The sequence below is a fragment of the Peromyscus californicus genome, unplaced genomic scaffold (assembly GCF_007827085.1).
Source record: "Peromyscus californicus insignis strain IS unplaced genomic scaffold, ASM782708v3 Scaffold_15__1_contigs__length_86483966, whole genome shotgun sequence".
NCBI lineage: Eukaryota > Metazoa > Chordata > Mammalia > Rodentia > Cricetidae > Peromyscus > Peromyscus californicus.
This window is the reverse complement of record NW_026294447.1, coordinates 83,968,375-84,040,463: the sequence shown is the minus strand read 5'-3', so window position 1 is coordinate 84,040,463 and position 72,089 is coordinate 83,968,375.

Here is a 72,089-nt window from a genome sequence, read left to right as displayed (position 1 = left end):
TTAGCCTTGTAAAAAGGTTATAATCCAGAAGAGAAATCTCAGTTCAAAAGAAGGAGAAAGTCTCTGTGCACCAGCTCCTACATAGCAGTTTGTAACTGTCAATCAATCAATCAATGCCAATCAATATCAACCAGTCATCCATCAGGAGTGGAAAGCCAGGCACATTGGCTCACATTTCTGATTCCAGCACTAGGGAAGCTGAGGCAGGAATTTTGCCACAAATTCAAGACCAGCCTAGTCTACATAGTGAGTTCCAGGCTAGCAAAACTCTCTCTTACATTTGAAAAAAATGGAGTTTAAAAATATTAAAATATAATCCCAGCACTCGGGAGGCAGAGCCAGGCGGATCTCTGTGAGTTCGAGGCCGGCCTGGGCTACCAAGTGAGTCCCAGGAAAGGCGCAAAGCTACACAGAGAAACCCTGTCTCGAAAAAAAAGAAAAAAAAATATTAAAATATGACAATTTTGTAGCATAATTATTGTATGTATATACATTAATCTGATATAGGGATTTTTTTCTAAATCTTATAAAACTTATGTGATAGGAATAATTAGTCAACAATAAACACATAGAACCAGCTTTAGCTTTAACTTTTAGCCCCCCTCTCCCACCTCTTTAACTGTCTGTATTCTTTAATTACTTCCTACAACCTGGTTTTGTGTGTGTGTGTGTGTGTGTGTGTGTGTGTGTGTGTGTGTGTGTGTGTCTGTGTCTGTCTGTCTGCGTGTGTGTCCATGTTTCTGTCTGTCTCTCTGTGTGTGTGTGCATTCTCATGCCTCGTGTACATGTCCTGATGCCAGTTTGGAGTCGGTTCTCTTCCTTCACCGAGTGGGTCCTGGGGTAGCCAGACTTGGCAGCAAGCCTCTTCATCACTGGGTCATCTGGCCAGTCCTATTTTCACGTCTTTGTGGAGTCCAGTATGCTAACCCCGTACATGCGTACAATGTGTACTGATGAAATCAGGCTGGTGAGAACTTCCAGTTCCTTAGACATTAGCCGCTGTTGTGGGGTGGGAATTACAGATTCTGTTTGCATTAGTTCTCAGTCATCTGTTGGGGAAAACAGTTCCTGTACTAAGACTATAGAAACCCAGAGTCAGCCATCTTTTCTGCATTTGAGTGTCCCATAGCTAACTTCTTTCCTCCCTCTTCCCCTCCCGCCTTCCTAGTCTCGTGTGACCACTATTTCTCTGTTCGTCAATGAGATTCCCTTTTCGGTTTACATAAACAAGTGAGTGCCGCTAGTGTTAGTCTTTCTGTGTCTGGCTTACATCACTCAACCGAATGACCCCCGGTCATATCCACATTGCTGCAACTGACAGGATTTCATTCTGTTTATGGCTGGATACAATTCCATTATGGAATTCCCATATACCACATTCTCTTCACTCAATCATCTGCTAATGGATAGCTTGTTTGCTTTTGTTTCTTAGCTGTTGTGAAGAGTCCTGGAAAAAAAAATACAGCTGCATGTGCAGATCTCTTTTGCATATGGTTCAGTTTACTTTGGATTTATACTTGGTAGTTGGACCAGTGGCACCCATGGATTCTACCTTCAGCTTCTTTTTTTTTTTTTTTTTTTTTTTTTTTTTTTTTTTTTTTGAGACAGGGTTTCTCTGTGTAGCTTTGGAGCCTTTCCTGGAACTCACTTTGTAGACCAGGCTGAACTCGAACTCACGAGATTCGCCTGCCTCTGCTTCCCGAGTGCTGGGATTAAAGGCATGTGCCACCACCGCCCGGCCTACCTTTAGCTTTTTAAGGAGTCTTGGTGCTGTTTTCTATTATGGCCATAGTAGTTAACATTCCCTCCAACAGTATATGGGAATGCCCCTTAACACCCACACCAGAATTATGATTTTGGTTTGAATTTCCTAGAGGACTAGTGATACTGAGTTTTCCTTTCAGAGAGGGATGTGGGTTTTATTTAATGAGGCGAGGTCTCACTGTGTAACTCCAGCTGGTCTGGAGTCACCCTGGAGTTAGTCCAGGCTGTCCTCAGAGCTGTGACCCTCCTTCTGTCTCCTGAGGCTGGAATTATAGGTGTGCGACACCGTGCTCAGCTGATACTGAGTATTTGAAAAATAGACCTGTTGAACATTTAGAGAAATAACTGTTCAGAGCTTTAATTTTTTTTTTTTTTTTTTTGCACAGGGTCTCATATAGCACAGGGTAGACTCAAACTTACTATGTAGCCAAGCATGACCTTTGAACTCCTGATCCTCTTGCCTCTGCTTCTAAGTGTTCCTGTTGCAGGGATCTGACACCATGGTCGTGATTTGTTTTCTGTAGTTCTTACAGGATGTTTTAAATTCAAGACTGTGCGATCTCCCCCTCCCCCAGAATGGCTTTGGCTAATTTGGATCCTCGGTGGGTCCACATGAGCTTTGGGAAATTTTTATTTGGCTGAAAAGTATTTTTTTGTATTTTGGTGGAGATTGGATTAAATCTATATATCATTTTGGATAATATGATCATCTTAACAATATTCTTTTGATCTGTAACCATAGGATAATTTTTTTTCTATCTCTATACCCTTCATTTATGCAAGAATACCACTTTCATTGTGTACATCTTTCATTTCCTTGGCTAAATTTATTTCTAAATTTTCTCTTGTCACTGGTGTGAATACTTCCTTAATCTCCTTTTCAGCAAGTTATTGGTGCATGAAATGCTGCTGTTTTATCCATGCTGGTTTTGTTTTCTTCAACCTCATTGAATTCACCTATCAGTTCTAATATCTTTTGATGGAGTATTTGAGTTTTTCTGTGTATAAAATTACATCATATTGAAACCTGGATAATTTGTCTTCTTTTTTTCCCCAATTCAGATGCTCTTCATTTCTTCCTCTTATTAAAAAATTTATTTTAAATTTTCTAAATTTATTTTTTATACAAACCACAGTTTCCCATACCTCCTTTACCCCCCCCATTCCCCCCCCCACTTCCTTTCTACTCCTACCCCCATCACTCCTCAGAAAGGGTCAGGCCTCCCATGGAGTCAACAATGCATGACACATCAAGTTGAGGCAGGACTAAGCTGCTCCCCTCTGCATCTAGGTTGAGCGAGGTACTGCACCATAGGGAACAGGTTCCAAAAAGCCAGCTCCTGCACCAGGGACAGATCCTGTTCTCACTGCTAGGAGCCCCACAAACAGACCAAGCTGCACAACTGTCACCCACCCACATGCAGAGGGCCTAGGTTGGTCCCATGCAGGCCCCCTAGCTGTCAGTCTAGAGTCTCTGAGCTCCTGCAAGCTCAGGTCAGCTGTCTCTGTAGGTTTCCCTGTCATGATCCTGATGCCCCTGGCTCCTATAATCCCTCCTCCCTTTCTTCAACAGGATTCCCAGAGCTCAGCCTAGTTCTTGGTTGTGGATCTCTGCATCTGCTTCCATCAGTTACTAGACGGAGGTTCTATGATGATAATTAGGGTAGTCACCAATCTGATTACAGGAGAAGGCCAGTTCAGACACCCTCTCCACTATTGTTAGGAATATTAGCTGGGGTCATCTTTGTGGATTCTTGGGATTTTTCCTGGCACCAGGTTTCTTTCTAGCCCTATAATGGCCTCCTCTATCAAGATATATCTCTTTCCTTGCTCTCCCTCTCCATCCCTCCCCCAACTGGACAATTCCTGATCCTTCATCTTCCCAATCCCCCTCTACTCCCTTCCCCTGCCCCCATTTTACCCAGGAGATCTCATCTATTTTCCCTTCCCAGGGTGATCCATGCATCCCTCTTAGGGTCCTCCTTGTTACCTGGTTTCTCTAGGGCTGGGACATTTCTTCCTCTTGTGTAACTGGTGCAACTGAGACATTCGATACTACATTGAACAAGAATGGTGACCATGGGCATCCTTATTTTAGACCAGATCTTAGATGAAATGGATGGTTTCAGCTTTTCCTTGTTCAGTATAAGGTTGTCTGTGAATTTTTTACACCTGGCTTTTTGTATTCTGAGGTATTTTCTTTCCACACATAATTTATTAAGTTATATTTTAATCATGAAAGAGTGTTGATTCTTACCATAGGCTCTCTGTATCTATTGGAGATGGTCATATAGCTTTGGTTCTTCATTCTTTTGATGAGAGTATTACATTTATTGATTTGCAAGAGTTAAATCCTTGTATCTTTGGGATGAATCCCACTTGATTATTGTGTGTGACCTTCTTGGTGTGCTCTGTTGGATTCTGTTTGCAAGTGTTGTGTTGACAGTTTTGGAGTAGTTTGTTCACCAGGGAATCTCACTGTGTAGTTTTTTTTCTTTTTGTTGTGTCTTCATCTGGTTTTGATATCAGGGCAGTATTGGCCTCGTCAAAATAGCTGGGCAGAGTCCCTGCGTTCTAATGTTTTTTGGAGAAGTAGTTTCAAAAAAGTGGAATAATTAGTCCCCTTTAACAGTTTTGGAGTAGTTTTAGAAACTCGTTTAAAAGTGTTTTCTAGAATTTATCCCTAAAGTCATCATGCTCAAAACTTCCGTTGTTGGTGAATATGGAATAATTTTCCTCCTTCAATCTTTTACACCTAGAGATTTTGGTAGATGTTTAGATAGCTCCCAGAACACAAACACCCATTAAACTGTACGCTTATTATAAACTACATGAAAACTGTAAAGTGGAATGCCTGACTTGGGAGAGGAGCCTCTGTTGCTAAGATTGCTTCTGAAAATACAAGGTTGGGAACACGAAGTTGTAGCTGTGATCTCCTGTGTCAGGGACTTCTTGTATTCCTGCGACAAAATCCAGACAGAAATCACTTAAATGGGGAAAGGCTTGTTTCAGCTCATGATTTTACAGGGCTTGGTCACTTGGGCCCACACACTCGGGCAGAGCATCATGGTAAGAAGAGTGTGCCGCAGAGGTGACACCGTGGAAGCAGAGAGAAGGGGTTGACAGTGCTCGGCCACTTTTCTCCTTTTGTCCTCAGCTCACGGGCTGGTCCTGGTCACATTCCTGGTGGATTTCTTTCCCTTCAGTTAATCCCATCTAGAAGTGCCTTCACATATGTCCCCAGAGTTGTGCCTCACCAATTTCCTAGGTGATTATAAACCCAGTCAAACTGATAATATAGATTAACTATGGTCAGTTCACCCCTTGACACCCCAAAGCCTGAGCCTGTGGGGGACATTACCCATTCAAATGGTAGCAATGAGTGATCAGCCCGAGGAAGCTGAATTTCTCACGTCAAGTCTTGAACTGCTCTGGTTACTAGGAAAGCAATCACCTTGGTATACTGGCATCTTGCCATACTCTGTAATCCTCTCAGGATTACATTTTGAGAGCACAACTTCCCCTTTGTCGGAGGCAATTAGAGAGCTCATGACTGACTGAATAGGAATTACACAGGTTTTTTAATTTAAAAAAATATTAGGAGCATTTGTATTTCAAAATATTTCAGATACTCATATGTTAATTGGTAACATCGTCTGCTTTTTCCTGTTTCTTTCCATTCATGAATTGGGACTTCGTAGAAGCACCAGTTGTATAGGTTCTGATGTCTATATCAATGTCACTGTAGGAGTGTGAATGCAGTGTGCAAGCCATACTGTTATTATGAAAAAGGCACAAATCTTTGTCTGAAGTCGATAAGAAACTTGTTGTCCAAGAATGTTGGTTAAAACTCTTCCGTTTAGAGAAAACGCACATACACGTTTTGAGTTTTTGATGGACAGCAGACTGATGGTGAAGGAGTGGGGGTTTGATTGGCACCATCAGCATCGTATGTTGTCTCAGCCCCGCCATTTCTCATATCTGCCTCAACACCAGGATCACCAAAGCTCTCATACTTTATGAGATTTCGTTCTTCTTTATTGGTATTTCAGGAAATTAGAGTTGAGACTCATCCATTAAGCTCAGAAAACTTCATCCTCTCTGAATGATGCCTGTATACCACTTTGCTTTGGGGGAAGTGTTGGCAAGTTGTGAATTTAGCAAAGAACAGAATGACCAAGCCAATGAGTCTTAGACCCCTTCCCTTACAGAGAGTCCAGCTTTCCCACTAGTTTCTAAAAATTATACCTAATAGGATTAAAGAGTCTTTGTTTGTGTCTGACCATGCTATTTCCCTGCCTCTATAGAATGCCTGGATTGCGTCTCCATCCGTTCCCCAGAAGGGACCATTGAGAAGTCTGTCATTTGAATTCTTTGCTCTCTGCTTCAGTGCTTTGATGCCATGGTTGTCGTGATATGTGTGTGCCAGTCATCTTCTCTTGCTGTGATCTGGTATGAATCTGTTGAAGGAAGGAATTTAGGGCTTCTTTTGACCTACAGTTCAGGAAGATACATTCCAGCATGGCAGGGGAGAAATGGCCACAGGATAGGCATGGTAGCAGCAGAAGGCCGGCTAGTCACAATGTATCTAAAGTCAAGAAACCAGTAGTGAGCAGGAAAGCAGGGCAGGGCTGTTGAATCTCAACCCCATGCCTAGCAAACCACTTCTTTTAGTTACATTCCATTTCTTAGGAGTTCCACAGCCATCCAAACACTGCCACCATCTAGGGATTGTGGGTTCATGGGGGATGTTTCCCTCCTGAATCACAAAAAAGGTCAACCGTAACACATGTCACTGCAGAGCGGTGTTGTGAGTTCCAGAATGATTGTCCCACGGTGTGGATTTTGCTCATCAATCTGAGAGTTCTGAAAGTGCAGTCATGTCTAGGCAAACTTTTATAACCCTGGTTTAGGTTTGTATCGTACCAATAAATAGAAAACATGGCCAAGAAAAGAGCTAACCTTTTGGAAACAGATGGAGTTTGGTGCCAGCATAACCAATGGTTAACTAATGGCCAAAGACAATCATTCCACATGCTGCAATCCAACAGACGCCATTGATTTATGTGCTTGAAATATGGGCACTAAGCCTATTTGCATGAGGTGACAGGAAAGTAAACAGAGCAAGAACGCATTAGTGTGATGAGCTCTGTGATAAAGGTAAGTCCTTAAATGCATAAAACAAGGGTGTTTTAACTTCATACTCTCTACTGAGTGCCCATTACATGCCAAACACTGAAATACTTCATATATGTCATTTAATCTTCCCTATAACTTTATTGCTCATTTCATTTGCAGTCAATAAGCTGAGTGAGGCAATGATGTTGCCATCAAATTCGAGTACCACTTCTGCTGGCATTCTTTTGTTTATTCTTAGTCATGAAGTGTGACCGCGGCGGTGACGTTCTGACACACGACTTGGCTGGAATTAGAACCACACTTGATGCAGTTCATTGTCCCTGACCCAGACAAAGAAAGAGGTCTGACTATAATAGACTTCTGAGCTAATTACTTGGTGGCAAGCTGTGACTCCAAAGCCACAAAAGAAGAAGGCAAAGAGCAGTTCTAATAGGAATATGCTTTGGCATGGCCTCAGGTCATATGGTCTAAACATTTGCAGGGCTTTGTTTTGTTTTGTCAAGAAGCCCAGGTTCCATGCTATAAGCAGAAATATGCGGCACATTTTGAACAAAGGAAATATGTACCCAACAAAGCATGGAGCCTGAACTGCCAACCAGACAATTGCTACAAGTATGTAGTCACTTACAGGCAGAACGTAGCCACATGTGTTTCCAATGTGGAAGGCATTCTGGGTGTGTATACATTCACATGTACACATGGGACTCATTTCACTGTCGATGGAGTATCAAACATAGGAGATAGAGCATGCAAGTTATTGTCTTTAAGTGAAGGACTCTGTTATCTTAAGTTTTTGTAGTTATTCAAAGTGAACAAACATGAAATCCAATAAAATGTCTACATCACAAAGATTTTGGTGACAAGCCAAAGTCTAGGTCCCAGGGATTCTGAAGCTTTTTTTTTTTTTTTTTTTGCTTATTTTCCAATGCTCCAGTGGCCCCTCACCTTTTCTAAGTTTCCTGGTCTCAACAGCCTGGAGTTGTTGGGGGAGGGTCCCACAAGGTGTCCCATTTACTACTGACATCCTTCCAAAGGGACATGTTCTTGCATCATGCATGGACATGTGTCAACAAGCTAAGAAGCAGGTTGATAATTGTTAGATGGAAATGTAGTTGCTGAAACGCTGAACAAATCTAGCAGAGAGCAAGCCTGGGATCTCTAGAAATGAGGCCATTCATGACTGCTCTTCTTGTCTTCTTCGTGTTCTTCCATGTCTGATGTCCTGATGATCTTCGGTGTCTCGGCTCTTGCGGCTGGTGCCCTTTAATAGAACCATAGAGAGACAATTTAATGATACACTTAAAGCGCATCAATTCTTGACCTCCTCCACACACCAGTCCACATAATCATCTGCCTGTTTATGTCACTCTGCAGGTTGATTGTAGAGTCTGGGATGAAGAGTCTGCTATGGAAGAAACTGTCAGTTACAATTCCCAGTTTGAACAACTTTGTAGAGCCTTGCGTCAGCTCTTCCAACCATGTCCCACCCCCAAAACTCCTTATACACATATTAAAGCTGCTCATAGCACCCACACCTGTCATTCTCAGCATGTAGGAAGCTAAGGAAGGAAGACTGAGAGCTGGAGGCAAGCCTGGGTGACATAGTAAATCCCAGGCCAGCCTAGAGAGGGATGAATGCTTGTTCCAAAGTCACCTTTGTACGGTGAATTCCATTTGAACAAAGTCGCTGATCCTCTACACACCACCCATCCGTTCTCTGTTGACTCGTTTCCTACCCTTCTAGGCTGAGCTCTTCATTTTTCTGGACTGTCATGGGATGTATACTTCAGCTCCCAGTGTCCATAGTTGGATGCTTTACTATCTCGCCCGGTTCTCAAATAGCTTTGCTCATCAGCTGAAAACCATGCATCTTCCACGTGGCCGCTTCTTTTCTGGGCTGTGCAGTGACTTTCTATTTCATTAGCCTTCTTGTGGGTTCTAGTTTTTCTTTCTGTAAAATCGTAATGAGGACCCAAAATACGGTTTAAAGTCTTCCCATTCTCTCCTTTTGTATATAGTGGAAGGAAGCTGTCAGGTTTGTTCTCCCTTCTAATTCTGTAGCTGTGGGCCACTGTGTCTTTTACAACTTCATCCATGTGCATAAATTACTGAGCAGAACTGAGCTAGGCAAGGAATCCAGGTAAACACATTGCCCGGGAGAGCAGGCTGAGAAGTATGATGGATTTGGGGTGAAGTTCTAACTTTGTTTCTTGTGTGACCAAAGGCAAGTTATGGAGCGACTCCCCCTAATCCATTTCTTCATCTATAAATGTTTCCTCACAAAGTAGTTAAGTGGTTATTAAATAAGTGCTGCGTCCAGCCTACAATATAGACTCAAGAACATTACTTGATGTTAATATTTCAGTATCTGTAAAGGGTTTTTTATAAACACCCTAGATTCAGTTGTTCCAACAGTGACCATCTCTAGATGAACAAGCTGTCTTAGTACGTCAAGAGTGCCAGAGACGTGTAGATACAACGGGGGTCTGAAACCCAAGCATAGCAGTTTCCTATCTGAGTGACCTGGGTGAAGTACACAGACTGGGTCTCAGCCTGCTCACTTGTAAGTGGGGGTGATAACAACCTTAGCCCCCATGGAGATGAACAGGGGACACATGCCCTTATCACTCTCAGGGTTCCAGCTGGCACCTGCGCAGCGAAGACAGATTAATAAATGGAAAGACAACTAATCTGTTTACTCTAAGTTTCACGTGACATGAAAGTATGGTGATATTTTATTTGTATTAAAATGTTATTTGTATGTTAATAAATAAAGTTGCCCGGGGGTCAGAGCTATTAGCAAGCCATAGGAAAGCAGGGCAGTGGTGCCGTACTCTTGTGATCCCAGCACTTGGTAGGCAGAGCTGGGTAGGTCTCTGTGTGTTCAGGGATACAGCCATTATTGGATACACATGCCTTTAATCTCAATACCAATCATGGAAAACCTGGAGGCCTATACAGACAGGCCGTGAGGAGGCGGTCATGTGGTTGGGTTTACAACCAATGAGAAGGCAGGACAGGAACTCTATATAAAGACTTTAACACAGGGGTAGCTCTGGTTCGGAGAGGTAGGACCACCGCAGGAGGAAGGGTAAGGTTTTAGCTCTTAGCTCTGACCTCTTGGCTTTCTTCTTTGCATTGGTTCTGTGTTTCTTATTTAATAAGAAGGTTGGTTACAGCTACATGAAAGCCTTTGGCAGTAAAGGTGCAAAGGTCCCAGGGAAATGTCTAATTTTAGGCCTAGGCTTAGTGAGGGATGGACGGCCGTGTAGAAATGGATTGGGCGAAAGGTACGAACCACTGGTAACAAACTGGAGGTGGGGACATCCTGAGAGGCCTGCTTGCTCAGACTCTTCTTGGGTTCTGTGTAGGATTCATTTCTCTCCTGCATGGGGCAGGCCACCCATCATACGAAGGCATTCGATAGAGAAAGGACAAGTTACAGAGTGACCCTTCCAGGTCTGATGGCTTGCATTGGTGAGGAGGAAATCTGGTTTCTATAAACTAGTGTGAAGTAGAAAGAAGGGCAGAAAGCAAAGGGAGGGAGCAAAATCAGAAAGACCTCCTTCTGAGGCCCTTCTAGTCTCCATCCAAGTGCCCAGCAGGTCTCGGAGCCATTCTGTGAGGTATTGTGTTCCCAGCTTCAACGCCCAGTAGGTGATTGAGTGAACTCAATGCACTAATAAATGCAGACCAGCATTAAGAATACTCAGAATGTGTTTATTGTTGCTGCAAAGGCCTTGTTGTGGTTCACACTGAGGATTTCTCCTTACATGGAGGATTTCTCTTTGCTGCTTAAGGGGAATTCAGCGCTGGGTACTGAGGCTTGCTCTCACATTTTAGCATAGATCTGAGGGGAGACCAGTCGATCTCTGTATGGACCATCTCTCATCTGAGAGTATTAGAAGGATGGTGGCATTAGAGTGACAATAGGTGACAGACTGACCTAAATGAGGTTGCAGGAAAAACTGAAAACCACATGCAGGTCTCTTTAAACAATCCCATATTTCCTCATTTTTTTACAATGAGCACCTACTCATTTTACGACTAGTAAAAATACCGTTTAAAAATAAAACAACATAAAATCGAACCTTCCTACATTTCAATCCCTGTGATCTCTTTCATAATTTGAGTCTTTGCCACAGACCCAGCTTGTTTCTTCCCTGCTAGAACAAGGGGTTGTGTATAGGTAAGTGCAAGATCAACTAAATTCTTTAGGTGTTAGTTAAAGGGACCAGAATGGGACTCTTTGATGCTAGGCAAATTTTAGATGGCTTCTCCCGAAGCCCTGGTTGTCACTGAACAATCTGATAATAAATATGAAGAACCTGAAGGGTTGGTACCCAAGGCAACCTCATGTTTCCATCTTCATTCACAGGTATCACCGTTAAGTGTGTAAAGCAGAATAATGGTGTCCCAAAGATGTCGATACCGGAAGCCCAGCCTTTGGAATGCATCATATTACCGGGAAACAAAAACTTTGCCCATGAGACTCACTTAAAGAGTGAGTGGTGAAGGAGGGACTATCAGGATTATGCAATCCAGTGAAACAGGCTTTTAAAAGCAGGGACCGTTCTGAACGGCAAAGAGATAGAGAGGAGGTGGTGTAGAAAAGTTTTACCATCACTGACATCGAAGACTGAAGGAGGCAGCCATGAACCCAGAATGCAGAAAACACGGGGAAAGACCTGGAAATGGATTCTCCCCAAGAGCCTCCAGACGTGAATACAACCTTGACCTTTCCATTTTAGCAGCTGACTGGTAGCCTACAGAGCTGAAAATGGAGAAGTGGCCAAATGGGCCTTGATAAAACTGAGATGTGCATAGTAGTTGATGACCATCGCAGAAAAATAAGACAAGTTAGAGTTGCAAAACTTACCTGGTTTCAGAGCATGACATCTGAGATTTAGACATATTGGGTGGACATTTTTTTTCCAAATGATTATGGAACTATAGACTTAGATGGAGACTGAAGGGCATGCTGCCTGCTGTGCTACAGTATACCGCCCTCATCAACCTTTCCGCATTCAGAGACAACCTCTCCAGGCTGTTTTTTTTTTTTTTTCCCAAGCTTACATTTTGCAGTCATAGTTGCTGGAAGGGAAAGTCTGCTGGGTCTGGTAATCTACATTTTACTGTTGTTCTCAATTCGAAATTTTCTGCATCTAGAATGTTCGATTCAAAGTCATCCTCTTCTGGAACTTTGTAGGTTAGGGCACCCCTTTTTCTCAAATTCAGAGTTACTTGTTTAATCTGATTCTTTCCCCTATGCGAATAAACTGGATTTTATTTCTCAAAATACTGGGACTCTTCACTTTGGGTGCTTTGAAGTGCTGTGAGTCTATTGTTTTCTGTGGTGTTTGGTACTGTATGATCTCTTCAGTCTGAAGACTAGGATTTTGGGAAAAAATATTTATCTGCTAATTCTTTGCTTCTATTTTTATCATTTTCTTTGTGAACTTTATTGGAACATTGTTGACTGTTCCCATTATTTTCTTTCTTTCTTCTTTAAAATTCACTGCCCCTTGGCTTCCATCAACTCTCTTCTTCCTTTGGTCCCTTGAAGCCTTCACATCCCTCTGTTTTTCCATAAGTATAATGACATACTTGAGACAACTTTATTTACTTTACATATAAGTGGGGGTAGGGAGAGAGGGAGGGAGGGAGGGAGAGAATTAATTTTTGGCTCATAGTGGATTGAAGGCCTCGTATAGTGTTGCACTGAAGGCCTCACCTAGTGTTGGATTGAAGGCCTTACCTAGTGTTGGTCTTCTTGCTGGCAGAGACCTGAGGTGGCTCGAGACATCAAGCAGGAAGCAGGGCAGTACATCTATGTGTCTGTCTGGTCTCTGTCTCTCTCTTACAAAGCCGCCAGGATTTCATCATGGGAACTCTATTTAATGGCCTTATCTTATCCTAAAAGGCCCCTCTGATATCTGACAAATGTCACAGTAGGTTCTCTTTTCATCCTCTTAGTAACTCATAATGGTGCCTAGATTACCATGCAGCCTTGGGAAGAGAAATCAATATCCAAACCCTAACAACTCTGTAGTTGATTTCTCTTTTCCCTGAACTCTTAATTTTCACCAATTTATGATGAACCTTTCTTATTTATTTATATTTTATTTTACTTTTAATTTTTATTGATTTATTTGGTTTTTCAAGACAGAGTTTCTCTGTGTAGCTTTGGCTCTCCTCGAACTTGCTCTGTAGAGCAGTCTGGCCTTGAACTCATAGAGATCCACCTGCCTCTGCCTCCCCAGTTTCTTTGTTTAGCCCTGGCTGTCCTGGAACTCACTATGTAGACCAGACTGACCTCAAACTCAGCAATCCACCTGCCTCTGCTTCCTGAGTGCTGGGATTAAAGGTGGAGTCAATCTCTCTATAGCATGTGAAGACCAACTATGAGTTTTGTGTTCATAGATAAATAGGATAGCCTAATGATAAAAGTCTAATGATAGCCTTCACATTAGACTGCGTGGCTAAAGAATGCCACACAGTTCAGTGGCCCCAGTTCTCAGGTAAGGAGGGTCCTACTCTAAGTCACTGGAGATGACTAAGCTCCATCCACGCTAAAATCTCAATCTCCTTAGGGCTTGACCTTCCAGTTTCTATCTCAAGATCTCTGTGTGAGCAGCGCCATGGCACAACCCAAGCCAACTGGCACTGAGCTGTGGCCAAGTGCAAGTCAGTGTGTAAAGGCTGAAGACTCTCTGTCTCTTCCTGTTTTTGTGTCATCTGGGTCCCCAGGCAAGAAAATAGCATTATCCACATTCAGGGTGACTCTTTCCAAGTTGATAACCAAGGTTAGCTATTGAAGAATCTTTCAAGAGGAGATTAAGTGATGTCATTAGAGTGAGCCTGGTATGAGTGGTATCCCCTGAGAAGACTAGAACTTAGTAGACATTGCTAAGACCGGGTGAAGACAGAAGGGAAGAAGGATGGCCATCTATTAGCCAAGGTGAGGCAGTCAAAACAAATTAATTCTCTTCATGGGGCTTCTAGCCTCCAAAATTGTAAAGAAATTGTAATTTGGTTATTAAGTGGCTGAGTCTGTGGTATACTGTCATGGGACACCCCTAGCAAAATGAAACATTTTCATTCTTGGGGCTTTTATAAATGAGTCTCTTTTGATCCCTCTTTTCTATGATTGTGTATGATTCGGGATGGGGAAGTTAATACACGCTTTCTATCCTGAACTTCTTGGTTCATTTGACTATTGTGTCACAGAATCAGAGACTGGCTTCCAAAGAGCAGACAGGTATTCCTCAGGGCTCCGGAGTCTGGACAGCCCAAAACCAGCGTGCCACAGAATGGAGTATCACTCGAGGGTCTGCCTTCTGGTTATTAATGGTCAACCTCAGCTGTGTCTCACAAGAGAAGAGGCAGAGGAGCCACCAGGGTCCTCTTTGTCAAGGTGTTAACCCCATGTGTTGTGAGGGCTCTTCTCCATGAGTTTTACCCCTCAAAGGCCTTACCTCCAAAGTCCACCATGTTGGAAGATAGGGTTCAATCAATATGGGGCACTTATTCGTCTGTTAGCCATACATGATGGCATATGGAGGTCAATTAGGAAGCTCAGGGTTTTCCTCATTATTACGAATAATTATAGCCAGACCTGCAATTTCTTGAGTTTTTACTATGTGCCAGATCACAGGCACATTTTGCTAAGGATTTTACAAGCCTCATCTCACTTAATGATGCAGGCACACAATAAGGAGGATGGATAGCCATTGTCACTCACACTTTGCACACGAGGAAGCTTAGTCAAAGGAAAGTCATGTTGACCAATTGGCGGACACTCTGATGACTGAGAAAATTCAGTCCAGATGCATGATGTGGATGAGATTTTTATAAAGCTTTCATTTTTTGGAAACATTTGCTCTCATGTTTAACAGTTCTTTCAAGGAAGGAGTTATTGAGCTGAACATTTGAGGCAACCCGTCCTCGGTACCATCTCTACTGCTGAATTAATCGCTAATCTATTTTCTTTAGCATTTGGCACCCTCACTTGGAACGTAAATTGGACAGATTTTCATAGTGTTGCTTTTGATTGACACGGCTGGCTTAATGGTGCGGCTAAGTGGAAGGAATTAGGAAACTCCCTCTCATTTTTCATCTAGTTCAACAGAATCCCATCTGTGAACAGATACACTCCCTGTACCCCGATGCGATAGGAAGCACACACACGTCTCTGGGATGAGCGGGATTCTGTTTGGCGTTTTTTTCAGTTTCATGGTTCTATAACCACTGAAACAATTAGACTGCTCTGCTCTCACGGTTCCTTGACATCCAGCTCTATTGACTTTTGTCTCCACGCCTTTTTAATTTCACAATCTCTTAGATATAGCCTATTTCCAGTAAGACTTCCATGTTTGAAGTTTTAAGATGAAAAATAAATCATGTGCAGGGGTGTGTGTGTGTGTGTGTGCATGCCAGCAGGTGTACACAGAGGTGAGAAGGGTCTCACCTTCCCTGTTATGGGGTGTTATGAGACATCCCTCCCTCCCTGTGGGTGCTCGGAACCCCACCCACCTCTAGTCCCAGAGCAGCAAGCACTGAGCCATTTCTGCAGCCCAGCACCCCTGAGGTTCCATGTCAGTCGGGACTCGCGCGCCTCTATGCCGCTGAATCTTCTCCAGACTCACGAAACAAGGAACTGCCACTCTGTTAGTGTGGCAGATGTTGTGTGGCATTCCCTCATTTCCAATCTAGTCTGATTCATTTATGCAATACCCATAATTGTCCCTATATGTCCCCTTAGTTCTCACACATCCTGATTATTCTTCCGTTCTGTTCATCCACACACTGGTCATGGAACTTTTGTGATCATCTTTTTTACATAACCACTGACTAATTTGTTCTTTTGATAGATGTTTAGTGGAAATCTATGCCTCACAAATCAGACAGAGTGGTAAACAAGACTGATCACAATTCCCACTGGTGGGCAGGGCCGCAGCAGGCAAGTCAGAGCTGCTGCTCACTCAGACCTATCCATCTCAGTGAGGCCCCGCGGGGATGGTTATCCACGGGTCATCTTTGCTCTGCATGGTCTCCTGCACCTTATAGCAGCCACTCCATCTTACTCAGGTCCCTTGTCTTGTCTTGTCACATTCTCTGTCAGCAGATGCTCTTTCTTCACATGCCTCTGATAAAAAGAGACTGCTAACGTCAACTCTGCGTTATTTAGTGTCTAGTTATTGTAGTCAAATACATAAGATGACCAATAGTAGTAGGAGTAGTAGTAGATGAGGAAGAAGAGGAGGAGGAGGAGAGGGGGAGGAGGAGGAGAGGAGAGGAGGGGAAGAGGAGGGGGAGAAGAAGAGGAGGAAGAGGAGGAGGAGAAGGAAGAGGAAGAGGAGGGGAAGAAAAAGAAGAGGAGGAAGAGGAGGAGGAGGAGGAGGAGGACGGTGTGCTAGGTTTTAGTTTTAGAGGTCCCTTGTTGTTGGCTCCCCTGTTTTTCAGCCTGTAGTCAAGCAGTACATCATCCCCGCCATTTGTGGCAGAGGTAAGGTATCTGTCTACTCGATGGCAGTCAAGAACTGAAGGGAGGCAGACAGAGAGAGACGGGGCATGGATGGGCGAGGGGCCCAACCATCTCCTTCTTTGACCTAGCTTCTCCCCACCAGGCTCCACCCCCCCCCCCCAGGAGTCACATAGAATGGCAACCAAGCTTCAACAATTATCGAAGCGTAGGAGACCCCATCATGAAGACCAACGAGACCCCTAGTGAAGGCCAACCTCTCCACTTTACTAATTAACCAGCTAGGATTAATTAGTGAGAACTTTATCATTTTTGTCATATATATATATATTTTTCTCTTCAACCATTTCCTTTAGTTTCTTCCTGCCAGCATCAAAATATACTTAATTTCCCACCACCTCTCCATTAATAATAGTGCCCCTCATTTATAGAGCATATGCCACATGCCACACACCTAACTGGCATCCAGTGTAGTCCTTGGGACAACCCTGCAAAGTAGCTATTACTACTGTATCTAACTAAATTAAGAGTAGGCACAGAGGGAAATGGGAATCTTTCCAAGCTCCTGTGGCTTTTTAAGTGGTAGAATTGGAGTTCAAATTGGGTTGTATTTGACTCTAGATGCAAATTCTTAATCTTCTTTCTATAAGTGCCCTGTTCTAAGTCCCTTTCTACCCGCCCATGGAGCTTACTCAGTGTTTTCATAGGTACCTTTCTTTAAAATGCGTCTCCCTTCCTCACGCTCTCTAGTCAGACTTTTGCCCCATTATACTTATGCTTACGTCAGCACCAGCCTCGAGATTCTGAAGCCCAGTGGACACTAGATTTGTATGTGAGTTTGTCACAGCACATGAAATTGCAGTTGACGTGGGATTCCTGCCTCCTGTGCTTTGCATATTATTCTAATCTGTTTTCTTCTTCTCTTATAAATATACTCTATTAATCTAGGTTCTCCAGAGAAGCAGAACTAGCAAAGTGGGTATAATGATGACAGGGCTCCTTAGACTGATTCATGCTCGCTGAGGCTGGATCAGCCTACAGTGGCTGAGTGCAGGCTGTGCGTGGTTATTAGTCTGCAATCCAAGAAGCCGGACATTTCAGAATTAGAGAGACCAGCCTTAGGCCACCCCAGCAGACAGATAGGAAATCCCAGGGTGGGCCTGGGGATAGAGGTGGCGGCACTTTCTCTTGTTGCAAATTTGCCTCCAAAAGAATGAGCTGGAGTCTGATCTTTACAGGTGATTGCAGAAGAAAAACGGGCTTGCTCAACAAGGATCCAGAGCTCAACAGAGAGACTTTCTCCTTTCCACTTTTCTGTTCCACTGGGGCCCTCTGCCTGTCAGATGACGCCACTCACTTTCAGGGCAGTCTTCACCACTGACTTTGCTGGTCCATATACCAGTCTTCTCTGGAAACATCCTCACAGACACCTAGAAAGATGCATTGCTGATTCTTTAAGCATCCCCCAATCTAGTCGAATAACAACCAAAATGAACTCTCACACGTGACTTCTCAGTACCACGTCTCTCGTGCATGTGATCATTGTTTTCTTTACACCTTGACTAGATTTGGAATCACCTAGGCTAGATCACTGTGTGTGTGTGTGTGTGTGTGTGTGTGTGTGTGTGTGCCTGTGTGTGTGCATGTGTGCGCACGTACACACAAGGGTGCTTGCAGACAGGTTTCACTGAGACAGATGGAAAGACCCATCCTGAATGTGGGCAGTGCCATCCCATGGACCAGTGTTAGAATAAGTAAAAAGTGAAAGGGGGAAGCCAGCTAAGCACCAGCGTTCTCTCTGCTTCTAACCGTGGATGCAATATGATCAGCTACCTCACACTCCCACCAGTCTTCTCGGAGCATGATAGACTGCACCTTCAAATGGTGAGCCAAGAGAAAGCCCTTCCTTCCTAAGTTATTTTCTCTCAGCTATTGTCACAGCAACAAGAGAAGTAATTAATACGGTGCCTTCTGTACCATAGTTAAGGATGGAGGAGGCATGAAAAGGTGTCTTACAGATGTCTGCGTTGACCTCGTCTAGTATTGTTTGGGTGCAGTCCCGGGACAGAAGCCACCTTGCACAGGGTGAGGAATGGGAAGCGAGTGAAGAGAGGAAACAGCCGAGCTAAATAACTCTTGACAGCAACTAAAGAGCATGCTCCTCATCCAAGAGCGACCTCTTCCTCATCAGAGGAAAGGAAGGAGGCTGTGGGTACAGACACCTTTACTGAAGAAGAAGCTCCCCTCTGTGAGGCAAGGAAGCTGGAGAAGACTGGGGATACTGCTGCACCGATCTTTGGAAGATGTGATCATAAGGCAGGGGAGGCAGGAGCACAGTGACCCTCAGTCATTGGTGTAGAAGAGAAAAGAGAACTTCCTTTTGTGAGGACTATGGGAGCAGGTCTCCTGGGCGGGGCGGGGCGGGGCGGGACAGCTTTTAATAAATGAAAGAAAATAAGGAGAGGATGAAGTTGTAGGGAAAATACGACAATAGACTGGGGACTTGACATTTGAGAGAAGGGGTTTAGATCGTCAGTTTGGAGACAAGGAAGAATAGAGTATTGTGGTGGCAATGAACAGATTGAAGGAGTGGGAGATGGACACTTTAGTAGCTGCCTGGTACAAATTAGGATGACAGATATGAGTGGCCATCCTGACAATCTCCAGTTAGAAGGTGGATCTTGCATGCAAAAGTGGGTTGAGTTTGAGATTGGGTTTAGTTTGAACCTACAGTCAGAAGTTGCATGGTTCAGGGCTTGGAGAGTACAGGAGCTGGCAAGTCTTAGGTCTAAAGCATCATTTGATATCACAGTCCTTTGGATAGTGAAGCCTGTCTTAATGGATAGGAGCATTTGAGGCTGCAGCTACACGTCACTGGCATTGTCCAGCATCAAGCATGGTGTTAATCAGGCCCAAACACAGCAGAGTAACTTGAAGAATTAATGAAAGAACACAGATTCAAGCTCCGGGATGCTGAAGCTGCTCGGCCTTTCATTCCTCCAGGCATCCATACTAGGGAGTGGACAGGGCGTGTTTTCTCTTAGGTTGTATCTGAACTGCTCAAAACATTGACAAAAAAGTCCCAGGAGGGTGGATCAACATAAACATTCGAGGCAGATAGTTCAGGCCAAATTACATGAACTTGGGATGATTAGTAGAAATTTACTCTATCCCAGGCTGCCTAAGGCATATGGCTTCACCCCCACCCCCAAAAAAAAGAAAGAAGGAAAGAAAAAGAAACCCCAAAAGCAAACAGCTCTCCCAAACCTTTAGGATGAATGCTACCCCGCAGGATTCACAATACCCTTGATTAGCAGCTGCTACCAATTAGATATCTGTGAAAAAGATAACTCTGTAAGAGCCACCCCCAACACATGCCTAACAATTTAAGGCTATAGGAACACATTAGATATGGTCTAAAAATACGTTCATGAGCATTTACGAAGGAGGAAAAAGCCAACTGCATTGCTATCTATTGCCTCTTCCATACCAATGCCCACAGTGCACATAACAGCCTTTCACGGATACATTCAGCTCTTCATACATCTGTCAAAAGGGACCCAGGGCAAAATATTATTTTCCCAATAATTCATGCATGGCCTTGCAACATAAATATGTTGAATCTGAGACTATAACACTCTAAATGAGGGAGTCATTATTCACATTACCAAAAAGGATATACTTACACAAAAGATACATGATGGCTTCCTCTGCTAAATGGTGAGCTCCCCTTGAATATTTCAAATATAACTTAATAGGTAAGACTTTTAACAAATACAGCCATGTAATTTTTCATTTGTTTGCATATCACAGTGAGAGCCCCACAATGACAGCTGTGTTATTTCACCAAAATACCCACATTCCTTAAATTGAATAGATTCACTTCCAGTTTTTTTTTTTTTATGTCTCTTTTAGGATGTACGTTTGCTTCCTTCAAAAATCTTCCAGCTTTAATATCAGTGGCGTCAGAACCACCTCCATTCACCTCAGTGGCATCCGATAGACAGGAAGCGCCACGCTGGAAGGTGTGACTTAGCCTAGCAGATGAAATGCCAGTCTGGGAACCATGACAACTAGACCTACTCACACCACAGCCAATAAGTGCTCAGTTGATTTTGGCAACATATTTTTCCCCCTCTGGAATCACCGTTTTTTTTTTTGGGGGGGGGGTGAGATAGAAAGGATAATAACTTCTTGCCAGTTGTCCTTCTCCTAAGGTGTCAAAGTCTACATTCACAAGATCACAGGATTCAGTGGGCCACCACAGATCGTAATAAATGTCTTCTTTCAGGCTTCTAGGGTGGCAGTATGGGGCCTAGATGATGTGTGGAAGTGTCTTGTGGTCCTGGGAGGGTTTTTTTTTTTTATTTTGAACAAAGAAGATAGTCTCTTAAGTCACTGAAGAAAAGAAGGAACGGCTATAACATCCCAGAAGAACAATGTCCTTACAATAATATTTACACTCGTGCAAGGCGGCAGAATCCCACTTACATTTCAACCATGAGATTGAACAGTGTTCTTTCTTAGTCAAGGTCAATATCATATGGCCTTTTGCACTGAAAAGGTAGGGGGACAGGCTTTCTGATGCTGCCTTAGTATGCTCCAGGACTTCAGCTCCCTGGACACTGCTGCAATGTCAAATCTACCTTTCAACCCTAGCTGAATCTGATTAACTCCGAGTCACAGTGTGCCCTTGTGTGGAGATCAACTGCCTTCTGTGAGATGGAAAACTAGTAGCTTAACCACAGTTCTTTTCAATGCTCCCCTTAACAAGGCTTAGGAGCCAAGAACCCACATTTTTACCTCTAATTTACATCTCAGAAAACCTCAGAAAAGTCAGGAATCAAAATATAGGAGATAAAACCCACCAAGTAGAATTAAATCAAGATGTTTCTAACAAGGAGCTCTTTGTATTTTTGTTTTTTCCTTTTTCGCCTAGGTCTAGGCTCAGGAGTTTCTGAACTTTCCTAGGGGACAGTTGGCCACAGTACCATGACATGGATACTATGCTCCTTATCTTGGTGGCTTAGATACAGGGTCAGTGATAGGCCCACAAGACTGTGGTAGTTTGAATGTAATTGGCCCCCATAATCTCACAGGGAGTGGCACTATTAGGAGGTGTGGCTTTGTTTGAGTGGGTAAGACCTTGTTGGAGGAAGTGTGTCATCTGGGGGCGGGCTTTGAGGTTTCCTATGCTCAGGATACCGCCCAGTGTCTCAGTTGCTTTCCTGTGACCTGCATATCAAGATGTAGCCAGCACCACGTCTGCCTGCATGCGCCATGCTCCCCACCATGACGATAATGGACTGAACATCTGAAACTGTCAGCAAGCTACCCCAATTAAATGTTTTCTTTATAAGAGTTGCCATGGTCACAGTGTCTCTCCACAGCAATAAAACCCCTAACTAAGACGATGACTTACCTGCTGCTGCTCTTTACCATCAGAATCCAGGCGGTAGCTGGTACCTGGGGTGAGGAGGGTCTAAAGCAGTGGTTCTCAACCTTCCTAATGCTGTCCCCCTTTAATAAAATTTCTCATGCTGTGGTGACCCCAACCATAAAATTATTTTCATTGCTACTTCATAACTGTGATTTTTGCTACTGTTATGATTTGTAATGTAAATATCTGATATGTAGGATGTCTGATATGGGACCCCTGTGAAAGTGTCATTCAACACCCCCAAAGGGGTTGCAACCCACAGGTTGAGAACCACTGGCCTAAGGGAACAGCCGCATTTTCCTCTTCTGAATAAATGTACATGAAGTTCTCAAAGAACAGTCACTCAACTCTTTGCCTAAAATTTTAATGACACAATCCAATCAGTCAGTGCAGAGGGGGCTCTCTCTCTCTCTCTCTCTCTCTCTCTCTCTCTCTCTCTCTCTCTCTCTCTCTCTCACTGGCTTTTCTGCATGCATTGGCCAGGGGTTTGAGGCTCATGGACTATTGAGATGCCTCAGCTGCTCACTCCCTCGCTATCAGAAATACCCTGAGTTGACCCTGTCTTTCATTTCCTGTCTGCCTGCTCAGCTGACTGACTTTATATTCCCCAGTTTAGTCCTGGCTTGGGTGGTTATTCTCTCCTGTAAGGCTTGATGGTGCATAGAGAAGTCTCAGAGGCCGGGGTTGTGGAAAGAGTAGGCTACCTAAGGGGAACTCATAACAAATATATATGAATATAGGGTGTTTCTTTCCTACCTTAGGGTGTGTATCTTTTTTTTTTTTTTTTTTTTTTTTTTTGGTTTTTTTTCGAGACAGGGTTTCTCTGTGTAGCTTTGCGCCTTTCCTGGAACTCACTTGGTAGCCCAGGCTGGCCTCGAACTCACAGAGATCCGCCTGGCTCTGCCTCCCGAGTGCTGGGATTAAAGGCGTGCGCCACCACCGCCCGGCTTAGGGTGTGTATCTTATGCTTAAAGACAGTCTAATTCTCGACTGTTACTTTATCACTGCCTTGTCTGGAGTCTAGGAAAAAGAGCCAACTACCCTGTTTATGAAACAGTTCATTCCCATTATTCACTGCATTCATTCCATATTTGTACTTACTCTCCACTTTTCCTTACAGAGCCGGTTAACATGTGTCCAAACTGGTGCCCATGAATGGTTTAAGCAGGCTTTTTCTCAAAAATATATTTGAGGAACTAAGATGTAGATCAGTTGACTGAGTGCTTGTCTTGCACATATAAGGCCCTGGGTTTGATCCCCAGTACCACATAAACTGGGTGTGGTCATACAGGCCTGCCATCTCAGCACCTGGGAGATCACAAGTTGAAGGTCATCCTCAGCCACATAGCTACTTAGAGGCCATCCCCAGCTACACAAGGCTCTTTCTCACCACATAGACATAAATATATAGAAACAGACATAAATAGCTATAGATAGATAGATAGATAGATAGATAGATAGATAGATAGACAGATTCAATTATAAAAACCTGTGGCTTTAAATTCACCAGTGATTACATTTTGTCTATACAAAGTATCCCCAGGTCCCCAAAGGGACTTTCTTATAAGAACAGGGAGGTCACATTCAAGTTGTTTTCTTGAATTTTGTGTTTTAATGTCAATGAAAAATATCTCCAAAAAGCAACGTACATATGTTCCGGATTGTTCAAATGCCTCTGTCTTAAGATTTCACTGTGTTAGTCTTTATGACTTGTTGAAGCCCTGTTGTAAATCGTTCAATGTCCCGAGTCAGTGGAAACAAGTGGGCCTGATTTGTAATCATGAGCTCAATCCCTGTGAAGGTCAAATGCAGTGAGAGCAGACCAAGGCAGATTTGAGTATAGCAGCCTCGACAGGGAAAGTTCTAGGGAGAAGTTAGTCACTTGCCTGTCACGTTGCAGGCAGGGCATGCCTAACTACATTGTAATATGGACACCCAGAACACAGCCTTTGTGCTTTGTAACATTTCTCTTACCCTGAGTGGAATTTTAGTGTCCATAGGACATTTCACATACTAAGGACCGATTTGTACCTTATTGTTTTATTTATGATTTTATTACAATTGCTACAGGTCTCAGTTTATATATAATCTATAGGCAAGAAGAGGTTAGTGTCATTTTTTATTTATACACAAATTCTCTTATTTTCCTAAAGTGTCTCCTGTCTGTCTCCCAGGGTTGCCTCCTGTGGGAAAATGATGCTTTCCCGCCCTCCTGATTGGAAGGTTTTGGCTATGGCCTTTTATTTCACAAAATAAAGTGTGAGTGGACGGGATATTTGTCACTTTCAAGTTGACACGTCAGAGCTGCTGTGCCGTCCGCCCTCCATCATTTCCCTCTGGCACAAGCCTCATAACATCCCAGAAAGGGATTACTTCTTCAGTCTGGATCCCAGAAGGAAGCTTAAGCAGAATCAATGACCCAAGGGTTTCAGCGGACCATGAAGGGCACCTCACATTGTGGGAAATGTGTGTGTGTGTGTGTGTGTGTGTGTGTGTGTGTGTGTGTGTGTGTGTGTATAAATGTAAAATGCGTGTATATACACGGGAGTGTGTACGTGCGTGTAGCTGCATGCATCTGTAGCTTCTGTTTAACTCGGGGTGGGGGTGGTCAAGGATAATTGTTTTCCTTAGAAGGAGGTTTATAAATCACTTGCATACTCTGGCCACATTCTCCTGCTTCATAAGTCATTTTGAGATCTGCTTTCGCCTGGCTCTGGTCTTATCCTCTAATCCTCCGTCATTGTCATTGTTCTTAATTGCATCCTGTTCATCTAGGCATTTTTAACTGTGCTTGTCCTTTATCTTGGGGGTGGGGTGGGGCGGACTCGGGAAAGTGACAGCAGTCAGTCTCATCAATGACATGATGATAATCAGGATGCAGGGAAGGGATGCCTGTCCAGATCCTGGAGGAGCTGCTTTCAAATGCCATGGCCATGCTTTGTGGCTTTGTGGGAGTTGCTAACAAGTGGCCAGAGGTGTTGTGGGTTTCTCTACTTTCTCTCACCCCCCACCTCGAGCAGAGGTGCCAGCAAGTAATGAAGTCCCTGGACAACCGACCAGCTTCTGAGCAGCGAGGCGCTTGGCTGTATTCAATTTCACAATCCCCTTATAAAATGTCTCCGGGTGAACTATGCTTTTGAATTCCCACAAAGTGCATAACAGAGAGATTATGAGTTATCACATCTGAAACCCGCTACTCCAGTTCTAAATCACCCCTTTCTTGGGTAGCTCGGGGACTGTGGTTAGACAAATTAATCCTAGGAGAAGTTAAGCAATTGTAATGTGAGAGAAGAGAGTCTAATGCCCTTAAGGCCCTGGCAACCACACACATCAAAATCTCCCACTTAATTTATATCAAGCATGGAATTAATAAGAGTCCATGGTAATAAAGTGTCAGGGCAAGAAATGGAAAATAGATATTGTAAAATATTTATGTAACAAAATAATCTCCTTTATAATTCCCATTTTTTTTCTTCTCAGGACCCTGTAATAAAATTATTGAAAGCACTGTAAGAAGATTTCTATATTTTATGAGATATGAGGAAAGACTCCAGTATTGTGCACTTATCAAAATTCTAACACGCCAAAACAAATGATTTCAGAGAAAGAATAAAATGTGCTGTTGGATATTTCTCGATTTCTAATGACAAATTCTACATTTATTCAATAAGTTATTCTTCCCAGAACACGCCTGAAATGTTATAATGAAGGCAGCTGGCAGAAAAATTGAAATGTAATTGAGTGACATCTTTTAATCATATCCTCCGGCTGGAGACGGGAAATGAAAGCAGGAATGGAGACCCCGATTTCTCTCTCTATCATTCATGTTAAATGGCTGTTTGTATTGTTTTAGCCCCTGAACAAACCCGTCAGCATTTTATAGGCAAGAGAGCCATTTTTTCCCCCTTTGAAAGGACAAGTTATGAAAGACAACACTGTATGTTCAACTGTAGGCTTCCCATCTTTCTGCTGGCATGTCATTTCAAGTTAAAAAAGCCTTCCTGGGAGAATAAAATCATATGTAAACGAAAGGAACATGGCTAGGGAAAGAGGATTGTAAGCCCCATTTCATGCTGGGGTCTGGAGGGGCTCCACTTTGTGTATGTGGGCTTCACAGATGTCCATAGTCTTTTGAGACATAGCCTGGGACCTTCAAGCTATTAACACTATTGGGCATTCCTGACTAGACAACTTTGGTGACGTTCCCAAAGGCCCAGTGTGTGTATATAAAAATGTCTCTGCTTGGCTTGCATGATTTTCCTATTGTAAGTCATTTCATTAGCGTTTTCTGTGGCAGCAAAATTGAACCATGCATGGTGTGGTTGTAAGGCTGTCATCTCTTGGGGTCTAAGTTTTTGTCGACTGCCTTTTCTTTCAGGAAATTGCACTTCACGTCATCCTTCATATTGTCATTTGTGTCTGTGCCACACAACCACCTAGAAACAAGATGTTTTGATCCTTTGATAATGAAGCATTCTATTGAATGTTGAGAAAGACAGATCCAAATGTAGAAAACTCTACTACTCCAAGGTGGAGGGAGGTCAATGGTGTCTCCAGAGAGTAACAGGCAGTGTTCTGATAAAAATGGTCAGAGTCTGGGACCTGTATCTTTCCAGTGTGCCTATCAATGCTATCTTGTCCTAACATAGTCAAGCAGTGCATCTCATGGTTCAAATTTTACACTTTGAAGGAATGCAAGTGCTTGTCCTTCTCTGAGCTACTTGTGTTACTGAATTTTATTTGTGACTTTGACCCTGTCTTCCATAGAACACTTCCTAGGAAAACAGTCCCCTGTGAATGCCCAAGCCTGGGACCTGTGAACATTCATGATGGCTGGCCCGGAAACTGACAAACCTCCCCTGAATCTGTGGCCTCTCCAGGTTGTGGGGAAGAAGTTGATAATCATCAGCCTCACACGTTGGCGTGGCCATCTACTGTGCCCAGCTATTATTTAGCCACACACTAATCTGAGTGGTGATGTGAAGACACGTGTGGATGTGACTGACATCTATCATCCATTGGGTTTGAGGGAAGACTGCCTTCAGCCATGTGTGTGGAGCTCCATAGACCAACTGGAGGCCCTACAGACGCAAGCCAAGATTTCCAAAGAAGACATTCTTCCCTCTCAAGACTGACTCAACTCCTGCTTACGTTTCCAGGTTACCTTAAAATGTTGGATGTGTCACCTCGCACCATCATGGGGACCAGCTCACTAACAAGAAGGCTTTTGTGTGCACCCAGTTATACATTGCATAACGATGCTTTGGTTAACGTAAGACCACACATGTGAAGGTTATCTCTTAAATTATAACAGAGCTGAAAAGTTCCTATTATAGCCTGACATCATAGAACAATACCTCATTCACATGTTTGCTGTGACGCCAGATGACCTACTGTGCTGCAGTTACAGAAAAGTTCAGCACACTGTGAACAACGTATATTACTTTATAACGAACAACAGGATCCTCTTTTACGTACCATCCTGTATTGTCATTGTGGTTCTCGATGCGCTCTTATTTTAAAAGCTTATTATCAAACAATACACCATTGTAATGCTTCAGTGACGGTTGGAACACGGTCAAAGGAATGACCATGGTGAACACCACCTTGGGGAACTGTGAGAGAGGCTCTAGGAAAAAAGGCAGAGGGCCTTTTACCTCAGGTGCGTTTTGTTCCCTGGACTGTTGGATGTGGTTTTGTGACTCCTGTGACAATCATTTGTATTTGGTTTGTAAGACATGTTGTTGGATGTCAGGACACAGCTCTAGAACCCAATCTGGTCAGTGTGCCCTGAATCTGGATATGGCTTTCTGCCCGGCTTTCATGCTTTCCTAGATATAATCTATAGCATGTGCCAGGCAATTGGGTTTCAATTGCTCCATCCTGAGAAAGTTCTGGGAAAGGGCTGCTCTGTTAATAGTTAGTATGTGCTTACTGACATTTATTTACATATTTTTCTGATCATGTTTTTCTAAACTCAAACAACCTTCCTTGGATCACTGCTTTCTTTGTTACATTTGTGTGTAAAAGTACACTGAACTGAAGTAAGGTTGTCTACAGCATTAGACTGTAGTCCACCCCATTTTTTTTTTCGGGTCCTTGGATCCCAGGTCCAGCAGACCAGCTCTGCACAGGTTGGTGAAAGTCAGCTAGTAACCTCACAGTCTTCCATTTATATTTTGATCACATCAAGAACCTACGCAAAGTGACTCAGGCTTGTATAAGTGCACATTGTGATGCTTACATGGTGATAAAAATCATCCTCGGGGCTGGAGAGATGGCTCAGTGGTAAGAGGGCTTGTCACAAAAGCATGAGGACCTGAGTTCAGGTTCCCAGCATCTGCTTAAACATTTAGCTGTGGTCACAGGTGCAGGTAATGTGCTAAAGGGGATAGAGACAAGAGGATCACTGGGGCTCACTACTGCTGCCCTCGCTCCAGGTTCAGTTAGAGACCCTGTCTCAAGGGGAAAAGGTAGAGACTATGGAGGAGGACACTTGACACATGCCTTAGGCCTCTGAGAACACATGTGTGCACACACCACACTCATGTAAACATCTATCACACACAAATCGTTCTGGGCATATATCCTTGTTATTAAGTGACATATGATATTATGTGTGTCTACACATGTATGTATACATATAAATACAAATATAGAGTAGTGTATACACACACACACTCACTCACAAATACACATACACACATGCTATTGGTTCCATTTCTCCGGATAATTCAGGTTAATGTGAGTGGTGAGAGAAAGAGAGAGACAGGTGATTTATAAATCCCAGAAGACCTTACCAGGGCCCTGGATGCAGGCAGGCACCATGGGCTTAGCTCCACCCAGCACCGGAAGTAAGTTCTACAAGCTGTGGGAGACCAAATTACTCAAGGTCAGAGAATCTGGGCTTACTTTACCCAGCAGGGCTGCATAAGGGGATGATGTGACCACGGGCGTGGTTACCAGGTGTTTGGAAGGGTCTACACTTGGCTGTGCGCTGTGCTTAGATCTTGCAAGGGGAAGTCTTTTGCCCCGCCCCTTGGCATTGTTATAAAAAAGCCCTTTCAACGAGACAGAAGGGCCCGTTGGGTATGGACCCAGGTCCTCCTGAAGCTATCCTGCGTTTCTGTCGGTCTCTCTAATATTCTAATATTTTCTTATCCCTCTCTCCTCCTCCTAAGAACCCTAGAAAAGGTGGGAAAGGTAGGAGCTGGACTTCCACAGTCCCCCACAACAAGCAATAGAGGAAAGCATCATCCTCACTGCGCATGTTCAGCAAGCCCGCCCCACTTCAAGTCACCTTTGCATTCGTTTCGCCCTTTCTGTGATATGCAGGGCGGGGATATCTGTTGAAGGATGGGGACAATTGTGCACTCTAGTACAATCTTTACTACCCTAGCAATTTGGAGGTTGTCTGTCGTCAATGTTTCTATCAAGGCCGATATACGAGTCAATAACCATTCACTGTGGAGAAGCACCATTGAGCGCTAAGTGCTTTCAGACCCTAAACACCGGTGTCTGGCTTACAATGACACTTTGCTGTCTAAGAGCTATTGCTCGTCTTATCTCTACGCGGCTAAATGTCTGGAGAAACCAGCCTATATTTGCTGCCACCTACTGCAGTGTGGCCTTAGCCCTCACCACTGTACACACCGCTGCTTTCTTTAGGCTGAACAACGACTTTCCGCGGGCTGAATCTGGTATGGATAGATTTCATTTTACTTGTTGTCTTAGCCTGATGAAGCCACTTCCGTTCGCCATGCTCTTCCGCTCACAGCTTTCCCTCTGTCTGCTGCCACCACAGCTCTCTCGGTTTGCACCTCATGTCGTCTTCCTGCGGTGTGGCAGACTCCTCCAGCTAAATTGGTCTATCGTGGGTTCAACAGCATCTCCCCAAAGACAGATTGATGACCTGATCCTGGAACCTGTGAATGTGACCCTACTTGGTAATGGGGCCTTAGCAGATGTTATCCAGTTAAAACAAGGTTGGGCGTTAATCGGTATGCCTGATGGCCTTAGGAGAAAAGGAAGGCAGAGAGGAAAGAGCTGTCGAGCAACAGGGGCAGAGGACGGGATGATGCATCCTCAAGCCAAAGAATGCCACGGATGGCTGACAAATGCCAGAAGCCAGAAAAAGAGGGATCCTCCACTACGAACTTCAGAGGGAGCATGGCTCCGGCAGCATCTTGATTTCAAACGTCTCACCTGCAGAATGATGACATACAACACTTGTACTTTGTCACAGTGGCTCTAAGAAATTAAGACACGGGGACCTAGAGAAATGACTCAGTGGTTAAAAGCACTTCCTGATTTTGTAGAAAGTTTGGTGCCCAGCACAGGAGGCTCACAACTGAGTAACTCGGGTTCCAGGGAATCTGATGCCCTCTTCTGGCCTCTGTGGACCCTTGCATACACGTGGCATCCACTCACACAGACAAACACATATATACATAAATTTTTTTTAAAGTAATTAAAACATGGCCCCACAATATGTTCTGATTGTCAAAATAGTTTTCGTGCATTCTCCATGAGGGGCTCCTTCCTCATCCCATGTTAAATGTAATTTCATTCAGACTCAGGCACCAGATATTTCTTTTAGTAGATATAGAGAAGGCATGGGTGCCACATGCAGACATCTGCACAAGCTGTGGTTCTAAATCACAGTGGCTCACAGGAAGGTTTGTGTTGTACAGACATTATGTCCTCTAGTGATGGGGCCTGCCATTGCCTGCGTCTGGACCGTTCTGTCCATGGACTCGCCTGGTGTGGGCTGCTTCCATATGCCTCTGATGATGATGATTCCTGGGGACTTGGCAATAACAAAAGGTCAGTGTGTTCTCAGGAAACCTTCTTATGGTACATTCTAGCATGGGGGGGGGGGTGTTCCTGGCTTGGTGACTTCTGCAGCTGAGTTTCAATAATGAATTCAGTAAGAAGCGTGTCCCCGGGCAACTCTGTCCCAGTGGAATTGTCTGATCTTCGAAGTGGGCTCTGTTAGCTGCTCGGGAGGTTTCATATGCTTTGATTACTGCTCAGGAGGTTTGCATTTCTTCAAGGAGCTTAATGAGGTTTTTCTAGGGGGCAAAAATCATAAATTTCCATGTTTTAGTAGCTTGGTTGGGAGAAGCACAGATTGTACATCTCTCTCACGGCCCATAAAAGAGGACTCCTCACTTCTTTTGTGGGGTAGTGAGTTAAACGTCATCTGGTCTATCACATCTAAGAAATGTAGAGAAAAGCATAATTAACATACATATTAAAGGTACATACTTAGTTTAAATAAAAAAATCAGGTTTGCAAAATGTACGATGCTGCCTGCGCTCTAAATAGGAGTCATTGTCAATGGTCAAAGGGATGTTTTCATAGCCATAAAATATCTGCATTCATTTACTTTTATATGGGCATAAATAATTATAGAGGAAAGACAAATCAGTTTTAATAAATTCTAACTTATTTAAATGATCTCTCTCTCTTGCCACAAATCTTCCTTTCTTTATTTATCTCCAGCTCTTTCGTTTAAAGGTACTTCAGTAGGTTAAATGATTCCAACCAAATTCATGGTTGATAGGCAAGTGTTTTAATAACTTTCTCCCATAGTTCAACGGCAAATGCATCAGCGTGTTCTCGACTGCCTGTCAACTCACTAATAGTGGCATCCCTTCCTCTGAGGAGGTTGGGAATGTATGAAAAAAAAGAAAGATATGCAATCAGAAGCATTCTAAACGAAATGGCAAATTCAGCCGATGGAATGTGTTGAGTACTAATGAGCCTTCTGCCAGGCCCGCTGCGCTCTTGTGCGTGACAGGCTGAGAGTAATGACCTTGCTCCAGACTTAAGCAGAGAGGCACTGCAGCTGGCAACAGATAGATGCCTCTGATTACACTCCAGCCACCCCACCTCTCCTGGGACCTCCGGAGGAGTTCTACACGTGAAAACTGCTACTTCGATTCAGGTCACGAATTTGCTAACTTCTGAGGGGGCGGAGCACAGACGGGGGAAACCTGGAGCTAAATCTTTGAAGTCCACAACTAGCTTCAAAATGCCTTGCTCTATTAAGGGACATATTACAATTTTGGGGACAGAAATCTCATGTAGCCCAGGCTGGCTTGGACCTTGTTATGTAGCCAAGGATGACCTTGGGCTTCCAATCCTCCTGCCTCTGCCTCCTGAGTGTTGGCAGTCCAGGTGCGACAGGCCTAGTTTATGTGACGCTGGGAATTGAACCCAGGGCTTTATGTATGTTAGGCAAGCACTCCATCAGTGGAGCCACCCCTCCAACACCTTAACTGACACATTCTTGAAATTAATTTTAAAATTCAGTAATACATCTGCTCCATTACTTCTGCTTGCTGCTTCCAATCTTCAAAACTGAAAACCCTTCAACCAAGTTTCCTCCCAAAAAAGGAATGGAAAGGGTCTATGGAGTCATGGGATTGGAGTGTACTGGGGTGGGTCTGTGGAGCCATGGGATTGGAATGTACTGGGGTGGGTCTATAGAGCCATGGGATTGGAGTGTACTGGGGTGGGTCTATGGAGCCATGGGATTGGAATGTACTGGGATGGGTCTATGGAGCCATGGGATTGGGAGTGTACTGGGATGGGTCTATGGAGCCATGGGATTGGAGTGTACTGGGATGGGTCTATGGAGCCATGGGATTGGAGTGTACTAGATGGGTCTATGGAGCCATGGGATTGGAGTGTACTAGGATGGGTCTATGGAGCCATGGGATTGGAGTGTACTGGGATGGGTCTATGGAGCCATGGGATTGGAGTGTACTGGGGTGGGTCTATGGAGCCATGGGATTAGAGTGTACTGAGGTGGGTCTATGGAGCCATGGGATTGGAGTGTACTAGGATGGGTCTATGGAGCCATGGGATTGGAGTGTACTAGGATGGGTCTATGGAGCCAAGCATTTTTTGTTTTCCAGAATAGGTAACAAAAGACAACATTGCTTCCATTCGACTTGCTCTCTTGCAGTCTTCCTCTTTTGCTTCATTTGCTCTGTGGAGCACATCTGGTACACATTGTGACCATCTCTCTGAAGAGGCCCATGACATGAGGAATTAAGACCCTTGGCCAATAGGCAGCAAGGAGCTGAAGCCTCCTGGTTTTGACCACAGCTGGCTGCAGGCTTTCCCATCGCTGACTGCTATAGCCTCGGCTGACAGAATGGCTGCAACTTCAGGAGCTATCCTGAGCCAGAATCCCCCAGCCTAACCATGCTCGAACTCTTGGCCCTCAGAAACCGCAGACTAACAAGTATTGACTGCCTTAGATAGCTATGCTTGGGGCTGGGGATGCATCTTACACAAGAGCTGTGAACATGATCTGAAGATGCTGAACTCCTGATACTATAATCTTCCTATAAAACGAAGACACATAAGCCACTTTCTCTGACAGCGGAAGACAGCATAGGTGAAACAGAAATCTGTTAGGAAAGGACAGGGGAAAACAGCTGAGCTTTTGATAATGTTCCAAGCTGCCAAATGCAGTAAGGACAAAGACTGGAAGGACACATGCAAAGACAATCTTTCTGAACTCATGGTTATTTTTGTGTGGGAATTGTGCTATAATCAGTTTGCAGCTGGGGATGGCACTGGCCAACAAAATGGCAGCTGGTAGTTTTGAAGTCTCATGTTTTCTCAGGCTCAGTATCACTGTCTGGAGCCCTTAGAGTGTGAGTTTAGTTTGAGGACCCTACTGAAGGATATCAGCTCTTGTGAGGGGAGAAGCATATATACGTATTTAAATAAACATATGCGTAAATATATATTCATACACATGTAAACATGTATGTCCACACATACTCTATATAAAACACTGGTTTCCTTTTCTAGTGTTCATTTTGGTATTATGCATGACATATGATTGAAATTATGAGGCATACAAAAAGCAAGAGAATATGGCACATGGTTAAATGAAAATCCTTCAGTGGAAATGAGTTCATGTATGGACAGGTTCGATCCAGATGTTGAAACAAACAGAAGAGCCCTTTAGAATAACGATGACAAATTGACCAATGTATTGAAGAACCTGCAAGAGAAAAACTCATGCACCAAGAAATTGATGAGGAATTTCATTCAGGAAATGATAGGAGCAAATGCATAGACACAGAAATGAGAGAGAGAGAGAGAGAGAGAGAGAGAGAGAGAGAGAGAGAGAGAGAAAGAGAGAGAGAGAGAGACTAAATAACACACCTTAAATTTAAAAAAATTCAAGAGAATCCTCTTAGAAAATCTTACAAGAGAGTGCAAAGCTGTTTGTAATTTATGTGGAAATGCAAAGACGGATTTTGTTCAAGAAGGAGTTAATTGGAAAACTTACCTATCTGATTTCAAATACATATGACACCAGGCCATCAAGATGTCATATTGGCACAATGGCATGAACTAGGTCAACGAGCCAGAAGACAGCTTAGAAACAGGTACACTTAGGATCCACTAGTGTTTGTAAAGACATCAAGTTCATTCACTGAGGAAATGGAGAGTCCTTGCCCCCCACTGTTTCGGTTGTGTTTTTATCATTTGTTAGTCTCATGCATCCATATAATGTATTTTGATTAAATTGACACATCTTCTCTCCTCCAATTCTTGACCTACTTCCCTACTGCTTTCCCCTCCCAATTTCACATGAGTTGTTTTTTTTTTTTTTTTTTTTTTAATCCACTTAATGCTACCTGCCTGTGTACGAGTGAAGGACAACTTAGGGAGCACAGGTGGCTTCTCAGGGACCACATCCCAGATACAACGGACCCTCCATGCTCCAGCAGCCCACATTGCCAGTAAGTCGCAGCTGGGTTGGGGCTTGAGGAGACGTTTGCTGCCTTAATCTTGTGCAGGTCTTCTGTATGCATTTACAGCTGCTGTGAGCTCACGTGCACAACAAAGCTGGCATGCCCACCAAATACTGTTCGGCTGTAGATGTCCATTACCCCTGGCTTTCAATCTTTCTGCCCCTTCTTCTGTGATAATCCCTGAGCCTGGAGGCTAGATAGAAAACTATAAATGTCCCATTTAGCGTTGTACAATTCTCAGTCATCTTCCACATGTTGACTAGTTATGATTCTCTGTGTTAATTACCATGTACTATAAAAAGAATATTATCCATTAAGGTTTGAGAGATGCACAAATATATGAACATAAAGATAATAACTTAGGGGTAGGTTTATTACTATGTTCATTTAGCATTAAGTTCTCCTCAGGGCTAGGACCCAGCCAGCCGTGGGTTTTTGAGAATGGAACTAGACAAGAGTTTTGTCTTATTGAGTGGGCTTTAACCCCAATCAGAAAGCGATTGGTTGCTTCTCTAATGCTGAGCCACTTTTATGCCAATAGGCATATCTTCTCCCCCAGCAGAGCACCCTTTTGGGAAATAGTGCTGGAATGATTGGATATCCAAATGAAAAAAACAAAAAACAAAAAAACTCAATTTCTCCATCACCTTAACCATGACGAATGTAGAGAATCCCAGGCTGAAATATAAATCTAAAATTATAGAGCATCTAAGGTGAGTCAAAAGAAACTAGGAGTGATCTCATCAGAATTTTTAAATTCTAAATTTCAAAAGGGATCATTAATAAAAAGAAACGATAATCCAGAGTCCAATATTAAGAATTATCCTAATAGGTGTACTGGATGAAGAATTTCTATCTAAAGTATGTTAAGAAAAACTCCTACAGATGAAAAATAAAATGGTAATTCTTTACCCAGTAACACCAGTAAAAAAGACTTAAGCAGACACTTCACACAAAAAAGATATATGCTGTGGGATGTTCTGTATGGTAAATGTGTTGCTAATTAGTCAATAATTAAAACACTGATTGGCCATTGGCTAGGCAGGAAGTGTAGGCGGGACAAGGAGGAGAATAAAGCTGGGAAGTGGAAGGCTGAGTCAGAGAGACACTGCCAGCCGCCACGATGAGAAACAGCATGTGAAGATGCCGGTAAGCCACGAGCCATGTGGCAAGGTATAGATTTATAAAAATGGATTAATTTAAGCTGAAAGAACAGTTAGCAAGAAGCCTGCCATGGCCATACAGTTTGAAACCAATACAAGTCTCTGTGTTTACTTGGTCGGGTCTGACGGCTGTGGGACTGGCAGGTGATAGAGATTTGTCCTGACTGTGGGCCAGGCAGGAAAACTTAAGCTACAGATATATGTTGGAAAATTAACATAAGAAAGTTGCTTCTCATCACTGTTAGCAATATGAGGGTATACAGAGTAAAGCCACTACACAGTAGCATTTCAACCCGTTATAATGACTAAAATAATACCAAATGTCCAAGGACATAGAGAAACTGAAATTCTCATATCTTGTTTGTGGGCGTGTAAAAAGTAAAGTGGTAAAATATAACCACTTTGGAAAGATATTTGACAGTTTCCCACAAGGCTAAATTTGTAACTACTTATGACCCAACAGTTCTGCTCCTTGGTTTTTATTCAAGAGAAATGGCTTATGTCTATAAAAGAATTGTGCAAAGATGTTTATCAGATTTATTCATGGTATTCTCCACCTGGATATACCCCCTTGACTCATATTGTACCCACAAATTGTGATATATACTTATCAATGAATACCATGGGAAGCTATACATCAATAGAAAGGAGTCAGCACCTTCTGCACAGAATGGTGTTGAGGAGTTTCCTAAAGAGGCCAGTCATATAACATGTACTTAATGTATTGAGAGATATTAAACCAGTGGCTTCCTGAAATGATGAGAACAGTCTCCAAAGGAGCAAGATGGAACCTTCTGGGGTTATGGAAATGATCTGTACCTCATTTGTTGTGGTAATCAAAAAAGGCACACACATTTTTGAAAACACATCAAGCTATATAGTTCAGTATGTTAAATTTTAAGTTAATACAATTAGTTCAAATGGTTTATTACATTTTAACATTAAACATTTTTGTTACCATTTTTCTTTGTTATAAAATCCTCATACTTACCAACCATGTGTCTGCTAGGTTTGGGGGGAGATATACTTAGCTCCCTATTTCAAAGATAGAAAGTTATGAGATGTAAACTTTGTGATTTATTTTCTCAGTGGTAACTCTGGGGTTAGATATTTTTCTTCCTAGTTCTGGTAGTTTTTGTTTTTAATTCACTAGGGCCAATTTTGACTGAGGTAGTAAAAATCTTTATTACTTAATTAGAAGACTACACAGTAATTAGTAACTGAGATGAGAGCAAATCACAATAATGCCTTCCAACAGGAAAATTCTGTTATTCTCTAACATTTTTGTTAAGCCAGAAAATACATTGAGTTTTTGTTTTGCCCATGACTGCTTTATCAGCTTTCTTAGTATTCTCCTGTGCTTCAAAGGACAATGATGGTAGGAATGCTGACCTTCCTTTTCAGAGGGATGTGGAAAATGACTAATTATTGTTGGCAAAATGCCCTGGAGTAACATTCTTTTTATGAATGCAAAAGAATAGCAATTAGCAATACCCTAGTTTCTCCGAGTTGCCAGAACACACCTCCAGAATTGAACTGAGAAAGCCCAGGGTAGTGTGCACACGCTGTTGGCCCTCACAACCAGACCAGCTATGTGCTGAGCAAACAGGGAGCGTGGCATAACAGTGACTTTCCTGCTCTGTCTTCTCTGAGATCAAGCCCTCCATGAGAAAGGCGTCTTGAAATTATCGACAGGTACTTGACTTCACTTTTACCACAAATGGGGGTAGATTTCACAGCCAGAGCCTATGGGGTACAAAAAGATAAATAATAGTTTTCTTAGTAGATTTACGTGGTCTCTGATCGTGATAGTGGCTTGGTCTCTTCCCCAAGGCAACTTGAGAGTTTCCCTACCATCTGCGTGATGTGTGTAGTGATCCTTTGAAAAGAATAGGATTCACTACCCAAGTGTCTCTCCTAGCTAAAATTATAGCTATTAGGATTATTCTCTAGAGCTAAATTATCATTTCCTTAGAAGGTGATATTCAAATACATGTAAATCCATAAAACCAAATCTCTGAAACCAAAGCATGCAAAGTTTTGAAAATTTAATCATAAAATGAATGGATGCTCATTACAAGAAATTTGGAAAATAAGAATGATATGAAAAATGACATTTGTAAGTAAGTGAGATCACACAATATTTTTATTTTTTTCTGTGTATGATTTATTTCACTTATTTGCAATATCTTCTGGGCTTTTTCATGTTGTGGCAAAAGGCAAGGTCTTTGTTTGTTTTGCTTTAAGATTGTGTAAGATTTCATTGTGTATATGTTCCATATTTTCCTCATCTAGTTCTCTGTCAATAGACAGGATTTTTTAATATCTTGGTTGATGTAAGCAATATTGCGATTCACTTAGGGACGGGTTAATAGCAAGAAGAGAGATTGCCAGGATATATAGTGATTCACTATTCATTTTTTTACAAAGCCCCATATTGTCTACTATTATGGCTGCACAAATCTACACTCTGACTAAGAATGGGCAAGAGTCCGCCTTTCTCCAGTTTCTCTCCAACATATGTTTTCTTTTGGCCTTATGATAATAGTAATTCCAACAGATGTGAGGTGGAATTCCATAGTGGATGTAACTTGCATTTCTTTGATGATTAATGGTAAACATTTTTCATGTATCTTTGGGCATTTTCATATCGTCTTTTAATAAATGTCTTCCCATTTTAAAATCAGAATCTTTGTTTTCACTAATAGTTGAATGGATTTAATTTTTTTGGTGCATATTAGACTCTTCTTTTGCCACAGGCCCCTGTTCGATCTTGCTGATTATTTTCTTGCCAGTGAAGCTTCTAGATCAATGTCCAGTTTACTTTGGCTGTTGTTTGTGATATCCAAAAATCATGCGAAGTCCAGGAGGCTCTCCCTACATCCTGTTCTGGGGGTTTATAGTATCCACTTAAGATTCAGATTTTTCTGTCATATGATTCACATTGAATTGGGTTGTAGATATGGCATGAGATAAGGTTCGATTTTCATCCTTTTGCACCATCAATTGAAGAGACTGTCATTTTCTTGTTGTGTCTTCTTGGTGTCTGTCAAAAGTTGATAGACTGAATATGTTTGGTTTCACTTGTGAGCTCCCTATTCTGTCTCACGGTTCTGTGTGTCTATATTTACACCAAGGCCCTGACATTTTAGTCACTGCACTTTCATTCTGTAGTTTAAAGTAAAAGAATGTGATGCTTCCAATTTTGTATTTCTTTCTTTGAACTATTTGTCTATTTAGGGCTATTATAACTTTAGTTGTATTTAGACTCTTTCCACTATTTATGTAAAGAAAGCTACTTTTATTTTGGCGGAGGTCGCACTAAATCTGCACATCTCCTTGGTCAGTATGACAATGTTAACAATATTAGTCCTGCTCCATGGCATGCACTGCCGTGCCGTTGACTTGTGTCTTCAATGTTTTGTAGATTTTAGTATACAGCTCTTCAGCCTCCTCAGTTAGATACTCCCTTAGTGTGTTCCTAGGTATTGTATTTTTGTGCCATTATGAATGCTATTTTTTTTAAATTTTATTTTTAGTTAGGTTATTATTTCAGTACAAATGCTGTTGATTTGTATCCTGCAACCTAACAAAATATTCATTTGTTAGTTCTAACAGGAGTGTGTGTGTGTGTGTGTGTGTGTGTGTGTGTGTGTGTGTGTGTGTGTGTGTGTATTCATATAGAGTCTTTGGTGATTTTCATATATGTGATTATATCATTTAGAAAGAAATATAATTGTCCTTCTTTCATTTTGATTTGTCTATTTATTTGTCTTCCCTGATTGCCCTTGCTACTATCTCTAAAACAATATAGAATGGAATGGTAAGAGTTGGGATGCTGGTTTGTGTTGGATTATAGCAGAAGAGCTTTCAGGTTTTCTTCGTTGGTTATGACGTGAGCTGTTGAGCTTTCATAGACAGTCTTACTATGTTGAGGAATTTTCTTTCTCTACCTTAAGGTTGTATTGAGAAACTATGTTGGACTTTTTCAAATGCTTTTTTTTTCTATCAGTTGATCCTTCATTCTCTCTTTTCCTCTACCAGTGTGACGTATCACAGTGACTGGTATGTGTTAGATAAGTTTTGTAGGTTATTATAAATTCCACTTGGTCATGATGTTCAGTCTTTTTGGCGTATTGCTGGAATCAGTTGCTAATATTTTATTGTTTGCATCAATGTTTACCCAAGAGATTGGCTGTGTTTTTCTCTTCTTGAGTTATCTTTGTCTAGCATAGGTATCAGAACGACTCTGGCTTCATAAAATGTTTTGGAAAGTATTTTCTCTAGTTCTAGTTTTGGAAAGACTTTAAGATATAATACATTAGTTTTTTTTCTTTATTGTTCAGCCACTTAAGCCTTCTGGTCCAGAATTTTCCTTTGAATAAGGTTTTTAAAATTAATTATTTGATATCTTATTCATTATTGTTCTTCTCAGGCTTTTTACTTCTGATAGAATCTTGGTAAGATATATTTTTCTAGGAATTTATCCATTTTATCTAGGTCTAGGCTATTAATGTGCTGACATGTTACTGTTCATAATTCTCTCTAATTGCCCTTTTTATTTCCTATATGTCTATTGTAGCTTCTTGAGTTTTAGTTTTGATTTAAGTCTATTAAGTACTATTTTCCTTAGGGTCACTGGGAGTTTCTTAATTTGTTTATATTTTCAATAAACTTAGTATTATTGATTTTTCTGTTCTCTGTTTGATATATGTTTGAAAGAATTCTTTCTTCTAATTTTGGGTTTGATTTATTCTCTTTTCTGGCTCTTTGAGGTGTAATGGTAGACTTGTTTACTTGGTGTATGCCTTCCTTTCTGAGGGAGGTATTTAATGTTGGAAGCTCCCCTCCTCCACCACTTTTATGGCAACTTACATGCTTCAGTATGCTGTGTTTACATACTCATCTGTTTCTCGTACTTTTAAATTTCCTATTTGAATTCTTCTTTGACCCATTGGTTGTTCAAAATATGCCATTTACTTTTCAGATATTTGTTAACTTTAGGAAAGTTTTAGATTTTAAATTTTTAGAAAAAAAATCATACATTTGTCAATTTTAGAAAACAATATCTGTTTTATATTCTTAGTTCCATATCCTTGTAGTCTGAAATCCTATTAGGTATTTTTCAATCTTCCTGAATTTGTTAAGACCTAATACATAGTCTACCCTGGAGAAAATCCCATGAACATTGGGCAGGAGTATGTAGCCTGCTGCTGATGGAAACTTCCATCCATCCATCAGCCCCTCTGGTTAACAGTGTTATACAAGTCCAGCATTTCCTTCTTAGCATTCTGTGTGCTTATGTGTCCATTGTTGAAGGTCTCTACACTATTGCCCTGTCTACTTATCCCCCTTTGTGTATACGATTTTGCTCATGCCTTCAGGTACTTTGATGTCAGGGGAACACACTTTGCCAACAGTTCCATCCTCTTGAGATCTTTTTTGTACCCTTTATTTTCAGTTGCCTGCACTGGTATGTGTGTGTGTGTGTGTGTGTGTGTGTGTGTGTGTGTGTGTGTGTGTGTGTGTGTGTGCTCTTAAAGTTTAAATAATCTCTTATTGTTAGCATATTTTTGGATCACATTTTTTTTTTTACATCTTTTAGATCTGTTTCAGTCTTTTGATTAGAAAGTTTAATCCAAGGTTATTTTAATAAGTGAATCTTAGTTGCCAGTTTGTTACTTGTTTGCTGGTTGTTTTTGTAGCTCCTTTGTTCTTTCCTCCTCTTTTGTCTGTGATGCCATTGCTCCTCTCTCTCTCCATTGTTTGGGTACCAGCTGTATTTTATGCAGTGGTTACAATGAACCATCCTCACACTTAAATCCACCATTTTAACCTCCTAACATCTGTTGCATACAAGTTTAGACATTTGTCCCCCATTTTCGTTTTTGATATTGCAGTTTCAATCTTTTTATATTTTTATATTATATACTTCTGAACAACTTACTATAGATTTATTTCTCATTCTTTTTACTTTTAATCTTGTACTAGAGACTTATACACATAGTGGTGTTTGGGAACCCTTTCTCAACTAGACATGGAGCCAATAACGGCCGCAGGAGTCTCCAGTAGCAGAGGCTACAGGGATCTGCTGAGGTGATGGGATCTACTGAGATCCTCTTGCTTATCCTTTTCCAACAGTAGGAAGTCATTCTGGGTTCTGACCTGATTCTGAGCAGAACAGTGGGGTAGTAGAGGTACCATGCTTCCTGCTCTTCCGTAGGTAGCCATCCTGGATTTCTGTGCTCTAAAACATTTCTGCCACTTTGATCTCCTGTATTTTCCTTCACGTGCATTGTTCAAACTGCAGTTGTTGATCTATATTGAGGGGTGGGCTGTGGGGGAAGGGTCCAGGAACTTCTATTTGATTATTGTGCTGACATCACTCCTGGTGTGTTCTTGAACTATGTTAATAAGATACTATCTAGAAATATCCATTTTCATTAGTACATATCATTAACGCTGCTTATGATGGTGTTACATAGTATCATTTATAAGTGTTTACTTTGTGGATACATATAATGCTCCCTAGGTTTTAATTTATATAATACTTAATAAGGTTAATTTTTTTATTTAATTTATGGGAAATTTGTATATATCTTCTTGTAAAAATAATCACTAACTGACCTGATGGTTTTCAATTGTTTAAGTGATGAAGCCAGCAATCTGGTGACATAATTTTTAGGGAAAGATATAGCCTGTGGTTGGAAGGGAATGGTTTTCTTTAACTGAATGCTTTCTTGAATTTGAATATCTGCACATAGTTTTTCACCTTTGGGCTTTTGCATGATTTAATGACAAGGCCTTTTTGGATGATTTTCTAGTGCTTGAGGTGTGTGGTAGTTTTAATGAGAATGGCCTCCATAAGTCTCATATGTTTGAATACTTGGTGGAACTGTTGGTGGAACTATTTGGGAAGGATTAGGAGGTGTGGCCTTGTTGTAGGAGGTGTGTCATTGAGGGGCAGGCTTTGGGGTTTCAAAGACTCCTGCCATTCCTAGTGCGCTCTCTCTTCTTGTGCCTGTGGATCAAGATGTGAGCCCTCGGCATCATACCTACCGGCCTGTGGCCATGCTCTCCTCTGAAACTGTAAGCCCAAATAAGCTTTCATCCCTAGGTTGCCTTAGTCATGGTGTCCTATCCTAGCAAGAGAAAAGAAACTAAGACAAGGTGGATGGGGAAGACAGTTAAGTTACATCTCCAGAGTTCTTTGCCTATTGCGTTCTATGCCTTATGTCCAAAACTTATTTCATTTGATTTACCTCAGACTCAAAGAGGTAAGAGTATTAGTTTCTTCTGGTGAAAGAAAAGGAATCAACAAAGTGAAATGTTTTGCTCAGGGTCTTACAGCTGGCCAGCCAGTACTCAACCCTACCCATTCTGCCTTCAACTGAACCTCTTAATTATGTAGTGAGACAACAGTGGGCGGAGTCAGAAGTGAAGATACTGCCTTTTCCCAAGTGGAGGCACAGCTGGCCTTTTGCCAAATAGTCTCCGGGGTCTGAATCATGATGATCCCGGCAGATGGGCAGAGTTTTCTCAGAGAGTCTATAGCAGTGACTCTCAACCTTCCTAATGCTGAGGACCTTTAATACAGTTCCTCGTGTTGTGGTGACCCCCCCCCCAACCATAAAGTTAGTTCTGTTACTACTTCGTAACTGTCATTTTGTTACTTTTATGAATTGTAATGTAAAGATCTGATATGCAGGATATCTGATATGAAACCAACTAGTCTGCAGGATGGAGTTTCTGGAAAACGGTGCTTTGGAGGGAACTGGGCTAACACGGTGCATGGAAAGGAGCTGCTCCATGTATCTGCGTGTTCTGCCAGGAAAACTGATCACCCTCGTGCTTTGATACTTGTCTCTCAGACACTCTTGGGACCATTTCAGTGTCAACAATTGTGGTGCTCACAGAATCACACAGTTTTGGATTTAGTGTAGCTAGGTTGGGGCAACCTCATAAAGTGTGCTGGAAGGAGGGATGAGGCCCTTTGAGTTGTATACAAGGACTTCCACAGCAACAACAGTCTCATTGATTTTTTTTTTTCCTTATAACTTGTGAAAGGAATTTTATGTTGGAAATGAGCGTGTGGCTGAATTGATATTGAAAACAGGTTAAGCCACAGAAAATCACTTGGGTTAGCTATGTTGGAACACTCTGGAACCCCAGCTCTTTATAACAGCTAGTTTATCATTCCAGTGCATGGGGAGTACCTGTGTTTATGGCAGATAAGTGAACAGCAGCATGATAAAAGACAAAACCATGTGAGGCAGGAATATAATGAAAAGATAACCCGTGCTCCTAGCAATACACCAAATGCAGCAAGGAATACATAGATTTTTTTTTCCAGATGCATTTGGGATCCTTTAAGCATAGTTGCTGTTTGTATTCTCCTAGAGAATCTACTTGTACACTGTGTAAAATGGCTTAGGTCAGCTTGAGTTTGGGAACATGGTAGAGACTTACTACTGTGATGATTTGAAAGAAAATGGCCATCAAAGGGAGTGGCACTACTGCTGTACCCAGAGTCCCCCAAGGACCATCAAGAGACCAAATCCGATGCAAAGCAGAGTCTTTTTATTGCTGAGAGTTAACTCAGGCCTCTCTGTCCATCTGATGCAGCAGCAGAGCAGGAGAGACCCCGAGTAGCAATGGGGCAGGGTTTTTATAGGGGGTAAAGCAATGGGGGCTTGGGGGTCTACAGACAACATAAAAACAGACTCAGGATTGGTTTATGAGAGTGGCTATCATGTTTTAATTGGTTAGGGTCAGTTGGGGGTTACAGTTATCCATTTTTGGGCAGGCCTGGACGAATCCTCAGGTGTTATCCTTGAGCTGCTATGGAGGTTGGCTGACCTAGCATGTACTGACTGTGGGGGCTAGTTCAGTGGCCCAGGCTTGGTGCGTCCTATCTCCCTGCTGGCAGGGGCATCAGTGACTAATTGTCTTTTGTTCATGACCATCCCAGAAACTGCTTGCTGAGTCTCAGGAACTGAAATAGAGGCCTGATCTCTGAGAGAAGACTAAGCAGCCTGTTATGATATCTGCTTGGTCCTTTCACTATTAGGAGGTGTGGCCTTGTTGGCGGAAGTGTGTCACTGTGGGAGTGAGCTTTGAGGTCTCCTATGCTCAAGCTATGCCCAGTGTCTCAGACCATTTCCAGTTGCCTTCTGATCAAGATGTAGCCAGCACCATGTCTGCCTGTGTGCTGCCATGTCACGCCATGATGATAATAGAGTAAACCTCTGAAACTGTAAGCCACCACCTCAATTAAATGCTTTCCTTTATAAGAGTTGCTGCTGTCATGATGTCTCTTCACAGCAATAGACAGCAACTAAGACAACTACCAATGTTTTAAATGGCTTCTGTCACCTAATTGCTTTATTCCATGAAATAGCACTCCTAGTTTGTTAAGGGATAACTGACATGTTGTGCTAATAAGCCAAGGAGGATTAGTTTCAGTTCAAGCTTCATTATGTTTAAGTGTACTTTACAAATTGTTTTTTTATAATATAGTCAGTGTTGTTCCTTCTTAAATATGCTCCCAAAGTTCACAGTTTCTATTGAATTATTTTGCATACAGCATTCCCCATTCTATCTGGAAAGACCCTTGCCACATGCTTCTAGAAATGATTTAATTGGAGACTCCTGATGACGTTCCTCAAAGTCCCACTATTACAAGTTTCAGTTTTCCCCCTCTACTCTGAGTGAACTGTCTCTGAGTGTGAAGAAAGATGGCTTGCATGATGAATAGAGGTTTCACGCCACATAGTGTCAGACTTCCGGGAATATTTTATTTAGTGAACAGTGAAGTCACAAGTGCTGACTATGGTGTGAGTGTTAGACTGAAGTTACATGGGGATCATCTCACTTAATCTTGTTCTGTAGCTCTTTCCTCCAAATGGAAACATTCCCTTCTGAAGGGAGGAGAAGAGCTCATAAAATTTAAGCAATTAGATGTAACAAACAAGGCCCAGGAAGTAAATGAAATTTACAAGGCTTAGGAAGCTCCCAGAAGTCACAAGATTCACAAGGCCCTGCCTTAAGGCTGTATGAGCAGTAACAGTTGCTGGGAGAGGGGACTCTCATTGGCCAAACTGCCTATAAATTGTGCAAGAAGTTCTAGGGACACAGCTTTCATGAATCCTTACCCATGATGGGTATAACTTCTTAATGACACAGTTGCCTTTGAGTGGCTTGTCGTCCTATAAGCAGCCCTTGACCCACAATCCTATTGCAAGCTCACTGGTTCATTAAGCCATACTTGTATAGAATCATTTCTTTCGGTGTGTATCATCCATACTGTACCTATGTGAATAAGCATTTGTTAATGTCTCCTCACAATACTTCTATAAGGTTGGCATTCAATACTAATATTTATAGACAGGAGCATTGGAAGTCAAGAGAGGACCCTTTCCCACCAGGAGCAGAGCTCTTAGCAGGATAATGTTCACCATAAGCCACCAGCTGGCCCTCGTAAGCCTGGCTTCAGACCCCTGCTCCCTTGGTATGACTGGATTGGAAAAATATATGGGGTACACTAGAGGCTCTGTGTTACCCAGGCCAACAGGCACTGCAGACCACAGGGTGGTTCTCAGGAGAAGGGCCAAGAATTTCCTTAGACCTAAGCCAATAGTCTGCTTTGCAAAGAACATTCTAGATATAGGAGGTAACAGTGAGTAAATGTTGCTGCTTCCTGGTCTTCAAGAGGCAGTGGCAGAGCCACAGAATCCCAAGATGCAAGTTCAGAAAGCACCTGGCACCAGCATGTCCCTGGCTGTTGACCTGAAATAATTGGTTTAGCTATGAAGGGCTAGCAAAGACATAACATGACATTCTGGTGTTTATGCATTCATTGTCCAGAGCGATCTCTCTCTCTCTCTCCTCTCTCTCCTCTCTCCTCTCTCTCTCTCTCTCTCTCTCTCTCTCTCTCTCTCTCTCTCTCTCTCTCTCTCTCTCTCTCTCTCTCTCTCTCTCTCTCTCTCTCTCTCTCTCTCTCTCTCTCTCTTTTCAATTGCAGTTTCTCATATGGTGTGATGTGAGAACAATCTCGTTTGTATAACGGCAGCATCAGCGTTTTGGCAGCATTTAACAAGCCCCCAGCCTCTGTCTGCTGAGATGCATTTCTGTTCCTCAGTGAGGTCAGTTCATAGTTTCTCTCCCTGGGGAGGCTGGGACCAAAGGCAGAATCTTCCAGACAGGTTAAAAAGCAATCTTAGCTCAGTTTCTTTGGGACACATCTTCCTGTTAATCTTGGCTTCCTGGATACCATATTATTATTATTTCCCTGAGTCACAAATATGTCTCATGACAGTGGATTACATTTCTGTTATTCCAAAGCTGAGATTCCTTCTTTCTCCTAGAAAAAAATTGAGGTGAGATATTCTAACTCAAGTTCAACGTTATATCCTTGCTTTCCTGTTCCTTATTCTTCGGGCCCTTTTCCTTTCTGGCACCTTTCTCCACCATGTTTGCCATTAATAAAAACATGGAGGTAATAGTTAAAGTGAAAGTGTCGGGAAATGCAGGTTTTCGAGGCGGGGCCCTGGAATCCCATTCCGGCCTTAGCATCTCCACCCTGTGTATTGATGATCGTTCTATCACCTTGTGCCTTTCTTTCCCGGCCTGCAAAGTATAATCTCGTTTCCTTTCTGAAGGATTACAGATTACGTCATAGCATATGTGAATGAGTCCTGAGCTCTTAGCAAAAACCGCATTGCGCTCTTTTCTCTCACGCTCTCGTGTCACAGAGCACTACCATAAAGAAGAAGTTGCTCTATAAACACTGACTACAGTCATTCAGCCTGTCTCTTATTGTCCCTCATAGATGCCTATTCTGTTAGTGTCTGTCCCCTACTGGGTAGATCGGGAAACACTCTTATACTGGTTGGTATGGAAACTAATCCCAGAGCATGCTGGGAGCATGCAGGCAGTCCTCAGACCCAGCTGTGTGGCAGGTGTAGAAATACCCCTTCCACACTCAGAAGTATCATGGGACTGAGGAATGTACAATTTGTCTAAAAGAAATATAACTCGATTGTAAATATGTTAATATTCCCTCTCTACAAAAATAGCACCCAGTTTCGTAAGACTGTTTTTCAATTAGCCTTTCTTGATACATCTCAGTCTGCCTTAGGACATTATTCAGCTAAAGAATCACTGACTGGGAGCTACATGTGTGTGCAGTGATAGATGCTTTTAGAGGTGATGGATGCTTTTGGAGGTGTCTTCTCATCTTATGTTGTTACTCATTCTCTGAAAACCAAGTACCGAATCCCAGGAAGCCATGTTTGTACTATGATCTGCCCTAACTGAGTTAGAAATGATAACCAGATTCAAGGCACCACCGGATTGCCACATTTTAGAATCCGGCATTAGAAACAGTGGATTTTATCTAGTCTGAACTATTTGCTTAAATTCCAGTCTCAGGGAACAGGCCAAAGGTCAGTCCCATGGGTTTCCTTCGTTAGCTGTGTTTTTACAGCTTATCTCTAACTAACTTGTAAACTTGTTAGTAGCAAGAATTTAGCTCTTTTTTTCCCCCTTCCAAATTCTGAGTTCATCTGAGCCCATCAGATTGCTATTTTGACAAGTCAGACAAGTGCGGTGAATGTTATGAACCATCTCAGATTTAGTCATTCCTTTAGGAATATTTGCGGCTCACCATCAAAGCTGCAAGAATTGTGAAGAAATGGGATTTAAGCAAGGGTGGTGTTTAGTAATTATCTTAGTCAGGATCCTGGCACCAAACGGTCTGGCATGCTTTTTGGATGGCTTGAGAATTTAATAAAGGGACTATGAACTAAGAGCGTAGTGTACGGATCGACAAGGGATAGTGTGATGACTTTGTCGCTTGCTGGGTTTCTCTTGCCAGTTCAGAGCCTGAACAGGAAGTACGTGGAGTGCTTCTGAGAGATCCAGAACGATGAAAGGGAGTGACTGCTCAGGAGAAGGAAACAGCACAGGCGCTCGGTAATGCTGAGACCGTCCGACGGGAGTGTGAGCATGGCCGGGGCAACACCGTAGGCAGAGAAGTGGGAAACTAAGTGTGAAGACTGTCTTCACGCCCCGCTTCCCACTTGTTCATCTTCTGCTTCTTTTCCCAGTTAGTTGAATCTGACGGGGAGCCTGAGGGCAAGCGAGCCTGTTGAACACAACACAGCAGAGGTTCCTGCGTGACAGAAGAGAGTGGAGAAAAATGTACGGTGAACGAGAAAGGAACAAGCGGACACCCAAAGCTTGCTGACTTGTTTTCCCGCCTCTAATACACCCTTGCATCTCTTTCAGCCTAGACAGCTGGTGACGCATCTAACCAAATCCGATCATCTGGGACCACTTTGTCACTGCCTGTGCTCAGACCTTGAGCCTCGGGTACACAAAGTTTCATGTCTCTCCTCATCTGTAGGTACCAGAGATGGCCACGAATGCCATTTGCAGCTCTCGACCCTCGTCAGACTTCTTTTTGACTTTCACTAACCAATGTTCACTTTGCTCTGCCTATCGGTTGGATCCCATTCCAGTAGAGCTAGACACCACCTACTGCCCTCTGTGACCATCATCCTCCTGCGTTCCCTCTCACACTGTATGGAGCCCTGCTAACACCCGCTGTGTGTCTCTCTCCCACGGCTCCTTGAGGGTTTCTCTGACTGCGCACTCACTGGATTTGATGTCTTTGGCCCTTCACAGAGGGCCTGGCAGAGCTGGAGCTCGGAAAACGCTTGACAAATGAACAGTTTCTCTGCCTTCAGCTGGGCCTTCCATCTGCCTTGCACATTTGCACATGCCCTCCAGATTAATATTCAAAACACAGTGTCTTCAGCGCTCCGTTCCTAGACTCCTCCAGTCCCCCTCTGTGAGGAGACTGATGGGCAAGGTTTCCAGCCTGTCTGCACTGCCCTTTATTGTGGGGATCCTGCCTGTATTCATGTCTCATCCACTCTCATTCCTCCCTGGCTCGTTCCCTACACCTCTGATCTCCATTCCAAGCCACATGGGACTGCCAAGTGTTCCCAGCACGTCCTCCTTGCCCGTATTTTTTTACGTTTGCATTTGCTCATCCTTCTGTCGGGAAAGCCTTCTCCATTTTATAACACTCTTCAGAAACTTGCTTTTCTCCCACCCCCCCCCCACCTCTTATCTAAGTCCTATTTTTTTAAGGATATAGGTGACATGTTATTTTCTTTATGATAGATTCCTTGAAGGCTTTCCCTTGCAATGGAGAAACCTGGGTACGTTTGTTACCTTATGAAATTCGTTACACACTGTGTTGACATGATTTGCTGTCTTATGTGTGGCTATTGGCTTTTTCCTTGTTTCCAGAACTGAAAAGAAACCCTAATGCAGGACTAAAGAGATCAAGCATGCTTACTACTCCCTCAGAGAGTCCAGGTTCTGTTCCCAGCGCGTACACCACAGGCAACACATGACTAGCTCCAGGGATCCAGCATCCTCTTCTGGCATCCATGGGCACCTGCATGCATGTGGTATATATAAATTCTTGCAGGAGCACACATGCACATAATGAATGAATGAGTAAAACGAAGCCTGATGTCCACCACATGATTAGTAATTACAGCTTGAGGGGCTGGAGAGACGGATCAGTAGGCAGAGCACTTGCTGCTTTAATATGACCTGAATTTGATTCCAGAACCTACATTTTAAAAACCCTGTCATGGTGCCTTGTGCTTGTGATCCTGGCACCCAGAAGGCAGACACAGGCAGATCCCTGGCCAGCCAATCTAGACTACTCTTCAAGCTCTGGACCAATGAAAGACCCTGTCTCAAAAAAAAAAAAAAAAAAAAATGGCTAGCCCCTGAGTAGATAAACCTCTGGCTATACTCACGTGTGTACTCGCACACACTGTACCCACAAGTAGCCCTCACAAATGTGCCTTGAATAAATACACGAACAAATGAATGAATCCACCAAACCTGAACCCATGGCCCTGGATTATTCCAAGAACAACATCTCTGGTTATTTCTACACAGCATGAGTGTCTTTCTTGCTTAGGGCACAAAGACCACACCACACAGAACATGGCCGATGGGATACACATGGAGCAGCATATGGAACTTTAGATCAGTGTCCTTTCGTGGGTAAAGGGTTGCCCTTCTTTATCCCTTTCTCTTTTCCTCTGATGTTACCGTGGATACATAGGCTACAGCATAGACAGCCATCTTGGATCAGGTGTTGGAAGCCACATGCTGAGAGCGTGGGCAAAACACCAGGGGAGCCTGGATCTCTCCTGTTGGAAGAACTGCCAAAGGAGCCCAGACCACTATGCAGACTTCTCCAAGAGGAAGAAAATTCTGTTGCTTAAGGCATGCTTACATCAAGATATTTATCCTCTTCAATTAAGCCCAATCCTAATCAATAAACCAACATAATCATTTCTACTAACTGAATCAAAGTCAAAAGTCATTAAAAAAAAAAAAACTCCAGCAAACCATGTACTTTGCTTCCCTTAGTATTATTGTTTGAATTTTTATTTATAGCCTTTCAAACTGCTTTCGGAGAGATACACTAAAGGATCTAACCTTAGACGAGCAAGGACATTCCCCTTTGTCAACAGACTCATGTGCGGGGCATTTACCCACCAACCCCACAGTTCCCCAGAGTTTTCTTGAGCAGCAGGAAATGTTAGATAGAAGGATTTAGATTGTGGAGATAAACAGATAGAAAATACAGGACAGCCTGGAAAGGGCCTGGGACCTATTCCAACAAACCCTGACTGTCTCTGCCCCAGGGTTTTTATAGAGACGCCAAGGGGTGGAGCAAAAGTCCTCCTCCCCAGCACAGCCAAGTGCAGACCATCTCAGACACCTGCACTCAGGCCCGTGGTCCTAATCATCCTCTATGCGGACCTGCTGGGTAAAGCCACGAGGAACCTGAAAACGGGCTCCCACACTCACGACCTTATTGGATTTCAGAATTCCATCTCAGTGTGACAGCTGACATTCAGTTGACAGTGGCTGTACCTCAGTACCACAAAGACCCAGCCGAGGTAAGTCCCTGCGGGTGTGGAGTTTTATTTCGCTCCCAGTGAGGTAGACTGCCCTCACTGCCAGGGGCGGGCCTCTCACTGTTTTCCTTAGTAAGATGGGCACTCCCTTAGATTGCTGTGCACAGCTCCCTTCCCACAGCCTCTTGACTTGGCCTCATGATGTAGGTATCATGTGCACTGTAGTTTAGTGTCTTCCCTTTCAATATTACTTTAATTCTTCTTGTTTTGGTTCACGTCCTGGTAGGCAGAGGATGGGCAGGATGTCAGGGAAAAAGAACCGTTGTCCACCCTGTCTGGGCGAGTTCTGCTTACTCGGAGAATTGGGATTTTTGTATTAGAAAAGCTGATGAGATTTTTTTTTATTGGATAGATTTTTTTTCTGGGAGATCTCCACCAGGAATCAGAAGCCTGTGGTTATAGTCTGCACCTATTAAAAGATGGAGTTGTAAAACTGATGTGTATGTAATCTCCTTTCAGGTTTCCATGGCAACGGTAGCAGTGATTCTGTGAGAACGTTTTTTTTTTTTTTTTCCACTCCTTCAAGATTTTCAGGCTGTAATTTTTTTTAAAGTCTTCCCTTTTAAAATACTAGAATGCATTTAGATTCACTTTGTTGAGTCAGTTATGAGACTGTAGAGGTCCCTAGAACTTGAGGACAATAGAAGTCAAGAATTTTGCTTCTAACAAGCTGTATGATTTGGGGCAAGTCAGTTGTCCTCTGTAAGCCTCCATTTCCTCATCTACAAAATATAAACCCCAAATCATCTATACAAAGGCCTATGGGAAGTGTACACAAACCATCTGCATAGTCTGTGACTTATAGTACCAATAACCCCTCTGAATAAATGTTTGGCAGCTGGAGGCCTTTGATGTGAACATAGTATAGTCTGTTGTTATTAACAGGGTTTATAGACATGCCCCCCCTTATTAACCTTGATATTAGCAATTTGTGCTTTCTTTCTTTTATTCTCTTACTTGGTGTTTAGTTATGTGTTTTTATTTAAAGTACATCTTTTGGGGGCTGGTAAGATGGTTCAAAGGATAATTGACGCCTGGTGACCTGAGTTCTGTTCCTGGGACCTCGTCTTTGTTAGGGTTTTTATTGCCGTGATGAAACACCATGATCAAAAGCAACTTGGGGAAGAAAGAGTTTATTTGGCTTGTACTTCCATGTCACTGTTCATCATCGAAGGAAGCCAGGACAAGTACTCAAACAGGGCAGGAACCTGGAGGCAGGAGCTGATGGAGAGGCCCCAGAGGGGTGCTGCTTACAGAATTGCTCCTCATGGCTTGCTCAGACTGCTTTCTTATAGAACCCAGCACCACCAGCCCAAGGATGGCCCCACCAACACTGGGCTGGGAACACACACATCACTAATTAAGAAAATGCCCTACAGGCTTGTCTGCCTACAACCCAATCTTATGGAGACAATTTCTCAACTGAGCTCTCCTCCCCTCAGGTGACTAAAGCTAGTGTCACGCTGGCATAAAACAAGCCAGCACAGACCTATATGGTGGAATGACAGAACCAACTTCTGCAGGTTGTCATCTGACCTCCATATGTAGGCCATGACCTGAGTTCACATGAGTGCGTGCATTTGTGCCTTCCCAAAACATGCATGTGCACAAAATAAATAAAAGCAGAAATGAGAGACCACCTGATTTAAACAACACAAAAGAAAAATCACAAAACATATGAAGAAATAGGCAAATGTGATCCATTCAAAAGAAACAAGAACCAACAGAATCTGTCCCTGAAAAGGAACTGTTTTCTAGATGGAGTAGAAAACAAGATGCTTTAAAGCTACTCAAAGAACTGAAAGAATGCACACGTGAGTGCGCATGTCACGTGGGGTACACAGTTGACATCGGGTGTCTTCCTCAGTTACTCTCTACCTCGCCGATAAACTGACGCAGGGTCTCTCACAGAACACCGAGCTTGCCATTTTGGCTTTTCTGGCTTGTGCGGTTACTCTGTGGGGTTCCCTCTGCTGTCTTTTGTGTGCGGAGGATTGAAGGGGAGCCCCATTGCCCACCTACCTTTTATGTGGGTTCTGGAGCTCTGAATTCTGGCCTTCACCCTTGCCTAGCAAGTGCGTTACCCACTGAGCCGTCTCCCTAATGGTAAAATAATTTTCAAAGCTTATTTCCTTTGTAGCGCCATTGTTTCTAGCATTTATGCAAGTGGTTTCATTGACTGGATTTTCTTTTGATCAGACATCATCTTTCCAACTTGTTGGCATGCTTGGTAATTTTAGACTGGGTGATATAGATGATGAATTTCAGGCTGCTAGATTTTTTTTTTTTCCTTTAAGCAGTCTTGGATTTTTTTCTAGTCTGTGTTAAAGTATTTGGAGTAAGTTGTATGCTGTTCTACCTTCATGTTTGTTGTATGACAAATACCCTGAAAAGAAGCAACTCAGGGGAGAAAGTGCTTATTTAGCCTGCAATTCCAGGTTACAGTCCACCGTCGCAGGGAACGTAAAGTGTCATGTGTTCAGGCAAAAGCAGAGAGAGAGAATAAATGCATGGATCCTGGTTTGCTTCCTCTCACCTTTTTCCTCTCTTATACTGTTAAGGATCCCCTGCCTAGGGAATGGTGTCACCTACAGTGGGCCTGGTCTTCCTACATACATTAAAAATCAAGACATTCCCCTCTCTCCCCGTTCCCACACTCCCGACATGCTCACAGGTCAACCTCAGGTAGATACTTTGTTATTAAGATTCTCTTCCCAGTTGATTCTAGGTTGTTAAGTTGACAGCTGAAACTAGTCAGCACCCGTGTGTTAAAGTCTACTTTAAAAGGCTTCACCAGGTTCACAGGATCGTACTGTATTGACATTGCCCCATTACAGAAGCTTCTGAAATTTCTTTTGTATGTCCAGAACCCAGAAGGCTTTTCTCCTCTGGTCAGTGAAACATTAACCATTTCCTGCCTGGCGTGGGAGGTCTATAATTGCTTTGTATACATTTACACCATGATTCTTTCTCTACCTTCACATAGGTTCCTCTTGCCAAAAAAGCCCACTCTTTACCTATCACACGGCTCGGGTAGCTTCTTCTGCCAATTTCTCAAATTGTGCTTCTCACCGAGGCCACTGTACATATCTTAAGCTACAAATTCTAGCCACTGTGACCTTCTGACATTCCAATTCTTGCCTCCCCAATTTGAAAGACTACTGGGCTCCATCTGGGCACTCCTCCTGTACTGGATCCTGGAACCCTGTGACTGTTAGCTTCACAACACTTGCCCATTTCTCAGTGATCCTGATTGTGCGCCAATTGTCGTCCAATTCCTGAAAATGATCATTTCATATAATTTGCTCAGTTAGCTAGTACCTTTTGGCAGAAAGGGTAAATATGGTTCCCCCAGAGAGCAGATGCTGTTCATTGCTTTTGTTATGGCTGAGGCACTCTATTGGGTATGGGACAGTTTTGTTGTGGCTTGAATTTGTATTTCTCTGGTTCCTGGTGGAGGTGTGTGTCTTCTATGCTTATTTTTCAGGTTTCCATCTTCTTTGCTGGAGAATAATTTCACATTCTTCTCTTGCCTTTAACATTCCTGAACTGTAAGATTTCTTTATTTTACCAGAGGGCCATTTTTTAGACAAATTTGTCAAGTATTTTTCTTGCAGTTTTTGGTGCAGTTTTTTCCACTTTCTTAGCAATTCTTTTTTTTTTGTTGTTCAAGTAGGAAAAAATTTAATAAAAAGTTTTAATATATTAATTTCCTCCTTTTCTGATTCATGTTTTTGCATTCTCTATGAGAATTCTTTGGCTAAGTCTGGGTTAAAATCCTTTCCTCTAGACATTTTACTCAAGTTTACATTAGCACTCAAGTTTACATCTATGCTGCATTTCAAATTAATTAAAGAACATTATAGGAGCAAGCATTCAGTTTCCCATATGGACAGTGATCATGTCAGTATATTATTAAAAAGATTATTCTTGCTGTATTGAGTTGCTCTGATAGCTTATCAAGTCATTCAGTTTTCCCCTTTGCTCACCCATGGCAATATACCTCCCTCTTTCTCCATCCTATCCTGCTCTCCATCCATCTTCCCCAACCACCCACCAGCCTATTCAGCCATGTGCTCGCCACATTCCCATTTTTATTTCTCATATTTTGCATCACTGTGACAAAATACCTGGTGTAAACATTAAGGACAGAAGATTCAGCTCAGCCCGTAGATCAAGAAGGGTCCATCTGTACGACTCTAGTCCTTGATTCTGGGCCTCTGATGAGGCAGAACATGGCCGTGCATGTGGCAGAGGTCACTGGTAGTTGACAAGAAGCAGAGAGGAAGAGGAACCTTCAACCTATGCCTCCAGGGACCACACCTCCAAGCAAACCCCCTTCTGCTTTCTTTTTCTGTTTTTCTTTCTTGAAAATATATTTTTTTTCATACAATAGGTTCTGATTACGCTTTCCCCTCCCCAAACTTCCCTGAGATCCACCCCCATCTGAATCCACACCTTTTCTGTATCTCCTTAGAAAGCAAAGAGACTTCAAAGAATAATAGTAAAATTTAAAAAAAAAAAGATAAAACAAAAACCAACACACTGGGATAGGACAAAACAAACACAAGCAGAAGAAAGAGCCAAAGAAAAAGCCCAAAGAACACATACAGATGCAGAGACACAAATTTGCGCACGCACAGGAATCCCCCCCCCCCCACAAATGCACGCACACACACACACAACAAATTCAGAAGCCATAATTTCTATGCCAAGGACCTATAAGGTGAAAAAAAAATTCCTGACAAAACATTATGAGACAAAGAATTTCCAAAGATGCTTTTGAGTTTGTTTTGTGTTGGCCATCTACTGCTGGGTGTGGGGCCTACATTTAAGAGTGGTTTGTGTCCCCAGTGAGACTCTGTTGGGAAAAACTCATTTCTCATTTGTAGTGGTTATCAATTGATGATTCTGGGCTAGGGGTGAGGACTCGTGTCCACTTCTCTTAGTGCTGGGGCCCCGTCTGGTGCAGACTGTGTAGGCCCTGTGCATGCTTTCACAGTCTCTGAATTTATATGTGTGTCAGTCCTGCGGTGTTTAGGAGACCTTATTTCCTTGGTATCTTCCATTCCCCCCAGGTCTTACAATCTTTCACCCTCCCTGTGCCTTGAAGGGAAAAATTTGGTAGAGACACCCATTTAGGACTGAGTATTCCAAAGTCTCTCACAATTTGCACATGGTCTGTCTGTGGGTCTCTGTATTTTCTCTCATCCTACTGCAGGAGGAAGCTCCTCTAATGAAGGCTGAGCGAGGCACTGAGCTATGATTATAGCACTATGTCGCCAGAAGTCATCTTGTTGCTATGTTTCCTTAGAGGACAGTAGTATTTGTTTTTCCCCTAGGTCCCTCGTCTATCTGATCTCAGGCTCTCAGCCCTCTGAGCAGTGTTGGTAATGGGTTCCATCTCATAGAGTGGGCTTTAAATACAACCAGATATTGGTTGGTTACTCCCACAAGCTTTGTACCACTAATGCATCTTGCTTGTATAATTATGATAGAAGGGTTTGTAGTTGGAAACCTACTTTCTTAAAGTTTTTCTCAAAATGGCACTACCACCTAGGTGGGGACCAAGTATTTGACACACAAATCTCATTCAAACAATAATAACCATAATACTTTCTTGTTTTTCCTGGTGGTCAAGGACAAGTTGGTCTCTATTACAATGCCTAGCTTTCAGAGACTGAAAAGCCACCTTTAATGTCTAGTATTTCAATAATCAGTAGAAATATAATATGTGCCTTACAATTATTATTATTATGTGTTTGTTTCAAAAGTCCAGAAAATTACCCTGTAGTGATATCTTAGGCCCAATCTAATATTTAGTTTCCCCAACAAGATTCATCAAACAACTTCAAAAATTAAAATACCAGACTAGACTTAAAAGGCAAGTAAGTGGAAGCCAGGACTATATTATTAAATGCAAAATAATGTCAGTTGAGTTTACAGATATGAGGTAAACCGGGCTCCAAGAGTTCACAAGAAACCCATCTTATTTTAGACTCAGCTTCTGAAAAGGTAGTCCTCCTTCTGAAACTAGGAAAAGTCAACTCTGAAAGGCCATTTGACAATTTGAAGAGTCAGTATTAAGAATATTGTTACAATTTATTTACGTTTAGCTTTCTCTGGAGTTGTATTGCCCTTAATTGCATTATTAAATAGTATCAACTATAAATTTAAAAAGAGGGAAGAAGAGAGATCACGTCTGGGGGATTGTTTCTGTTAGAAGCAAGATTTCTGATTTTACTTGGTTTTATTCTTGCACACTCCGCTGTCCATTCAAAAGTTTTCTGTTTATAAGATAATTAGATGAGATCATTGTCTGTAGTCTTCTGCATGAAGAGGAATTTCTGGTTTGAAAATGAAATATTTCCATTCCCATTATCTTACTGGAGTCTCATAACAGAAACATTCATTTATGAAACAAATATTTATTGAGTGCCTAACTCCACCAGCACTAAAAATACAATGGTGAACAAGCTTATTTTAAATATCGTGCAACTGATAATACTGGCTAAACTTAGAATTTCCAGCTTGCCTGCCTTCCCATGGACTTCTGAGTCAGTTAGTCTAATGTAGTCAACTATGATTTCTAAGGTTTGTCTCAGAAAGAGTCCGTAGGTCTAAAGGCACAACTTCTCATCTCTGCCTCTCCTCTCCTCCTTCCTTAGGCTCTGTGCCGTTCCCGAGGGCTGAGTCAGCCCCAAAGACACCCTTAACTCATCCCGCTCTCCACCCCAGTGAACGTCAAGCCTGTCAGGAGACTCTGTCGCTTCTCTCTTCCAATTTGCCTTGCATTGAATCCACTCCACAGACCCACCACCCACCCCATCAGTGTGCCTTTCTTACCTATTTGGATTACTGTTCTGATCTCTTCCGTCCATGCTGCCTTCACTAACCCTTTCCTCATTCCGTTGTCCACATAGCACCCACAGGCGGCCTCATTAATCTGAAGTCCCTCCTGTACCCTAAAACATCTGGACTCCCCATTTCCCCCACAATAACATGGGAAGTCTTGCTATGAGCTCTATTCTTCTCTCCCCATCTCCCCCAATGCGCCCTTACTTTGCCCTGGTCTGGTCATACTGTCCTAAGGATCACTGAACTGAGCCCATAGCCCTCAGCAATCTCATTTTTTTGGAGCACACTGGCTTTGGATACCAGGCAGGCCATGTTCCTTCATTGTCCTTATTTCTTTGTTAATTTGTTATCAGCCCAGAGGGGCTCTAGGCTTCTGTTGATCCGTTGTATTTCCTACTGGCTTTCTCCTTCTTGAAACACCAATGACCACCAGATGGACCTATGCGACATAGATATGTGTTTATGAATAAAGAAATGGAAGAATCTTACTTCCATAATTCATACACACTAACTAAAGAGCACACCCAGTAAACACCAGGGCTGGAGAAGGAATTCAAAATCCAATGTTTGTCAGAGTCGAGATGTGGTTAGAGGGAGAAACTTCAGATAGAATGGTCCAGGACCTGAATCATAGAAAAGAGGCAGCTTGCAGGAGCATAATAATTATCCTTGCTAATAACACTTCACTTTAGGAATCACGAAAATGAAGCTAGACGAGATCCCATGTCTTCTTGCAGGCGCCAAACAGAACTACATTTTCAACCCCAAGCTCTTGACCACTACTTGTTCCGGTTGAACTTCAAAGGCTTTTCCAGCTAACATGAGTAACACTTGTGAAAACACAGAACAAACAAGCCGGCCCATCTCTCCGTTAACGTCGGGTGTGCGATCCACCACCCGGCCCAGGCAGGTTGGCGGCTGGCCACATGGAGACAGTTGGAAAACAGATTCCGTTTTGTCTGACTTGATTTATCTTTCACCGTTGCATTTAAGACAAGGGAGCCGAGAGCTCAGCTCTAGGAAAAAAGAGAAAGCCCCAGCTGTTCCCACTGGGACGAAGTCACTTCTTAAAAGCCATTTCTCCTAATTCCACCAAATAGTCCCTGAGGAGTGACCTTGCTGGGTCGCAAGGTTGCTTGTCTCCGTACTCACTCCTGGAATGCTGCTGCTGTGGGGTTTTGTTTGAAATGGTCAAGTCCTGCTGGGTCTTTTCAAGTGCTCGGTGTTCTCTAGGACTCTTTTCCAAGCACAGAGAACAGTGCAAGGCTGCATCCTCCTGAAGTTCATTCCTGCTTCCGGCAGCATACGGAAACCTTGCCTTAGCCACCGAGGCTCCCTTTACCTTGCAAATGGCCCATGAGCCTTGGGAGAGCATGATTGATAACATCCTTGGAAAAAAGGAAAAGGGAAGGCTTAGTGAGATGGCCCTTTCTGGCAGTGACTTGAGGCCTAGTTTGGAATGTACCCAACAGCACAAAACTTCAAACTTTGGTAGTCTTAGTGCTTATTGCAACATATCTTAGGCATCATAATTTCTTTTTTAGTTTTAATTTTTGTATTTATGTTACAACTCATTTCAAAGCTCATTACCTATAAATGAGATGTGGGAAAGAATCAGGCAGAAATACATTATTCCTAGTTGGAGGGAAGAGGTCCAGAATGAACAAAGGAAAAGGGGCATCATTCTCTTTCCCTCTCTGATTCTGCCTTTTGTTGCAAAACCACAAGTTGTCTGTTATTTGATGCTCTGTTTTGGTTCAGGACAGAGAGGGGAGAGAAAAAGAGGGAAGAGAATACGCAGTGAGTTAGCTCCCTTGCTTTGGGGGCTGAAAAGTCCTCCCCCGAGCTGTTTGTGAACTGCAAGGTCATCACGGAAGTTGATAATAGGGCTTCTTTTAAGTCTGACGTCCACAGAGCCCCAGAGGGCTGCTGTGCAAGTCATGAGTACAAATCCGGGACGTCCATCAGTGGAAAAATGGCTCCTGGGTTCTGAGAAAAGGGGCCTTTGTTGCTTTTGCAAAGCTGGGCCTAAATACCAGATCTAAAGACAAGAGGAAAGATTGCCTTTGGCCCCTGGTTTCAGATCGTCCAGTCCATGTGCTTGTACCCACACACTTAAACAGAGCATCCTGGTGATGGGAGCATGTGAGGCAGGAGCTTCTTTACTTCCTGTTGGACAGGAACCAGAGGGCAAGACAGTGACCTGGGCCAGGTATAACCTAGGGTTTGCCCTCAGTGATCCATTTCGTCCATCTAGGTCTCCTCTCTAAAAGATTTTACCATCTCCCAAAATACTGCCTCTGTCTGGGGGCCAAATATTCCAGCACATGACCCTGTAGGGAACATTTCATAGTGAATCATCATAGCCTTATTAAGACTAGTTTATGGTGCCATTAAAGAAAATGATGAGTAACATCTTTTTAAAGCCTGTGAGGAACAGAAATGGGTGTTTGAACCAGGGAAACAGGGTTGGTTCACTGGAACAACTGAGATTATCTCAAGGACTTCTGATACTGGTAGGAAAGAAAGCAAGATGGGCAGCTGAATTCACATGAACTTAGATTGTGGAAGTTTGTGTGTGTGTGTGTGTGTGTGTGTGTGTGTGTGTGTGTGTGTGTGTGTACTTATGGGGCAAGTTCCGCTCTACCATGTAGAAGGCACACAATGACTTGGTTTGGCTTTGCAGGTGGGGGTGGGGATGTGGTGGAGAATGCAGGTGGGTCTTTTGGCATGCTGTAAATAATGGCACGATGTATGCTTGATGGAAATAATTTAGCGAAAGCACATGATTGCTACATGCAATTAGGAGTTGGAATAAAACATGATTGCTGTTTTCATGTTTGCATATGTAGGATTATATTATAATTAAACGGAAGAGTAACAAGAGGTGTGTGTAAATTATATTTCTGGCTTGTGTGAAAGATAGAAACCAGCGGAGGTAGGTGGAAATGGGAAAGGGGCCGTCTGGGGGTCATTTGTTCCAGGAAATCTTGGCACCTTGTTAGGGAGTTGACACTGCTGGGGACTTGGCTGTTTCTGTAAGAAAACATCAGGACTTGGCTTTGGATACACAGAAGACTAAGTGTTTACAGCTTAGAGAGAATCACAAGCCTCGGTAGTTAATTTGACAGAATTCTTTGAAGAGGATTATCCTGTCAATACCAGACTGTGCCTTGCTCAGAGCCCACTGAGAGCTTTGTCCCTGTTGGCATGAAGGTAAGATCAAGGAAACCCTTCACCCACACCCCTGACACAGATCTTCCCTTTTCTGGCTGGATGTATTTTGCCCAAAGGCAAGGACTAATTGGTCGATGGTTCCTCATTAAATGTTAACTATTGATTATTAACCCAAGTAACTTGGGGCTTGTGGTGTGAGAATTAGAATCCAGTCTGAAGCTTTATGCTTAATATTTGGTACATTGTGTTATTGTTAAACTAGAGAAAGGACCAGAATGAAAGAATGGGACTTTAAGAATGGACTTGTGGAATGTGAGGTACCAATTCAATATCCAAATTACAATGTCTAGGGCATGGTAACATTGTACATATTTAGAACTTCCTGAGTAACAGTGGATGGGAAGAGAGGTTACAAGTCATTGACATGCATGAGTAATGAACCCAAACAATTCGAGTGTAAGAAATAGCCTCTGATGTATGGACAGAGTAAGGAGCCAGCCAACAATAAACCATTTGAGAACACAAATTTGAAAGGTGGATGAAGAGTGAGGCATTTCAGAAAGAGAAGATAGTATGACTGAATGTTAGCGTGACCTCAGCAGTCATGTGGAAGTTTAATCTCCATGTGTAAGACCTTTGGGAGGCACTTGGGCCATGAGGGTAGAGTCCGGATGGCAGGGACTTGTGCCCTTATAAGAACAGGCTTGTGAGCTATTTATAGACCAGTTTCCCACCATGTGAGAACAGAATGAGGTGTTGGCAATATGTAGCCTGCAAGAAGGCTCTGATGAGAATCAGTCATGCCGGCTCCTCGGTGCCCTAGCCTTTAGAAGTGTAAACAAGGAATCTGTATTGTTTATGAAACACGTCATGTACGGTGCTGTCTCCTGCTGGGATTAGGTTAGAATAAACCAGAAATGCAGTAGAAACTGGTATCAGGGACAGCTAAGAAGTAGGGAAAAGGTGACACTGTTAATGCTGTAGGGATGCTTAACACAAAGAGAGGAAAGGTAAGATGTTCAAGTAGGCAGGCTTACAAAGCATGGAGTAGGACAGAAGAGCCATGTCCAATAGGCCTGGTCTTTTAAAATGACTCAATCTTGTATGACTCTGTCTATCAAAATGCAGTTGGACCAGCCTGTCCATGACCCTGTTCGCTAGCTCCTGTGTCTTAGTTAGGGTTTCTATTGCTGTGATGAAGCATCATGACCAAAAAGCAAGATGAGGAGGAAAAGGTTTATTTGGCATATGCTTCCATATCATTAGAGGGAGTCAGGACAGGAACTCAAACAGGACAGGAACCTGAAGGCAGGAGCTGATGCAGAGGCCATGGAGGGGTGCTGCTTACTGACTTGCTCCTCATGGCTTGCTCAACCTGCTTTCTTATAGAACCCAGGACCACCAGCCCAGGGTAGTACCACCCACAATAGACGGGGCCCTCCTACATCAATCACTAATTAAGAAAATGCCCTACAGGCTTGCCTGCAGCCCTGATCTTGTGGAGGCATTTTCTCAACTGAGGCACCCTCCTAGCAGATTTTCTAGCTTGTGTCAAGTTGACATAAAACTAGCCAGCACACTCCTGGTTTTGACTGTTGATTGTAACTCCTGAAGCCTCTCTATACGGACACTGGGACATGAATTTCAGCACCTCTTGCAGTATCTATTGTGTCCTACTGAGATTGCTTTGTTCTTTGGACTCTATCTTCTGTGTCAGGGGGACCATTTACTTCTAGGTGTCTGGTCAACATGCTTAGTGACACTTATGTATCAGTCAGGGTTGGCTAATATGGCAAGAATAGGTATTCAAGACAGTGCACTCTCAAATCCCTCATGCCCTGAAATATAGCTGGACTGATATGTGAAATAAAGAGACAAACAGGCCTATATGCTACCACTAGGGAGTGCTGGCCTGCACCAGAGATGTCTCTCATCTCCTAGTCCCTTTACCAAAGTATGTTTGGAGTGAAGGAGTAGATTGGACTCAAAGTCAGCAGATGAGATATACTCTAAAGTAATGTAATTACAACCTACTCAGGATTTACACATTTGCCTGAATATATTCCCACTTCTAGGATTCTACTCCAGTTGCAAGAAGGGGATTGTAGTGGGTAGCTATTCTAGCTATGACCTTGAAGCATCACCCCTAGTGAAGTAGCAGGTAACTGTTATACCTGCCTATGACCTTGAAGTACATGCCCCTGGGGCGTGGTTGCTCAGAACTCTTAAGACCTAGGATGCACATATGTGGCTCTCCTTTTCCCCTCCTTGTGGAATTGGATGCTGAGATCTTAGACCAGGCAAATTAGTGTGGGACACAGCTCAGTTTTCCCAGACCCTATGATAAATCTCCCATGGCATTGAGTTAACCCCCAAATAAATTCCTTTGCTCATTAAATAGACTCCATGGATTTTTTGCATTATCTGACATCCAATGTGGGTCATGAACCCTGACCCTGAGATTAAGAGTCTCATGCTCTACCAACTGAGCTAGCAGTCTCTCTGTAACATTCCACTTACCTATGTTCTGGACATCTCTGGATATTAGTATGTATCTCTTATTTGATGTTGTTCTTGTTGGTTATAGTTCCATTTTGTTTAGGTTATTACCCTTTTTTCTCCTGGACAATACTTAATAATCATTCCTATTATATATAGTTTTGTGTAAGCTTAGAACTTTCTTATTTAGACAAAAGGGGGAGATGTAGTGGGTAGATGTTCTAGCTATGACCTTGAAGCACTGCCCCTAGTGAGGTAGCAGATAACTGTTATACCTGCCTATGACCTTGAAGTACGTGCCCCTGGGGCATGGCTGTTAGCACCCTTAAGACCTGGGATGCACATAAGCGGTTCTCCTCTTTGACTCCTTGTGGTATTGGATGCTGATATCTTGGACTAGGCAAATCAGGGTAGGACATAGCTCAACTTTCCCAGACTCTATGATAAATCTCCCATGGTAGTGAGTTAACCCCCAAATAAATTCCTTTGCTCATTAAATAGATTTTGTGGATTTCTCACATTAGGGCTTTTGTTGCAGAGTTACACGTATTACTCTGGACATCTTTGGTCTCTTCATTTCCTTCAGGAATCCCCCTTACCTTCTCCTATAATAGTTTTCTATTGCTACAGAAAAATTAACACAAGCTTAGTGACCTAAAAACAACACCTGATATTAGTTCAAATTTTTCAGGACAGAAGTCCTTGGTTGGGCTTGGTTGAGTACTCTACTCAGGGGAAAGTCAATATGTGAACTGGGCTGAACTCACACCTCAAGTCTGTGGGGATAAGAATCTGCTTCCAAGCTCACAGGGATTGCTGGCAGATCCAGTTTACTGTTGGCTATAAACCGAGGGGATTCTCACAGCCTAAGGGCCATTTCCGTTCCTCCCCCATCTACACACCAGAGGTGAAGTGCCAAGTCATTCTTATGCCTGGAATCTGTCTGACTTCCTCTCTGTCACCAGCCAGAGAAAATGGTCCACTCTCAAACAGGATTGTGTAATTAGACTGGACCACCCAGCAGTCTCTATCTTAAAGTCGAATCATTAGTAATCTTAATTGTATCTGCCAAACTCCATTTGCCATGTACTGCAGGATGGATTATACATGTCTTCAGTCACAAATGCATATGTCAAAATTCTGTCAACATGATGTCATTTGAAGATAGGACCTTGGACTAGGGAATGAGCAGAGAAACCTCGTAGGTGGTATCAATACTCTGATAACCTCTGGAAACTTCCTTTCCCTCTTCTGCCATGTCTAGAGCCCATAAGAAATGGCTCAGATGAGCCATGGAGGAAGTTGTATGGGTCACTGAATCTGCTCCCAACTTGACCTTGGATGTCCATTTTTCAGAAATATTGGAACAAATATGCATTATTTATAAAGCACTTGGTCTATGCGATTTCCTTGAAGCAGTCCTCGTGATCTATAAACCATGTGGTGTGGTCTCTCCATAGGAGAAACAAGAGAGATGCCAGGATAGCCACAGGGGAGCCCTACACAGAGGTAGGAGTCTTGGGGTGCCTCTGGGAATCATGCGACCATGCTCTCACACATAGCCTTCGAGCTTTTAAAGACCATTAAGAGAACCAATCTTTTTCACAATGTCCCTGCTCTTATGGAAATACCCAAAAGTCATTTAGTGAGTAAAGTGGCTGATGATTGCTTTTTCATTTACAAAAAAAATGAAAGTGAATAGAAGAAAAGTGAGTGCTTTGCTTGCATGATTCATAAATGAGATCAAAAACTAATTTCAACACGCCCGCCTTCTTATTTCACCTCTGATCTTGCCACTGCTAAGTAGAAGGTTTTCATGGGGGAGCATTTAGAATAGAAACAGAAGCATATGGAACCCCAAATTCCCTTCCTTGGTTTTAGATAGATCGCTCTCCAGGGTCCAGCATTTATTCATTATCAGAGGAATTTGTGTTTAATTTTCCTTTCCCTCCCACCTGCACGGGCCACAGGGCCAGAGAGATGAAATTCTTGACTAGCTCAGCAGTCCTAAAGAGCCACAAAGCCTCCTGGGCAACTGTTTAAAAAGACAGTGAGAAGCAGCTTCGGTGTTCTGAGAGGTTTGGACAGGCCTGGCCTGGACTGTAGGTGGGCGGTCTAATGATCTATAGACAGTTTAACTCCTCTAGTATTTGGGTCCCGGGACATGCCTAATATTTCAAAAGCTACTGAATTCTGGATACTTTTCTGGGGGCCATACCTCAGAGGTAAAAAATGATCTCATTTAAAACAAGGAAAAGCAGCTGAAGCCAAAGTCCCAGAGTGAGTTGCTTTCCCTCAGACTTCCTTCATTTGACACTTTTTTGGGGGGCGGGGGAGATAAGTACCCTAATACAAAGGCTCATGGAGAAGCCATCTTCCTTCAGAAGCGCCACTTACTTCTGGATCTCTGACTTCATAACATTCAATAATAAGAGGGAGAAGAGCAGCTGAGGAGGAGGAGGAGGAGGAGGAAGGAAGACCACTAACCAAACCTCCAGGGCACAGATGGAGAGGTCAACGTGGAAATGCAACAAGGCTGGACCTAAGCCTTGGTGTACACAGAAATGCCAAATTCTGAGAGAAAAAGGAAGAGGAAGGGCGTATTTGTCCAAGATGAAAAGCATCACAAAGAATATAAGGTGATCAGTGGCAGAACTGATGAAATTTGCAGGGTTAGGGCTTGTGAGATATGCATGACAAGACGAAATAACACCAGGTTAGGAAGAGGAAGAGTCACACGAAGGACTAGCTTGGTGTTGTAAACAGAGCAAGGCACACTGCATAGACACAGGGGTGGGGGAGGGGGAGCGGTAAACTGCACCATGGCCGGAGGCTGATGCAACCTCAGAGTTGTGTTTGAGCAGGATTTGTGACCACTCAAAAGATAGAGACAAGCCCGCCCAAACCAGCTGGGACCAATGTGGCCAACCAATTGCCCTTTGCTTCATTATAATAACATGTCCATAATCATTAGTGCTGCAAATTGTCAGCTCAAATTATGCATCTGATACAGCCACGACACATTCAGAAAACCTCATGTAAACACACAAAAGGGAAGTAACCTTACCAGGAAGATGCAGACCCATCTCCCCCATACATTGTCATTATATGTGTCTGACCATGATGTCATCTTAACTATCATGTATCTTATATCAACTGTCATTTTCTATTTAATTTTCATTAGTGTGCTGTCCCTGAGATACATTTCCTAAACCTTCTTTGAAGCAAATTAATTCATTTAAGTACTTAGTGATATTAATTAATCTTAAATTCATCTTTTTCTGTATTTTCCCTTTGCTTGCTATTTTCTGGCCCAGCATAAAAAAATTTCAAACAAGTATGTGAAGCCCCAGATTTTCATCCTTTGTTTGGCAGTCCAGTAACCAGGATCCAATGTAAGACCTAGTGCCCTCGTTGAGTAGAGAATTTGATATTGTCTTAGTGTCTCATATATTTAAAACTTACTCTCAAAATTTGTGATTGGAGATTGTTGATACTAATCAACAATAAGTAAGGGGAAAAATAAGTTAGAAACAGTATAATATGATTGATAGTGCAGACTTCTGATCCAGATAGACCCACTGTTTAATCACGGCCCTGCACTTGGGCAAGTTACTCTACCAGTCTGGAGTCATTTCATCATCTGTAAATTGGGTGTATCCTGATGAATGCTAAAAAGAATAACTATTAAAATTATCTTCCAAATAAGAAGACCTTCAGTACAATTATTTTAAGCACAAAGTTTTAACACACACACACAGAGAGAGAGAGAGAGAGAGAGAGAGAGAGAGAGAGAGAGAGAGAGAGAGGAGAGGGAGGGAGGGAGGGAGGGAGGGAGGGAGGGAGGGAGGGAGGGAGAATGAAACCAAGACAAAACAAAACAAACCAGCATGTAACTTCCCATAAAGACGGGACCATTTGACTCTTGGAAAAAGTCTTTTCTCGAACACCATTAACCTCAACCCTGAACTAGAACCTTTGCCTCAAGGGTGTAGAAAGAATTTTACTGTTCACCCAAACATTCCACACACATACCCCCGATTTCCTTTCCTTTCTGTAAACCACCACCCACTACTTTTTCTCTGTAGCACTGACAATCAGCTCTGTTTGTATTGGCTGACTGGTTTTCCTAGTACCCAACAAGCCTCAGCCTTCACCTGTTGTTGGATTATTTGGTTTGCAGTAGTGTGGAATGCTCAGCTACTTAAGCTTTTGGAAGAGGTTGAGTTAGGACTTAGTCTTTGTCCCCAGATGACTTGGTCACTAATGATATCTCCTCTTGACAGACAATCCTAAGAGATAAGAAATGACAGAATGCCACGACACATTTTTCTTTCTGAACACAGGACATTGCCTTAATTTAAGATGCTTCAAGGAAGGAGGCAGTATCCCATGTGATTTATAGGTATGACACATGTAGAGTATTACAGAGAAGATTAGGAAAACAGAATATATGTTGGGGTGAGTAGGGCATGTTTGTTTCTACAGAGTATTCCTGGAAATCTTAGAACAAGAATCTACAAACTATGACCCCTTTGCTTATTTGGTAGAAAACAGGTTGGCACAGGCTGCTTGTTCATTTACATCTGATCTGTGCTTGCTTTTGTTCTATACAGTTGAGCTGAGGGTCTACAGCAAAGACCATGACTCATAAGCCTAAACCATTGGCTCTGCCCCCCTGTAGAAGTTTGCTGTCGTCCTGTGTGTTTAAAGTGGGACAGAGCTTCCTCAAAGCCACGGAATGAGTGTGCCTGGCGTGTTTTGTCCATCTTGTGTGGGTACAGCCGTTACGCCCACAGTGTCCTGGACAGTCCTAACAAGTAACATTTTCACATTGCCCTCTTATGTACCCATGAGGAAATTTATATTAATTTTCTAGAATGTTTTCTCGTTTGATCTAAAAGCTGCAGCCCCTGTGGCTGTGTAAGGCAGAGTTCCTGAGGAGAATGGAAAATCATAAACATGTGACAGCGGCCACCACGTGCAATCAACATGATAAGGGTCAGACCTGAGGCTTTCTAGGGACTTTGAAAATGTGTGGATCCAGTGAGGCTCTTTGTGTTATAACAGATATGGATTTTCATTTTCTCCAGCCACAACCCCCTTCCTACAATTTTTTTTTTAAGCTAAGGGAATTTAAAACAATTATCAGTTTCCCAGTCTCACATCTGGTCTATCTTAGGTTGTGAACCGATGTTTCTAAGAAGTGTCTTTCAGGAAAACAAGATTCCTGACACACAGAGGGACTGAAATGGTACTCTCTTGTGCGAGATAATTCGATAGTAATCCACAGCATGTTTTAATGATTATGAGAAGTGTGGTGACAGGTGATATCCACAGCACTAAACAGGTGTCTGAGAAGAGACCAGAGTCACAGCGAAAGGGACGCTGCAAGAGCAATGATGCATTCTATAAAGTTTGTGCAGCAGTTCTTAACCTGTGGGTCACAACCTCTTTGGGGAGGTCAAATGACCCTTTCACAGGGGTCACATATCAGATACTTACATTACCATTCATAACAGCACAATTACAGTTAAGAAGTGGCAAGGAAATAATTTTATGGTTGGGGTTCCCCACACCATGAAGAACTGCCTTAAAGGGTCGCAGCATTAGGAAGGTTGAGAACCACTGAGCTATTGCATTGCTTCCAATAGTAAAAGCCACACAAAATTCAAATATGCCCTTCAAAAGAGCACAGAGCCCAAATCATGGTCATGCCAAAAATTTCCTGAGTATTGGAAGATGATATGCTGCCTGGAAATTATCCTTTCAGTGCATAGCCAAGCCCACAATTATTTTGAGCTACTCTGAACTCACAAACAAATTAATTTTCTTATGTAAGTGCCCCACCTACTTCACAGAATTCCCTTTACAGTCATCAGGAGGAGAAATTGGAGTCTTTCTACTTACCAAAGTAGAATGTTACCCAGCTTGGGAAAACACAAGAAGAGCTTGGTTAAGGGATTTAGTTTGGGTGTGTAGTTTTAGATGATGTTCATTATCTCCACCCAGAAGAATGTGGAATGTTCGCCCAGACTTGGGAGAGCGGTGCAGTCTAGCTCCAGAGCAAGGATGTGGGAGTTTGTGTCTTAGGAATAGAGGAGAACTCAAACCCAAGTACCTCGTGTGGCAAAGTACAAAAGCTAGGGGAAGAGGAAAAAGGGGCCAGCGGGTCAAAACCTAAAGACTAGGCATGAGTGGGGTTCTGAAGTGCGGCTGGAGTTTTAGAAATGTGGTTGGGGGCAAGTGGGTTAGGAAGCTTCTTACTGGAGCTCACGTTAGAGTTATCTCCAGTCACGGTTGGGGCTAGCACGTGGCTGTGAGTGTTGTGTCAGTCGGGACCCTGTAAGGAGCCAGAAACCACAAACACTTCTGTAACAATACTAGCAGCAAACCCTTAATGTGAGGATTCATTAGATAACGAGGAATCAAAAGGCGACACCAGAGCGGAAGTCATCGCAAAGGCGGCACTTGATGACAACAGCTTCGGCCCCTAAGTCTGGAGGGACAAAAAACAGAAGTGTGTGAAAGAGGGGTCCTGCAAGGACTGAAAATGTCAGACCTGGGGCTCAGGACTGTCCCAGCTCAGGCTGACATACAATACTAAAGCCTCCATGGCTTAAACACAGATTGTCTCAGGGCAGAGTCTATTTCCCTGCCTTCTATTTTTAGCTCCGAGAAACCATCTGCCTTCCTTGGCTTGTTGCTCCCTCCTCACACAGCACAGCCCCCTGCTCTGCTATTGGCAGACTCCTTTCTCTCACTCTGGCTCCTGGGGCCCCATGCTCACTTAGAAAGACCACCGCGATTACGTTGGGTGCCTCCAAATGCCGCTCCAGGATCGTCTCTCTAAACCAAAGGTGCACCCGAATCACACCTGCAGAAGACTTGCCGAGAAACGTAATGCATTCATAAATTCTGGGAATTAGTATATGTGCATCTATGGAAGGTCCCCCCCCCCAACACTCTGTTAACATCGAAACAGTCCACTGTAGCTGTGACAGCTCTTGTGCAGCACCAGGGGCCTCAGCAAGCAGAGTTGTGCCGGCAACCGTTGAACTGGATTGTCTCCTCACACTTTCAGGCACAAGACTAAAGTGGGACTAGTTAATTCGGTGGCGCTGTGTTACGGCAGAAGTGGTGTTACTTCGTCACCCAGGGGTTGGTGTTAGACAGCCTCTGAATCACCACGTGGCTCACCAATTACCCCACAGCACGGGCAGCCAGAATTGGAGCACGGTGGTTTTGCTCTGGTGTTCTTCATTCATCAATATGAGACATTATTCTTCATGAAGTCTTTAACCCGTCCCCTGAGGCTTCCCAAGAGACCATCTCTATCTATTTTTCACCAGTGCCCCTAGGCCTCTCAGGATCGTTACATCACTCCGCTCCGTGGTCCCTCAGAAGTCTTGCAGAATTTGTCTGGTTTGTGAATATTCATTGCAATTTAATTCCCATTAACCCCTCCTCCTGGTATTAACCCAGTGCTCAGGGGAGTCTTGCTGTACTAGTCGATGTTTAAGAGAACACCTCTCTTACTCAGAGTCTTACACTGCAGTGTCTGGAGAAGTCATTTAGTCCTCCCGGAGGACCCTGTCCTACCTTTTAAAAATCCATTCTGTCTTTTAAGGGCCACCTAAAGTCTCTCTCTGGGAAGTATTTATCTCAACTCTTCATTCTCTTGATGTGGCATTTGGAAGTGTCCGTAAAGGGTGCTTCTCAATCACGTTCAAGTGCCCTGGAGCA